The sequence below is a fragment of the Hylobates moloch genome, unplaced genomic scaffold (assembly GCF_009828535.3).
Source record: "Hylobates moloch isolate HMO894 unplaced genomic scaffold, HMol_V3 SCAFFOLD_9, whole genome shotgun sequence".
Taxonomy (NCBI): domain Eukaryota; kingdom Metazoa; phylum Chordata; class Mammalia; order Primates; family Hylobatidae; genus Hylobates; species Hylobates moloch.
This window is the reverse complement of record NW_026652284.1, coordinates 112,022,178-112,094,266: the sequence shown is the minus strand read 5'-3', so window position 1 is coordinate 112,094,266 and position 72,089 is coordinate 112,022,178.

The window sequence follows — 72,089 nt, the reverse complement described above, 5'->3', positions numbered from 1 at the left end:
AAAGAAAATGGGAATAAGTGGGAGTAAGTACCTTATAGGTGATTGTACCTCCCCTCCCCTCCTTTTCCCTTCTTTTCTCTCTCTCTCTCTACTTTTCGTCCCTTTTTTTCCATTCCCCTTGAGTTTACTTTCTATTCAATTGTTCCAATTTTCCTGGGAGTCTTTTACATCTTAGTGTGAAAAATAGGAACATGGCCAACAGCACTATGCTTTTGCCTCTTGTTTCAGTCTTCCATGATCCCATGGTCAATCCTAAAGTAGCTTTGGGTCCCCATGATCTGGAAAGAGAAACCTAAGATTGCTTCTGAGAGTTTAACTGGGAAATCAATATGTAATTAATGAGAGAAAACAATGCAACGCTCTTTTACATGGACAGAATGTCTATTAGGCCAAAAGATCTTGACTCTAACCTAATTTAAAGCATTAATATAACATTAAAGAGATAATATGTCTCAGAAACATAGTTGTTCAGCTACCCAAAGCATAGCAAAGGAAGAACTAAGGAAGGAGCTATAGGAATTGCCCAGCCAAACCCTGATCAGTGGAGAGGGAGACTTGGTCCCAGAATTATTTCTTCTTGTATAAGGATATGAGAATATTATGAATAGGAATACATAAGGGTTTTATTCAATGCAATTCAACATTCCACTGCATAAAAAGTTTCTTGATGTGATTGCTTGTTCCCCAGAATGTGTTATTTGACTTTGCATGTGGCTAGCTTATGGAAATTAAATGTATTATCTCTGAAGTACATGTAATTTTCATAGTGAGCTAGTAGCTTAATATATCGATTTTAGAGTTTAAGGTGGGGGGGGAAGCATACATTACCCATATTGTTGCAGAGCTGATTTTTAGGGAAAGGGATTTGTAATACAACTGATCAGTGTTTGGAGAAAGTTTCCTGAAGTCCTGCATAATTTATTTTAAAACTTATAAAGTTGGATTCTTGTTCAAAGAGAACCATGTTTATAGATTTATGTCCTAGTGTCTTCTGACTTATGCAACTTAATATTCTTGTTTAGAGGGTTGGGATTCTTTATTTTAGGTTTAGCCAAGATCATTCTAAACTTTCTATCACAGTTTTCTATCACTTGGGAAATTTGTGATGGTTTTAAGCACAAAAATAACAATATTTGCTTTTTTGGTGGTTCTAACAGTATTGTGTAGGAGTTAAATATCATGGAGAATGTTCTTGTACATTCTTCCTCTTCAATATCTCAGTGATCATCAAAGGATCTAGACTGTTCTATAAAAGCCTTGACAGATTTGGCATCACTGGGGCTGAGACACTGGCCATTTCCTCCATTGCCTGAAAGAACCTTTGGCTGTGAGAGACCTTGAAAAAAGCAAGGTCCTTAGACACCTTGCTATATTGCCCCATACCAGGCACCAATCCCGAGTCTTTCTGCAAGGTAGAATCACCTCCTTATGGTGGGATTGCTGAAGTTATTGAGCAGTTGCTCTCGACTTTCCATTCCCAGGTGGAAGCCATCGTCACCTCTGCAATTTGCAGCTTCCTCCGTGAACATCTAAACTGGAGCTGGCACCAGAGTTAGGTCCTCCTCATTTCCATTGCTTCTGCTGCATCCACCCCTGCTGTAGTCATGGACACTTCTATTGTGGGACTCAATTCCTTGGTTCTTCTTTGATTGTACTTGACTCAGTTTTATCATTTACCAAGAGGCAAAAACTTTCAGACAACAGCCAGAAATCATGTTCTTTTCTCAAATTGTCATCAAATGAGTTTTTGACTAAAATGTGGAGGGGTCGTGTTTGTCTAATTACATCACACAGAATTAACCAGCAAGTGTAAACATTCACAGCTAGTGACTTCTATGCTATGCCTATCAGAGACAGTAAGACTGCCAAGTTCATATGAATGAGCAATGGGCCATGAATGTACACTTAGTTTTGATTTCAATGCACATTTCCTTTTCATTATTCTGAACCATCTCCTGCTGTTAAAAGGCCTTTGGGAGACACTAGCAGTAGGCACTGTATATGTCTGGAGTAGGGAAGAGTTGTTATTATGTTTGTTTGTTTGTTTGTTTTGGCTGGGAGAATTGGAAAGACTTTCCTATGATGCTAACTGGGTGTAGAAGGCAAAGGAAAAATTTTAGCCTTTGGCCATTTTCCAGTTAGGTAGAAACCCAGGGATCCCCAGCCTGTCTTGCAAAAATGACACACACCTCTTACTCTGAAACCCCGGCAGCTGACAGCAGACTCATTTCTGCTTATAATTCCACAAATTCCAATTTGGCAAAGGCACATATAAAACTGTGTTCTGATGATGGTGGAATTAATGTGGGAGGTGGGAAATGGCTTCTCCACTGTTTTGATGACAGTCCTGAGGGGGAGCCAGAAAATACATTACTTGATATACTTTGTTCTCTGTGCAATTTTAGATGTCTTAATACATCTCTAATATTTTGATCTAGGTGACATTTTTATTTGGAGTCACTTGACTCTGTCGAGGGAGTAAGGAAGGAGGAAGACAATCTAGTACTTTGCAATATGTTTCCATACATTGGCTCTCAGTAAGGAAACAGAGAGGAGGCAAGTCCTTTGCAATTCAATCCAGTTTCACTTCTCATTAACTGGGAAATACCTCGAGTGAGTCTCTTCACCCCTTTACCCCTTACCCTTGTGCTTCCCACATGAGGAATCGGATTCTTGCTTGTGTTTTTGGTATGCTATTTTTAGGGAAAGAAATATCTGCATGTTTGTTGGTATACTACATGATTTCAGTATTTAAAGAAAAGAAAACCTGCAATTTGAATTATTTATATCTCGAGACACACTCAGAGAGCTACCTATATTCAACATTAAAATTGTAAACAAACAAACGTTTATTTGTTTAGAAAGCATTTTGGCCACCTCCCTCCCCACTTTAAGCACTCTTGAGATATCTTATTGTTTAAATTTCCATTTCCCAGGTTCCTAGGAATACTGAAATTGCTTTTAATGCTTTTCAGTTATTTGTATTTCCCCAGGAGCCAGTTCTGCTCCATCTGGCAGATATTCTTGATGGAGTTGTTTTAAGTGGAAGAAGTGTGGGGCAATGTTTAGGAAAATAGGAGGAGGGCAGTATCAGTATAGGAGGGATTAGAGGAGGAAAGTGGAGGGAGAGAGGGTGCTTTGAACAGGCTTAATTTCCAGCCATTTCTGTTGAGCCTGACCACCTCCTTCTTCCAGGTCTGTGTTCACGGTGTGCTCATCCCTTATTTCCATCAAGGCTGATTCTCCATCCTCCCGTAGGATGATTTATTTTGATCAGTATCAACTTCCACTCACCCAACCTGGAGATCCTCAGTCTGGAGCCTCACCCTCTTTCAGCCTCTAAGGACAAGTTCAGCAGATGATAGCAGCTACATCTCCCGTTTTTCATGGAACACTGGTAAAAGCAATAAGGACCTACTGGGCTTTTTATCTATGATCTCAGGCAATCTTTACAATACCCATCTGTAAGCCTCATCTTATGACCCACCCTTTCACAGATGTGACAACTGACACCAAGAAAAGTGATAAGCAGCTTAGGTAGGGGACCCCCAGCTAGCAAGAATCAGGACTAGGATCTGAACTCAGTCTTGCCCTATCCAAAAGCATATGCTTTTTCCACTATGCTATAGGAAGTACATTTATCTTCACCAGGTAACAAGTGGGGGGGGGGGTTGGGGGGCAGAACTCTTCTCCTTTTCTCCAATGTTCCTACTCCTATTGCATGAGTAGAACCTTCTCTCAACACTCTGCCTTCTCAGGAAAGGGCTGGTAGGGGGTGTTTCTACCTTTCTCAACATTCCTTAAAGAGTATGAAACTCTCAGAGAATAAAATCTTGAGGAGATTGAGTCCACAAAGTTTTTCTCAGGTGGGAGAGAGTTGGACTGGAGGGAAGGAAATTTCCTGAGCAAACTTTTACATATGGGTCTTGGCCAGGTGCTGCCAGACCACAACATGACTCCTCCTGTTAATTCTTACAGGAAAAACAGCAAGTATGTTTCTAAGAACCAGAAGCTCTGGAGTAAATAAATCAAGAGTTTTTTCTTTGTTTGGGACAAAGCCTAATAAGAATTTACAAGTGAGAAAGCAACATTAATCTTGATAGATACCCTTTCCCAAGTAACTGCACATCTCTGTGTCTTAATTCCTTGATCTGCAAAATAGATACAATTATTCTTATCTTCATAAATTACACCAGGCTTTGGGGAAGACAGATGGGGAATATATATGAGAAGTAATCTCATAACCATAGGAAGGAAAGCAGCTTATAACTCCAAGGTATTTATGTTATTAATTTTATTCAAAAACTAAAAATGGATTAGAAAGTCCACAAAGGCATTTTAGTTCTCTAAGCTGTTAGGAGGTTCCAGCTGAATAGACCCATCCAACATTTTCTTCAAATGAGCAGGATTAAGCTTTTATTTTTGTCAAACTGGATGGTTTATTTGCTCTGCACAGTTCTTACAGCCTCGTTGTGATTCATTTCAACTCTCAAAATTTAGGCTGAACATATTTTGCAGTGAGGTAGACTGGATTGACATTTAGTTAAACATTTGATGAGACTGGTTTACAACGCATGCAGGAAACAAGGGCGGCAGCTAATTTTGTCCACATTCGATGCCTATTGCAGGAAGGTCAAGGGTTTGCATCTTTTGGTAAACAACCTCTTCCTACCAAATAAGAAAATTGTAAGCTGAAATCTTGCTTGTTTTAAACATACATAAACAAACATTTAGATGTATGTTTCTTTTCCTTGTTTTTATTGATACATAATAGTTGTACATATTCTGGGGGTACATGTGATATTTTGATACATGGATATAATATATAATGATTAGAGCAGGGTAGTTGAGATATCATTACCTCAAACATTTATCTTTTCTTTATATTGGGAAAATTGGAATTCTTCTCTTCTAACTACTTTAACTATAGAATAGACTCTTGTTAACTATAGTCACCCTACTCTACCATCAAAACTAGTTTTTATTCTTTCTATGTAACTATTTTTGTACCCATTAATTAACTTCTCTTCATCCCTCTCCCTGCCCTACTCCCCTTCCCAGCCTCTGATATCCACCAATCAACTCTCTGTATCCATGACATCCACTTTTTTAGCCCCCGCATGTAAGTGAGAACATACATTATTTACCTTTCCATGCCTGGCTTATTTCACTTAACATAATGACCTCCAATTCCATCCATGTTGCTGCAAATGACAACATTTTATTATTTTTAATGGCTGAATAATATTCCATTGTGCATTTATACCACATTTCCTTTTTAATTTATTTTGAGACGGAGTCTCGCTCTGCCACCCAGGCTGGAGTGCAGTGGCGCAATCTCGGCTCACTGCAAGCTCCGCCTCCCGGGTTCACGCCATTCTTAGCTGGGACTACAGGCGCCCGCCATCACGCCCGGCTAATTTTTTGTATTTTTAGTAGAGACGGGGTTTCACCGTGGTCTCGATCTCTTGACCTCATGATCCGCCCGCCTCGGCCTCCCAAAGTGCTGGGATTACAAGCGTGAGCCACCGCGCCTGGCCTTTAATTTATCTATTAATGGGCACTTAGGTTGATTCCATAGCTTGGCTATTGCAAATAGTGCTGTAATAAACATGGGAATGCAGGTATATCACTTTAATATATTGATTTCCTTTCTTTTGGACATATATTGAGCAGTGGGATTGCTGGATTATGCCGTAGTACTGTTTTTATAAAGGAATCTCTCTACTGTTTTCCTTAGTGGATGTACTAATTTACCTTCCCAACAACAATGTATGAGGGTTCCCCTTTCTTGGCATCCTTACCAGCATCCATTATTTTTTGTCTTTTTGATAAAAGCCATTTTAGGTGGAGTGAGATTTTAATTTGTATTTCCCTTCTAGTTAAGCATCTTTTTTTTCATGTACATGTTGCCCTGTATGTCTTCTCTTGAGAAATGTCCATTTTGAATGTGACTTACAACAAAGAGCATGAATTCTGGGTCGATGGACCTAGTCCTGAATGGCAGCTTTCCATGAACTGGGTACTCAAAGTGCATACGTTGATTTACTCCTCCACTTTGGTTTCTGCATTTGGGAAATTGAGGCAATAATGCCAATTCCATTAGGTTTTCATGAAGTGTGGCAGACACTCTTAAGACTCTTCCTAATATCCATTCTGCTTTTTTTCCAGTTCAGAAACTTGCCTATTTGTTGAGAGCAGCAATGCATCCAACTAAATACTCATGCTTCCTCAGCCTCCTATGCAGTAGGGGTGGCAGATGGGAAATAGATAGTGTTCTATTGTGAGACCCTAGGGGTAGTTTTTTATTTCCTAGGGGAAAATAGGGGTGCTGAAAGGAATGGTGCATTTTCTTCTTGCTTTGAATGTGGAAGTGTTGTCTGGAGCTAGTAGCCATCTTACAAGCTTGGGGACAAAGCTAAGGCTAGCAGACCAGAAAGATAGCACACTACTTCTTGTAGAAGTAAAGCCAGAAATTTCTCATCTGTAAAATGGAAGAACAATAAATTCTATTTGTGTAAGCCATTCTCAGTTGGCATATGCATGTACCAAATGCATTCATTCCTTACTGAAAAAGAGAATAAACAACATAACAGTCATAACTTGCAGACCACAATGCCTGGCACACTATGGAAATTCATTAGGTGTTGCTTTTGCTTCCTTGTGTTACTTAGTTACTGTATTAAACAAGAGATGTATTAATTAATGTTCATTCTTTTTAATTAGCTTTCCAAATATTAAATACCAATGACATACTAGACATTCTGTGAAACATGATAATACAAAGATGAATGAGACTGAGCCCTTGCCCTTGAGTTGTTCAGAATCTTAATGGGAAGATAATTAACTGCAATTCAAGGTAATGAGTACTAGTGTGGAAATAGGTATATAATGCTTTGGGAGTATGGGATATAAAATTGAACATCAATAGCTGTGAGACAAACATAAAAGAGAAAGAAAAATCTTCCAACCCAGAGAAAGAGTGGCCAAGCCTAGCATGTGGCTATTGAAAATTTTGCAGAGAAAAGTAGATTTATCTGTCTGTGTAATAGCATTGAGTCACACAAAAATTTGAACCTAGAACCCTGAAATATAACAATAATAATAACTAGCTTACATTTACAAGAAATTTCCTTAGAATCTGATGCTCAAAAAGCATCATTTTATTTAATATTCACAACTCTCTGGGCTAAGAGCTGATGTTATTCACATTTTACAGATGAGTGGCTGCTTTCTGATCTGCCATCCGTAACTCCCACCTGTGCAAGGTATAGTAAGTGAAGGCCAATAATATTTTTATTTCAATTTGTTCTATTTTTGCCTGTTTATATGTTTTCAAGATAGTAGCCACCTCAGTGAGTGCTGGAATCCTAGGTCCCCTAGATCAGGCCATACCTGAAGACATCCTAACCCTGAACTTTCATTACATGAGTGTAAAACATCCTCTTTTGTTTCCCCTAATCCAGTTGGAGTTGTGTTTTTCTTTTGACCCAAGGAATCCTAACTAAAACACTATGCATCCTCCCAAAAGTAGAAACCCTTAGCATATAGTTAAGGAGCTTGGAATTTGTGGAAACTCAGTGTTTAATGATGCATTGTTTATCATTGTATCTCCAGTACCAGATCCTTTGCCTAACACTTTGTAAACCTTCTTTAAGTATTCAGTGTCAGAAAGCCTATCTCTCTCTTTTTTATTTTAAATGTAGATCTACTTTGTTTCTCATGATTAATGAGCATTTTAGTTCCTGAATCCGATCAGTCTCATATTCTTTTTTGCCTAGGACCTTATGTTGGCAGATTAAACTTTCTAAAAACGCCCCTTGCAATTCCCGAGACAATCTCAGGTCAAACATGCCCTGTGCCTTGGTCATGGGTAGCACACAGGATGGAGCTCCTTTCAATCTATACTGAATTCATTGGTTCCAGTAGTTCCAATCTGCTCCTACCTGAAGCTCTCATTTTTCCAGGAGCCTTCTGGAGCCAACAGAGATTATTTTTGGCTCAGACCCTTCTTGTCAAACTCACTGCCATCTCTAATTCACAGGCTGGCAGTCATGGGGCAGCCACTGAAGTCTCATGCCCGGTGGGCAGCTATTCTGGGATGTTTGTGCTTGACATTCACGATGGCTTCCTGACTGACTCACTCCTCAATCCAGCCCCCATCGTGCTGGGCTAGGGTAGCTCAGCAGCCTGTTTTGATTCTCCTAATCAAAGAGCAGCATCTTAAAATCTCGCAGTCAGCCTTGCACACTAGACTGGGAAGCAATTGTCAGCTGCTAAATTTAACCACAGCCACTTTAGAAATGAGCTGCTGGGAGATTCTGAGAATGTAAACTGGGGAGATTCTTTCTTCTTCTCTTTCTTTAATTTTTCTTCTGATGTTTGAATCAACCGGCTGAGTTAAATCCTGGATGAACTATTTCTTACTACTTTTGGAGAAGTTACTTCACTACTCTGAGCCCTAGTCATCGCCCCATTGTTGAAAGTAATTTCTCTCAACAAATGGTAACAATAAAGCCCACACAGTAGGATTGTTTATGGAATTAGGAATAATTAGCTTGTCTAACAGGCCTGATACAGTGCCAGGCATCTTGTTGATTACCATGTTGTTCTTGTTTCTCATTAACTTTCCAACCATCTAGGGCCAACCACCTAGTAGGTGCTCATTAAATGTCAAGAGAATAAGTGAATAAAATAATAAATGAATGAATAAATGTTGGCATCATAGCCCTTGTTCTTCCTCTTTTATCCTACTTTAATCTTTTAAATAGACCAGATGATCCACATAATGCATACTGCAGGCATTGGACAATTGCCCATCTCAGAAAACATGCAGAGTGCATCCTGACACCTCTCATGTCAACTCGCAACTTCCCCATCTGCCTTCTCTACTGACATTCAGCCCTGCCTAAAGCTTTCCTGGGCTCTGACACTTTTCCCATGGGCCCACTGCTCTGGGGCCTGTTTTGCACATGCCACTCTGGCTCTCTCTGACACTCTCCTAAGATGATTCTGATGTACTTTCTACCTCACTTCCTCCTGTTTAAAGACATTCCCGTTACCTTGCTGGGATAGCCCCGGGGGCTAAGCTGTCTCTCCCCTTCAGGTGAGGAGGGGGCACTGCCTCTGAACCACACACTTTGCAACTTTCAGTTCAGAGTTCCTTGCTGGGAATCAGTGTTTTCTATAATGAGTTTCCACCTTCTTGCTTAGATCTCTTTCACAATAAACTTTTTATTCCAGACACCCAACTCTAGTCACTGTCTCCTAAATATACATTGCTGGACACATAGTGAATGCATAGAAGTGTTTGCTGTTATCGTAACATTAACATAATTAATCATATCAACCTTTTTAAAAATGCACTGTCTTTATGTTCTTCCAAGTTGCATTTTGCTATTTCCTAATGGTACAGCTCAAAGCCCACTCCAGTCATTGACAAAAACAAGCTACAATAGTGATGACAACAACATAGCAACGACAAGAATGCTAATAGCTGACTTCAAAGGAGCACCAACAGTGGGCCAGGCTTGCTATTAAGCACTTCTCACTCACTAACTCAGGTTATTCTAACAGCAAATTAATGGCTCCTGTCTCCCCACTGAACAGATCAGTAAATAGAAACTTAGAGAGGCTAAGAAATGCTCACAGTGTAAAAAAAAAATGCAAACAAATTTTGACTCCAGAGCCTTAAAACCTAACCTTTAGAACCTCAACTTCTTATCTTTGAGATGAGTTAACCATAACCTTTTTTTTACATTTAGGGAGAAGATTAAATAAAAGAATACCTGTAAAGCACTTAGAGTATCTGGCATTTAGTAGCATGCAGTAGCTGTTAGTGAAGTTAGTGCTGCTGATGCTGATGAACAGTCATCTGAAGTCCACGTTTGCTCTTTGAATTATTCACTAGCCTATAGAGACCCAGAACCTTTATTATGTTGCTGCCTAATTATCTCTGTATATATGCTTTGTCTCCCCAGAAGGACTATAAGCTCCTTCACTGCAGAAACCAGCCTAGGTACAAAATTCTGCTCCTCGGGGGTCTCAGTTTTCTTCTCTGGAATAGGAGTTTTGATGCTTCCCAAAGCCCCTTCCAAATATGACATTCTCTGCTTCCATAAACGTTATTTATTCTGGCCTCTCCCACAGTCTGTAACCCTCCACTTTGCATGCAATACTCAATAAATATGTACTGAATTATTAACATCTAGAGGTGAAATCTCAGGTACTAGGAAGGGTTCTTTAATTTTGACTTTGGTGAAAGAGGGAGAAAAAGATGTAATTGAGTTATAAGGTGCGTTACAATTGACATCTGAAGATTTCAACTGAGGGAACTGGAAACTGGGGCATTTATAGGTGATGGAAATGATGTGAGCTTTGAAAAGTGAGGAAATTCCTTTCCCAAAGGGATATTGGGCTTTCACTGTCCTCCGTTTCAGTCAGTTCTGAAAACGTACATGCCATTGGGTTTTGCGAGTCCTGTTGGCTGGCTTCTGCTGGGAGGGAAGGAAAAGAATGAGACAGTGAAGGAAAGTGAGCTAAATTTAGTGGGCTGGCCCAAGGCTCCAGGCAGTGGCTGAAGGCAGCTCCTAATTACTTAGCCTCTATGGGAGATAGGAATAGTTTTCCGGAAAACAGGATAAGAGAACTGGGAGGAGCGAAGTATTGCAACATGTGCAAGCTTCCTCTATTTACTCCTTCTCCTAATTGAGATCTGCAGAAAGCTTAATTGGTGGCGTTTAATAGCATTTATTGAGCACCAACTGTGAGCCATGCTCCACATTAGACCCTGGGATACAGAAAGATATAGGACACAGCCCCTGCTCTCAGGAATCACCATTTATTGGGGGGAAAACCAACACATAAGCAGTTATCAAAATATGTTGTCATAAGTCATGTGATGGAATTATGTGGACTAGTGCTGGCATCTTTGAACACCACAGGCTCCATCAGAAGCAGAGATTAAGGTGAGGGTCTCACAAGGAACTCCTGAACCACAGGCTGTCACATAAAAAATATGTGCTGTTTTAATCACCAAGTTTGTAGCAATTTCTTATGAATCGTTGAAAACTAATACAGGACTATTATAGATGTTAGAGATTTAATATATTTTTCTAAATTATTAATCATGCATGTGGTTAAGATCTAAACTTCTCCCACCCTGTACCTCTTATGTTGGTCATTGTCACTCCTGTGATGTTCTGGGGTAACATACACATGAAGAAGCAGATGTAGGAGAATGTCAACTCCATTTTGCGAGTATTTTCTTAACATTTAAAAAAATTTTCAAATAATTGTAGGTTCACACATCATGTTTCTTACAACTCCTTGTAAGAAATAATATAGAGAGATCCTGTGTACCCTTCATTTAGCTTCCCCCATATGGTAACATCTGCTTAACCATAGTATGATATCACAACCAGGAAATTGACATTCTTACAACTCACTGACCTTATTCAGATTTCACTAGTTTTATGTACTTTTGCATATATGTGTGTTTATTTGGTTCTATGCAATTTTATCACAAGTGCATGTTTATGCAACCACTGCAATAGTTAAGATCCATACCGGTTTTATGCCAGAATCCTTCTTTGTGGGAGCTGTTTTTTTTTTTTTTTTTTACCCTAAATTTGTGCATGGCTTTCATCCCTTGTGGTCTGGGCCAGATGAGTCAATATTCATTTCCCTGATCTGGATTACAGACCATCTTTAGTAGAAGGGACACTGATAGTTTTATCAATTGAGGTTCCTGGCTCCAAATGACAGAATGCTTAAATATTTTATGTTCTTTAAAATGAGTATTTTCGGAAATACATAAATTACAGAGGTAGTTCTTTCCAGCTTCAGGCATGGCTGGATCCAGGGTACCAAATCATGACTTTAGTTTTAGTATCCAAAGATCTCTGTTCTGTTTTCCTTCATGGATACTTTTTATCAAGCATCTCTTTCCTTGCAGTAGCTTCAGGCAGGCCGTCACTCATAACCCACAGTTTAACAATCCCAGAGAAGTCTTGGGATTCAGCTTCATTGCCATGGAGTTCATTTCTGAGCACATCCTTTTGGCCAGTGGGATGGAAATATTCTGATTTAGCAGGACTGGGCAGAGGAATATGATTAACCTCACTCTAACCATGTTGGATTCAGAGAGGAGAAGGTGGAGTGGGTTCTGGGGTGCAAACTCATGGTAGTCCTTGACTTCACCTACTCTCATTCCCTTCTCTCAAACATGAGGAGACCCCAGACCCTATGCTTCATACCTACTTCTTGGTAGTTGAACACCAAGAGGAAAAAAAAAAAATGAAGACTGAAGTGAAGAACAGAGTAAGACAAAGAATGAGATTTCCCAAAAGGAGGTCAAAAAGAGAAGAAGTACAATAGAAAAATAACCTCTCCTGGACAAAAAAAACTCAAAAATGACTTTCTTCAAGAAGAAACAAGGGCTTCTATTAAGTTGGTGCAAAAGTCATTGTGGTTTTGCCATTATAGCAGAAACCGCAATGACTTTTGCTCCAACATTATGTGTTACTAAGATCTCCCTTCAGACCTCTCTCCACCTAACCCCTCCACCCAGTCTGTCTTCTAAAGCTCTTCGGTGTTTTTGTTCTTGATCCAAAATGGATCAAGATGAGGTCACAGAAAATAAGCTGAGACCTCTATCGAGGTTAGCGATGTAGCTCTTACTCGGATTACCATGCGTCTCATTTTCTCAATACTCAGGTTTCTGAAAAATGAACTCCACAAAAGTGTTAATTTGAATTTAGGACAGTTACTGAGTCCTAATAAACAAGAACATCTTTGAATTCACCCAAAGAAGTGACAAGTAGAATTTCAGAAACCGCAGAAGGTCAAGGCGGGAACTATCTTTCGCCAAGCAGGATCATGGGGAAACTCCAAATATAGTCATCTGGGCAGCCATTTTTTGAGCTTGTCTTTTAAAGAAACAAGCCCACTGAAAGTTAAATGAATCTCAGGCCCGAACTGCTTCCTTTAATTTTCCTTTGCGTCAGATAAGCTATATAATTATCGATAACTATGAGTGTCCAAATATTTGTTTAAAGAGCAATTTAATGTCTCTGATTTACATTCATGAGTTATTAAGTAGCTGCATATTTCCTGTGTATTTTTTTCTGAATACACGATTAATTGAAGTTTAATGAAATTTTAAAAGACATTTTTCCAATTTTGTGTGGAATGCTGTCTTCTCTCCAGAAGTTACTATTATCCACTGTGGAACAACTGTGTAAAAAGGATAGAAAGGGGAGGTTTTGGGCTTCTGACCTTCCTCTTTTAAATACATCTATATGATCCAAGGCACATTTCTAACAGATGTGCTGCTGTTGGGTTGCAGGAGACTGAGTTATTGACTTCTCATTCTTTGAGGCAGCTGGGTAGGGTCTGGTGCAGCAGGAGTCCCCATACTAGTTGACTCTGGATACATCACCTCATTCTTTAGAGTGCCCTACATATATTATCGTTATCATTATCATTATCCAGACCAGTTTCATACAAGGATCCCTCATGAGAGCTGGATATGGTTTGTCCCCACCAAAACTCAAGTTGAAATTTGTTTTCCAGTGTGGCAGAGTTGGGACCTGGGGCCTAGTAGGAGGTGTTTTTGTCATGGGGGTGGATCCGTCATGAATAGATTAATGCCCTCCTGTGGGAGTGAGTGAGTCGTCCTGGGTTAGTTACCAGAGATTGGAATAGCTGGTTGCCGTACAAGTGAATTTGGCTTCCTAGACTCTCTTACTTTCCCTTTGTCGTGTGATCATGGGGAAGATGGGGAAAGCACATGCAATCATATGTATACAGGTATATGCTACTTTCAGGTCTGTCCCATAAAACTCATGCAATTCTTTACATTCTTTCAGCATTTTGCAGGGGACTCAAGTCCCCGGTGGATGATGTAGTCGGGGTTCCTAAACTACTGTGTAAAGGAGAACTTTCACTGAATTCCCTACCCCTAACTCATTGGACTGTACCATGAGCAAGAAACACATTTTCCTTGTGGTAAGATACAGGTTTTGTGTGTTGATAATTCAAGAGCGTTTTGGATAATCTTGGCTCCTGACATCCCTCAGCTACTAACAACATCAATGTTTCAAAATGGCAGTACCTGATCCAAGCCTTCTCCTGATGTTTGAAGTTTGGCCAACATAGTGGATCTCACTGCCTCCTCCTTGCTTAGTAGTGATTTCATCTGAGATTTTATCACATAATTAGACTGAGCAGTGAATAAATGAGCAGAGGCTATTTGGAGGGACAGTCTTCTAGTGCCATAGGAACTATAAATCTGATCCTAACAAACTCTTGGAGACAGTGAGCTCATTGATTATTAGATTACTAGTTTACTTTACCAGAGGCACCAACCTATGGGTTTCCTTTGTGAGCTACAATTGGGGGCATATATGCTGGCTTATGGTCAACTACAGCAGCAGCTGAAAGAAGCTGTAGTCAGTGAATCAGTAACAGTTTTGTGAGAGCTTTCAAGTAGGCACTCATCACTGATGATATAATAATATTCTTCTTGTACTGAGGTTTTGATTGTTGTTGGTTTTTCTTTTTCTTCCTTTGCCTTCTTAGTTAAAATTAGTACATTTTTTCTTGCTTAGGTGACAGGTTGCTGGGATGGTAACTTTCACTCTTTGTGTAGACATAAGAAGGGCAATGAATACTCACAGTCTGGAGGGGAGGGAAGAGGTAAAGTATCATTAGAACCCTAAGGAGACTTACCTTCAGTAGAATCACAAGAAGATCTGCATCCTTACTTACCTAGAGGACATATGTGTGCTACTGAAAAATCACAGCTATACACCCTTATTCTGGAAAGAGGCTTTCCAGAAAGAAGAGATGGTTGGTTAGTCTTTCTTGCCCCCATTCACAGAGTCTCAGCTTCCCTTTTGGGGTGGACTTCCTTATTTTATTACACTGGTCTCCATGGCAGAGACAGTGGTCTCCTTTAATGCTCAAATATAGACAAGCTATCTTTTTCTTAGCTGAATTGGGTGGCAATCTTCAAAAGAGGTTCTCAAATTCTAAGTAGAAAAAGGGAATTCACGAAGCATATGAAATTAAAAGTAGTCCAAATGACAGGTTGCAGTGCTTTGTCATTTCCACTTGCTTGACTGAAGGATTACCATGTAGGATATTTGGCTGGATTCTCTACTACCAAGACAGAGAGATGTCTCTTGTTACAAGAGTTCCTCCCCATGGAAACTTTGTCAGAGGACTATCTCACAGACAAGGAATAGGGTAATCTCTTTTTTGATGAAGAAAAACCAATATAGAACTTTATTCTTTAATTAGGATAATCTCTTTCACTTTTTGGGGGGTATAAGAGATAAACTCCTTTCTCCAGCTATAGGACTGACTTCCCACATCAAGTTCTATGCATATAGGAATTGAAATAGCTTTTCTTATTGGTCTAATCATATCTTTAAATTGTTTTTGGGAAACAGGTGTAAACACGTATAGAGTTGAAAATAAGTCTCTGTACCATGCCTGATTCAAGATTTTGAGTTTTCTTTCCCAGAGTTAACAACATTTTACATTTTTTTGTGTATCTTTCCTTTAATAAATGTGTTGTTTTTAAAGTCTACTTTCTGTTAGGTTCTAGGCAGGCCACGTTACATTTACCTTCAAGATATCCAGAATCTGACCTTTTTTTACTACTGGTTTCTAAAAAACAGAGACAGACTCTCGCTCTGTTGCCCAGGTTGAGGTGCAGTAGTGTGATCATAGCTCACTTTTTAAGCCTCAAACGCCCATCTCATTATGTTGTCCAGGCTGATTTTAAATTCCTGGCCTCAAGTTATCCTCCTGCCTCAGCCTTACAAAGTGCTGAGACTTCAGGCATGAGCCGCTGCATCCAGTCTCCTTTTACCACTTCTGTCATTATCACCTTGGCCCTCTCTTGTCAATTGTAACATTCACCTCCTAACTGGTCTACTTACTTCTGTTATTTTCTTATTTACTGTATTCTCAGAATAGCAGCCAGAATGAGCCTGTTAAAATATAAGTAATATTATGTCACAAGTCTGTTTAAACCCCTTCAATGGCTGTTTAATTTCATGATATTTTTACAGTGGACTATAGGGTGTATACAATTTGGCACCCCTTGAACTTTTTGACATAATTTCCTACTACACTTTTCCTCACTTGTTTAGTTCTGGCCACACTATCCTTACTACTCCTCAGACATACCAAATGCATACCCCAAATCGGGCTTTTACTGATAATCTTGTTCTTTCAGAAAGCCACAGTGATCCACCCTTCTAGTCTTGGTGAAAATATTAACTTCTCAGTGGGCATTCACAACTTAAAATTGCGACCCTTACCCGGATTTTCCCCCCTTTCCTTATTTATTTTACTCCATCAAGGACTACAGCTCTGCTGACACTGAGCTTTTGACCTTGTGAGACCCTAAGCAGAGGACAAAGGCTAATTCACTGTGAATTCTAACCCTCAGAAATTGTGGGATAGTACGTTTTGTTGTTTTCTGATACTGTTTGTGGCATTGTTATGGTGCAATAGAAAAGGAGTACAACTCATCAATCAGTGCTTACCAAATTTATCAGAACAATTTAATCTTCAACTAACACTTCTTAACATTCCCAGAAAACATGTTTGGAATTCAGTCTGGAGCAAAAGAAATAGTAAATAAATTTTTTACGTTTTGTTTGATTTCTATGGGGACCAAAATACAGGAATGTTAAGGGAATGTAATGCCTTGTCTTAACCTACTCACTAACACTGAAGGAACCTTCCAAACTTCCAGTCTAGATATGTATTTAATTAATTATTTAAATACTTTTTATTTTAAAGTAAGTATAGGTTCATAAGAAATTTCATAAAATATACAGGGAACTCCTCTGCACCCTTAATGGTAACATTTTGCATAATATAATACAATACCAAAATCAGGAAGTCTACATTAGTACAATCCACAGAACTTATTTAGATTTAATCAGTTTACATGCACTCGTGTGTGTGTGTGTGTGTGTGTGTGTGTTTGTGTGTATGTGTCTATGGAATTTTATTACATGTGTAGATTCATATAAACACCACCATGATGAAGACATAGAGCCGTTCAATCATCACAAGACTTCTGTGTTACCTCTTAATGACTATGGCCATCTCCCCTCATCTCCCTTCAGATCCTCAGCAACCTCTAATCTGTTTTTCAACTCTATAATTTTAGTTTAAGAATGTTATATAAGTGCAATCACACAGTGCATAACCTTTTGAGATTGGCTCTTTCTTCTCGGCAAATTCTCTGGAGATTCACTCAGGTTGTTGCATGCATGAATAGTTTGCTCCTCTTCTTTGCTGAGTGGATGCTCCACAGTATGTTTAAGCAGTCACCCATTGAAAAGCATTAGGATTGTTTCCAGTTTTTTACTGTTACAAATTAAACCATGGATATTCATGCACAGCATTTGGTGTAAATATAAATTTTTCTGTCTTCAGGATAAATGCCTAGGAGTGCAACTTCTAGGTTATATACATGCATGTTTAGTTTTATGATAAACTGCCAAACTATTTTCCAGAGTATCTCTGTCATTCCCACTAGCAATGTATGAATGATGCTAATTAATTTTTTGAATTATAGAAACATACCTTCTCTATAAAGAATTGAACAAAGGGGTTAAGGTAAAAAGTCATGGTTCTCTCCTCTCAGTGCACTTTTTTGTTTCCTAGACATATCTACTTATTTTCTTTTGATAATTCCAGGAATTTTTATACATGCAAAAGCAAATGTGTGTATATATATATATATATGTATGTGTGTGTGTGTGTGTGTATGTATATATATGTGTATGTGTGTGTGTTTGATCTTTAAAAAATGATATGATACTATAATACTGTTCTATTAGTTGGGTTTTTTCTTAATATATACTTCTATTTGATTTTTAAGATAGAATGAAAAATTTATTGATGTATAAATACTTTCAGCAGAAAGAACAGATTTTAAAGTTACTGTTCAATTACAACTTATAACTAGATACATCTATGTAACCAACACACAACAATTGAGATTTAGAAAATTTCCATCACCTTAGTAAATTTTCTTGGACACCGATTCAATCAATTCCCTTTGTCTCCATGGCCTTGTCTTCTCTCTTGAGACAACCACAGCTACATGGTATTTCATTGTACAGAATCACTAAAATTGATTCAACGGTGTATGTTTTAATGAATTCATGTTCAATCCCAAATCTTAGGATGTAACTTTGGTCAAATTACTTAAAGTAGTAGTTCCCAATTTTGGTTCTACTAGTCTTCAAGGAATTCTACCAATAAGTTAATATACACATGATGTTTACAACGTTTGAGAAGGCCAACATAATATAACTAGTAAGATTATCAGTAAAGTAAGGAGGAAGAGAAGAGAAAATATATCAGAAAACAAACCTTGTTCTGTCAATTTGGGTGGAAGCTGTCTACTTAGTGTCATCATCAATTTGATGTGAAATTCATGGGTTAGTAGTCACACTCCAATTATTATCACCTGGAGAATTCTTAAAACTTCTCAGTTTAAGGTCCTCTAATGGAGTGTATGTGTAGTTTTCTGGAAAGATGGTTAGTGATACAGTTTGAATATTGGTTCCCACCCAAATTTCATGTTGAAATGTAATCCCCAATATTTGAGGTGGGGCCTCTTAGGAGGTGTTTGGGTCCCGGGGGCAGATCCCTCATGAAATTCTTGGGCTATCCCCTTGATAATAAGTGAACTGCTGCTCTGAGTTCACATGAGATCTGGCCGCTTGAAAGCATATGGCACTTTCTTCCCCTGCTCTCTCTTTCTTTTGCCATATGGTGTACAAGCTCCTGCTTTGCTTTCTACAATAAGTAAAAGCTCCCTGAGGCCTCTCTAGAAGTTGAGCAATGTTGGTGCTATGTTTCCTATACAGTGTGCAGAATCATGAGCCAATTAAACTTCTTTTCTTTATAAATTATCCAGTCTTAGATTTTTTATAGCCATGCAAAAATAGTAGAATATGGAAAATTGGTACCAGGGGTGAGGTATTGCTATAAAGACACCTGAAAATGTGGAAGCAGCTTTGGAACTAGGTAATGGGCAAAGGTTTGCAAGGTGCAGAAGAAGATAGAAAGATGAAGAAAAATTTGAAACTTCTTAGAGACTGGTTAAGTGATTGTGACCAAAATGCTGATAGTAACATAAATAGTAAAGCCAAGACTGACAAGGTCTCAGATGGAAATGAGGAACTTATTGGGAACTGGAGTAAATGTCACCCATGTTATGCCTTAGCAAGGAATTTGGCTGCATTCTGCTCATGCCCTAGGAATCCGTGTAAATTTGAGCTTAAGACTGATAATTTGGAGTGTCTGACAGAAGAAATTTCTAAGGAAGAGAGTGTTTAAGAAGTTGCCTGGCTGCTCCTAACAGCCTACTGTCAGATGTGGGAGTAAAAGAATGACTTAAAGTTGCTTTTAAGAGCCTACACTCAGATGCAGGGGCAAAAGAATGACAAAGTTAAAACACATTTAAAAGAGAAGCAGAATATGAAAGTTTGGAAAATTTGTAGCCCGGCCATGTGGTAGAGAAAGAAAAAGCTTTTTCAGGAGAGGAATTCAAGTGGGCTGAGGAGGAACCACTTGCTAGAGATACTTGCATAACTAAAAGAGAGCTAAGTGCTAATATCTAAGACAATGGGAAAAGGCTTCAAAGGCCTTTCAGAGACCTTTGTGGCAGCCCCTCCCATCCCAGGCTCAGAGACCTAGGAGGACAGAATGGCTTAATGGGCCAGACCCAGGACCTTGCTGCTTTGCACAGACTCAGGACACTTCTCCCTGCATCCCAGCCACTCTAGCTCTAGCTTCAGCTGTGGCTCAAAGAGGCTGAGGCACAGCTAAGGCTTCCACTTTGGAGAATGCAAGCTGTAAACTTTAGCAACTTCAATGTAGTGTTAAGCCTATAGGTGTGCAGAATGCAAGAATAAATAGTGCTTGGCAGCCTCCACCTAGATTTCAGAGGACATATGGGAAGGCCTAGATATCCAGGCAGAAGCCTGCTTCAGGGGCAGAGCACTCACAAAGAACCTCTACTAGGACAATGTGGAGGGGAAATTTAGGGTTGGAGACCCTACACAGAGTCCTTATCTGGGCACTACCTCATGGAGCTGTGGGAAGAGGGCAACTGTCCTCCAAATCCCAGAATTATAGATCCACTAGCAGCTTACACCCTCAGTGTGTAAAAGCTACAGGCATTCAACTCCAACCTATGAGAATAGCCCTGGGGCTGAACCCTGCAAAGTTAGAGGGGAAGAGCTTCCCAAGGTCTTGGGAGCCCACCCCTTTTAGCAGTGCACCCTGGATGTGGAACATGGAGTAAAAGGAGATTATTTTAGAACTTTGAGAATTAATGGGTCAGGTACTGTGGCTCATGACTGTAGTTTAGCACTTTGGGAGGCCTAAGTGAGAGAATTGCTTGAGCCCAGGATTACAATACCAGCCTGGATAACATAGTGAGACCCTGTCTGTACAAAAATAAATAAATAAATAAATAACTGGGCCTTGCGTTGTGCACCTGTAGTCACAGCTACTCAGGGAGCTGAGGCAGGAGTATTGCTTGGGTCGAGGAGGTTGAGGCTGTAGTGAGTCATGATTGTGCCACTGCATGACAGAGTAAGATTCTATCCCTCCTTCAAAAAAAAAAAAATCAGTGAATGTCCTGCTGTGTTTTGGACTTGCGTAGGGCCTGTAGTCCCTTTGTTTTGGCCAATTTCTCCCTTTTGTAATGGGAATGTTTCCCCAATGCCTATATCCCTCCTTGCATCTTTGAGGTAAATAACTTGTTTTGATTTTTCAAGTTCATAGGTGGAAGGGACATGCCTTGTCTCAGATGAGACTTTGGACTTGAGACTTTTGAGTTAATGCTGGAACAAGCTAAGACTTTGGAAGACTATTGGGAAGACATGATAATATTTTGCAATGTGAGAAGGACCTGAGATTTGCAGGGGTCCTTGGTGGAATGATAGAGTTTGGATATTTGTCCCTGTCCAAATTTCATATTGAAATATAATCCCTAACGTTGGAGGTGGGGCCTGGTTGGAGGTATTTGGTTCATGGGGGCAGATCCCTCATGAATGGTCTGGGCCATCTCTTTGATGACAAGTGACCTCTTGCTCTGAGTTCACCTGAGATCTGGTCATTTAAAAGTGTGTGGCACCTCCTTCCCTGACTCTCTTACTCCTGCTTTTGCCATATGATGTACAGGGCCCCACTTTGCCTTCCACCATGAGTAAAAGCTCTCTGAGACTTCATCAGAAGCTTAGTGATGTTGGTGCTATGCTTCCTGTACACCTTGTTGAATCAAGAGCCAATTAAACCTCATTTCTTTATAAATTGCCAAGTCTCAGATATTTCTGTATAGAAATGCAAGAATGGCCTAATTTCAATTTGTGTATTTTTAGTTGGGAAACATAGATTCAAAGATAAAACACTCTGCAGCACTAATTCTGTGCTAGTTGTTTACAGGACCTAATCAAGAATCAGAGGTGGTTTTCTCTGATGTCTCTTTCTTATTTTTTAACTTGACAAATAATAATTGCATATATTTATAGGGTACAATGTGATGTTATGATGCATGTACACATTGCAGAATAATTAAATAACTCCTGAAGAAGATTAAATCTTTGAATTTCAGATCAATTCATGAGTTTCTTAGGGTGGTGTTGTGATAAAACTGTTTCTACCTGTTGATGATAAGTTTGGGTATATAACAAAACCTTTTTCTTAAATTGTTAAATTATTGTGTACCTATTTCATCCTGAAAAGCATATTAGTATATTTAATATTTTCATCCTGAAAAGTATTAAAGGATATCTACATCAGTTTTTTTTTTCTGAACTTACATTCTGATTTGTTGGTTTCTTTTTTTAATCTTAAATTGGGCAAACAAAAGAGCTCTCATAATACTTTTGATTTAATTGAAAGTTGGAGCATGAATAGTTTGTCTTTCTTTGGCGTATTTCACTTAATATAATGACCTCCAGATTCATCCATGTTGTTGCAAATGGCAGGATCTCAATATTTTTATGGCTGAATAATACTCCATTGTAGATATTTCAAACACACTTAAATATGTATATCCCCCACTCTGCTATTTTAATAAGGTTAGGAAAAACAGTTTGTGTTATCTAGTGTCATCTAAACATCTAATCACAGTTTATGAAACATTATTCTAGATTTGAGCCTGAATTTGGGAAAGGCAAAATCAAGAAGTGCTGTCAGAATAGAGAAAATTTGCTTATAGCAAGAAATAGTTATAAGCAGTATTGTTTAAATTACAGCAATAAGTAAGATGGATAATTAGGAACTTTAAATTTTGTCAAGAATTAAAGCACACCATTTTCTTGATAATAAAAACTTTTCTTATCTGGGCATAGAGCAACTTTGATAGTTCAATAAAAGAAAACTCTAGTTTCAGTATTTTTATACATCATACGTATCACAACATGTTGCGATACATAAATAAATATATAAAACCTTACATTTCAGTATAAGATTCATAACTTTTTTCTTATGGACAAGCCCTACTTTATTAACCATTTTAATACGCTTCATTTCTCTTTTTCAGTTCATTATTTTGATACTAGTAAACCAAAAAATTAAGTTCATTTCTTCCGGTATTCTAGACTTAGAGTATACCCTTAAATTGATCTTATATACTTATTTTTTATTCTAGCATAATCAGGACCCATTAACTTTAAGACAAAATTTTTCTCTTTTTTTCCCTAAAAATATCATTATCTTGCATGCATATTATCAAATATATTATTTTACATTTTTTTCAAAAATAAAGATGCAACAAATGCCAAATATAAAAAGCTTATTGCTAACATCATATTCAAGGAGAGAAAAAACAAAGCTTTTCCTCTATGATCAGGAACAAGACAAGAATACCCACTCTCACCACTTCTATTCCAGTTAGTTCTGGAAGTATTAGCTAGAACAATTTAACAATAACAACAACAAAAACAAATAATAAAAGAAGCAAAATTATCTCTCTTATTCAGATGACATAATCTTATATGTAGAAAATTCTAAAGATGACACAACAAAGCTAATATACTAATTCAGCAAAGCTGCAGAATACAAAATCAACCTGCAAAAATTAGTTGCATTTCTATACACTAACAATAAACAGTCTGAAAAGAGAATTCTAAAAATTTTCATTTACAATACTATCAAAAAAATAAAATAGGCATAAACTTAACCAAGGAGGTGAAGGTCTTGTGCACTAAACATTCTAAGACATTGCTGAAAGAAGTGAAGGTTGACACAAGTAAACAGAAAGATAACCCATATTCATAGTTTCAAAGACTTAACATTGTTAAAATATCCATACTACCGAAACTGATCTACAGATTCAAGGCAATTCCTATCAAAATTCCAATAGCATTTTTTTTTTTACAGAAATAGAAAAAGCAATCTTGAAATTTATATTGAATCACAAAGAAGCCCATATAGTCAAAACAATCTTGAAAAAGAAGAACAAAACTAGAGGCCTTTAGCTTTCTGATTTCAAAATATATTACAAAGCTTTTGATTATATTACAATAATCAAAACAATATGGTACTGGCAAAGACAGACATATAAACTAATATAACAGAATAGAGATCCTTGAAATAAAGCCAAGTATGTATGGTCAAGTAATCGTTGACAAAGGTGCCAAGACTACACAATGGAGAAAGGATAGTTTCTGCAATATATGGCACTGGAGAAACTGAATATAAAAATGAAATTGGAGCCTCATATTACATCATACACAAAAAATAAAATTGGAGCCTTTTATTATGTCATACACAGGAATAAATACAAATTGATTAAAGACCTAAATGTAAGACCTGAAACCATAAAACTTTTTGAAGAGAAACATAGGAGAAATGTTTCATAACATTGGTCTTGACAGTGATTTCTTAGATTTGACATCAAAAGAATAGGCAACACAAGCAAAAATAGACAAGTGGGACTAAATCAAACTAAGAATAATCTGCACAGCAAAGAAAACAATAACAGGTGCCAAAAGACACCTACAGAATGAGAGAAAATATTTGAAAACCACATATCTGATAAGAGTTAATATCTAAAGTATATAAGGAGCTGACATAATCTAATAACAAAAACATCCCAAATAATGTGATTTATAAAATGAACAAAGGACTTGAATCTACATTTCCCCAAGAAGACATGAGAGTGAACAACAGATACATAAAACTATGCTCAATGTCATTAATCATTACTGATCACCACCACTTGACCAACCTTATGACTCTAAAAAGAGATATATAGTTGTAGAATTTAGAATGAACAGAATAGTCCCGGTGTCAATTAGAAAAAGATCATTTTTTTTCCTATCATTAGAAATTAGGCATTTCATCTTCCATAAGACCACTTCAAAATTCCTCAGAGACTATTAGTTCTTATTTCTTTATTGGCTAGGGTGGGACAATTAAATTTCTAGTGACCCTTTTGTTTAAAATATTGACAAATGTCTTTGTCTAAGTGGGGGTAGGATGTCAATGCTTCTTGAGAGTTTATTAACCTGTAATTTATTTTCAAGGTCCTGCCAATCAAACTTTTCCAACCAAGGTAGAAGTCAGTATCTTGGCCTATTTTGTGCTCCCGTGACAGAATACCTGAGACTGGGTAATTTACAAAGAACAGAAATTTATTTCTTACAGTTCTAGAGGCTGGGAAGTCTGAGATCAAGGCATCAGCAGGTTGGTGTCTGGCAAGGGCCTGGTCTCTGTTTCCCAGATGGTGCCTTGAATGAAGCATTCTCCAGGGAGGAGGAACATTATTTCTCACATGACAGAAAAATTGAAGAGCAAAGAGAGAAAACCCACCCCTGAAAGCCCCTTTCTAAATGCATTAAACCTGCCTCTTAAAGGTGAAGCCTAATTACCTGTTAAAGTCCCACCTCTTAATACCTTTCCAATGACAAGTGAATTTTGATATGAGTTTTTGAGGCAACAAACATTCAAACATAGTAGCCAATGAGGCTTCAAATGCAAGTTTAAATTCTTAATCAACTTTTTTTTCTCCATCCTGCGTTTTGGAAAGTCTTTCCGGAAGGCAATCCTAAAATCCAAAATTTCTGGGAACTTCCCCATAACATTTAAAGAATACAAACCCTAGGTTGTTTTCTTTTTATTTAAGACTTTTCACGAATGATCAATGTTAAATGTCAAAGTTCTCCAAAGTGAGTCACTGTGATATCAAATTGCTCTTGGTGAAATTATGGCATTTAGAAAGACATGTACATGGATAATACTTATAATGCAAAAACATGAAAAACACAGGGTTTGGCCTGGAGGGAGCTTAGATTTAGGGCTCATAATAAATGGAAAAATGCTAACTTATGTCTCTGGAATCTGGACATAGACCAGCTTTGACCAACTGCTGGCCCAGGAACCCAAAAGTCCAGGCAGATTGACTTAGACACAGCAGCTCTAATCAAACAGAAAAACAAAGACAATTGTGAGGAAGGTCTTTATAGGGCTTTGATAAGGTGATCCAAAGCAAAGTTTATCCAAAGGTTGTCAGTTTGATGAGAACATTGGAACTCATCACCTTTTGGGGCCATCTTGAGGATAGATTTACAGGGTCTAAGTCTACCTTGTCTCCACAGATTTTCTCTTAAAGATGAAAAGTGCTCAAGATGTTGGACAAACAGAAAGACAATAGATGATGGTGTTAAAAGCTAAATTTTGCAAAGGAACAATATAATTTGATGTGAAATCAAAAGCCTAAGAAACCAGATATAAATAACACTCCAGATTTCAAGCAATAATTAAAACTTAGCTTCATTATGAAACTTACTTTGCTGTAGTAGGCAAAGTAGACTTGAGTAGATGGAGTTTCAAGGGGTCTTAGATAAGCACACTGTTTTCAAGGTCCTGTTTTGCAGTGGTAGGCTTCTTTTTGGAATCTTAGTAGGACCTCTAGGATAGTTGATGTGCTCTGACCAATGAATGGCCAATAGGAATACACCTGAAGCTTAAAAAAAGTTAGTTTTTTTTTTTTTTTTTGGCACTCTAGGGGAACTCTGGGAACATCTCAGCAAAGAAAAATTAGGAGGGCATTCTTATAGGGTGTATGGGTGTATGTTGAGTGATTTTTAATTTTATTTATTTATTTATTTATTTATTTATTTATTTATTTATTTATTTATTTATTTTGAGATGGAGTCTCATTCTGTCACCAGGCTGGAGTGCAGTGGTGCAATATCGGCTCACTGCAACCTCCACTTTCCAGGTTCAAGTGATTCTTCTGCCTCAGCCTCCCAAGTAGCTGGGACTACAGGTGCCCACTACCACGCTCGGCTAATTTTTTGTATTTTTAGTAGAGATGGGGTTTCACCATGGTGGTCAGGATGGTCTCGATCTCTTGACCTCATGATCTGCCCGCCTCGGCCTCCCAAAGTGCTAGGATTACAGGTATGAGCCACCGCACCCTGCTTATGTTGACTGATTTTTTAAGGAGAAAATAGGAAAGCAAGTTATAAGTTTAAAGTTCTCAATTTGGTGAGTGAATATATTAATAATTTTTATCTAGTGTATTAGCTCAAGCTGCCATAACAAAATGTCATATACTGGGCAGCTTAAACAATAGAAATTATTTTATTGCCATTCTGGAGGCTAGAAGTCTGAGATCAGGGTGTCAGCATGGCTGGATTCTGGTGAGGGCTCTCTTCCTGGCTTATGCATGGCTGCCTTCTTCCTGTGTCCTCACATGGCAGAAGATCAGAGGGTGAACAAGCTCTCTGGTGTCTCTGTATAAGGGCACTAATTATATAATAAGAACCCCACCTTCATGATCTTCTTTAAACCAAATTACCTCCCAAAAGTCCCATCTCCAGATAACATCCCATTGGAGATTGGGGCTTACACATAGGAATTTTCAGGGAACACAGTTGAGGTCCATTGCATCTAGGAAGCAGGAAAATTAAAGCACATGGGAATGGTCATGCTAAGATGCAGCAACCACTCAGAGTAATGGAACATTATTCAGAAGACAGGATGCTCAGTCATTTTTGTGTTTGCAGAGTGGCATTGCCTAGGTCTTGTTCCATATATAATCATGGATTGGCCTTGTCTATGTCTTGGTCTGAGGGTTGTTTATGTTCTTTTGTAAAAATTTACTGACTTGTTCTCAGAAAGGCTGTTTTTCTTAGAAACATCTTCATTACTACCTGTTGTTTTTAATTGCCTTAATTCCTTTTTTTGCCTTTAATGAATAAAAGGAATATGTAAATTATTATTTCATTTGATTGCAAGGTGATAACTCTTTGGAAAAGAATATGAGTTAACTTTTTATTAAAGTAATATGCGTATATGCATTACAGAAAAAATAAAAAATATGAAAAAGCTATTATAGTTTTATCTTGCAGAGACAAACTATGTTCCCATGTTTGTTTCTTTTTATATTTGTCATTTTATTCTATGAACATTCACACTTGTTTTCATAGTTTGGGTTATACCGTAGATACATTTTGTGTTCTGAACTCTGACAAAAATTTTTCGAAGCATATAATCTTAGGTTGTAAAGAGCTCTGATGATAGGAAGCTTGAGAGCCACTGACTCTACTTGCAACTCAGTTTGTTCATCTGAAAAGAGATAAAATCACCAATTCTGTATTATCCAAAAGATTGTTGTGGGAGTTGTATAATTGTATATTAACATGTAAATATGCTTTGAGGACAGTAACTTATTGTACTTTTTAAAAGGGATATACTTCCCCTTATAGAAATTGGAGGAGGAAGACTGGAGGATTCTGATTTGCGAGCTTATTAAGGCAGAATAATAAATTATGTTTAAGTCCACCTTTATAAGAAATTACTGCAAATTCTCCAGTCCTCTAGCCCTGGGAGGCAGGCAGTCAAGCTATTTGTCAACTAAATGAAGCAACTCTCTTTTTCAGTCTTGAGGAATAATTTTCTTCAGACTTGGGTGAATCGATGAGACTCTATTTGCTAGATGGGGGTTAGTGTCCAGTCTGTTGAGCAGGAACTTACACCTTTCTCCAGTGACTGTGCTAATGGGTGTCAACGTTGACAGGGCAGGCAGAGTGTGCCAAAGGAGACACGGAGTGAAGCAAAAAAGAATCTTTTTCCAACTGGGTAGATGGTGTAGAATGGGGGAAAAGACTACTTTAAAGTACCAGGGGAAAATCTCAGAAGCATTAATAAATAAATGCAGTGGATACAAAAAAGGGTGAGCTGAAAATCTTATATTGTATTCATCTTGCTATTTTCAGTGCCTAGCACAGAGCCTGGAACATCAGTAATTGTTTGCTGAATAAATGACTGAATGCATGCATGAATGAAAGAATTATATTTAGGATAAAGCTGGCAGAAGGGAAGAGATGAAGCCATTACATATTCAATGCGTACACTTTACCAGACACTGTGATAAGCATTATAGAGACATGGTATACTTTGATGCTCAGAGCAATTTTGTAAAGGTTAGTGTTATTATCCTTTTTATGGATGAGGCAACTGTGGTTGAACCCTTTCTTTTTAGCTCCTTTCGTAGACATGTAGTGATATATATTATGAGACAGGATTTTGTAAAACATGAAGTTCTACCCACCTGTGGGGAATTAAAAGGTGATACTTGAGCCAGAATAAACTTAAAACACAGATATAATCAAGGCAGTAACATTGGAAATAGATTAAACTTAATTGACCCTTATTTAATGCCTATTATGTTCTTTGGGATTGGATATTTTAAGTTTGAATTAGTTTTGCTACTTTGCGACCAACGATAAATCACCCAATCTTATTTGATAAACTACAGTTTATTAAAGGGGCTATGGTATCACAGGCAATTTGCCTACATTACCTTACTTAGTTGATAAAACAAAGTTATCTAACAGGATTAGTTAATATCATTTTACAAACGATGATTGAATGGTCAGACAATAAGCCTGAGAACTCATAATTTAGTATTGAGCAAGGTGAAACTGGAATTTTTATCTATTTGCCTTCAAGATTTTATTTTAAATTATTATATAACTTGGCCTCACTACAAAATATCATAATAGACACCATCTGAACACTCATGAAATTCTATGCTCAATCCTTATAAATTTTCCCAAATTGTGAAAACACTACTGGCTAACCCATTTTACAGAGGAAGAATCAGAGGGCCCCAAAAGTAACATGATGTTTCAAGGTCACTCTGCTGATAGGAATTTAATTTATATTTCTTCCCAAAGCTCTCCCAGTGGTTTCCAACTGATGCTTTTTAAATTCTTATAAGTCCAACAGGAGTAGCTCATGTATGGTGCCCTGCTTGTGGGCTCCACTAGGGGAGGTGATCCCAGGCTCATGTTTGGTTGAGGGGTAGCCACTGATTGGAGCAGGGCTGAGCATTTTTCTCAAGGACAATCAGTGCAGATGACTTATCAGTTGGAATCTAAAGAAGGGCAATGGAAATTTGCTAGGCTAATCAGTTTTTTATTTGGAATTGAACGAGAAAATGTGGGAGAGAACCAAACAGTTAGTTGAGCAGTAACTATTGTTGAAAGATTAGTAGGAAAGCTACAGAAATCAAGGAATATCTGCCTTTTTGTCATAAAATCAAAGTAACAGGGGGTGAGGGGCTAAGTAACCAGCTGAAGAACAGCTTTCCTGAAGAGTCACCTGGATCCACCATAGACTTTGTATAGAGAAATAACATTGCTGTCTTAAGCCAGTGATCTTGAGAGATTGTCCATTACTGTAGCATATTCTATCATATCCCGCTAATATAATTCTTTGGGGTCTCCTTTGTTTGCTTCAAGTAATAAAACCAACTGGCTATTTTAAGGAAAATGCAAATTTGTTGGAAGAATGGAGGGTATCTAACAGAATCACAAGGAAGGCCGAACAGCCAGTCTTCTAAGAAAGGATCCAGGTCCACCCTGATGATTGGAGCAGAAACTGATAGGCGATATGTATCATTTCCAGCCACATTCTGTCCTCTTCTCTGTGCTTAATATTCAGGTTCCCAGGAAAGAATGTCAGATTGGATTATTTTGGGGTCATTTGTCCACTCTTTGGCCAAAGGAAGGCAGGCATCTTGATAATATTATTCCACTAAAATGGTATGCAATAAGAAGATAATTCCTCAAAAGAAAATTAGGACACAGCTACAAAACAAACAAAGCAAAAAAAGTAAAAACAAAAGCATAGCTATAGAGCTATGCAACTTCAAAGGACAGGTGAAAAATGACAGGTGCTCACCACACAATTTCTATTTCACTACAGTGTATTGCTTCTGTCTCTCAATTTTAATTATGCCTCTACCCTCTAGACTGATATACTCCTTGCTTGTCTGACATTGGATCCTTGGTTTTCCTTGACTAACTTTGCTTCTGCTTCAGCTGCCAGATACCTGAAATGTACCGGATGAAACCGTTTTTATAACCATTTGTTCTTCTAGCCTAGCCAGCTCCTTTCACTTTTTCCTTAAAAGTGGTAGGAATATGAATTTATTCGAAATTGGATATCTCAGGAAGGTTCTTTCTGTTTATGTGAAAAGTGCCATTGGAATGTTGATAAAATTGCATTGAATCTGTAGATTGCTTTGGGTAGTATGTACATTTTAATGATATTAATTCTTCCAATCCATGAACACAGGATGTCTTTCCATGTATTTGTGTCTTCTTTGATTTCTTCTATCAATGTCATATTGTTTTCATCCACTTCCTAAAATTTATTTCTAAGTATTTTGTTTTTTGATGCTATTGTAAATGGGATTGTTTTCTTAATTTACTTTTTGGATTGTTCACTGTTAATGTATAGAAACACAAATTATTTTTGTATGTTGATTTCATAATTTTCAATCACTATCAGAATTCCAGTGGCATTTCTTATAATTTTATTTTAAATCTTAATATTTATAGAAAACCACAAGAATACTCACATATCCTAAGCAATCTCAAGAAAAATGAACAAGTCTGGAGTGTCCTAATTTGAAAACATATTACAAAGCTACTGTAATCAAAACAGTATGGTATTTGCATTAAAGGAGACACATAGACCAATGAAACAGAATAGAGAGCCCAGAAATAAATTCACCCATTTGTGGTCAACTGATCCTTAACAAAGTTTCCAAAAATACACAATGAGAAAAACACAATCTCTTCAATAAATGATGTTAGGAAAACTGGATGTCCGCATGCAAAAAATAATATAAAATAAAATAAATAAGACCTTTGTCTTATACTATACACAAAAAATGAACTCTAAACTAATTAAAGACTTAAATCTGAAACTATAACACTCCTAGAAGAAAACCAGAGAGAAAAAGCTCTTTGACGTTGGTCTTGGTAATAAATTTTTTTAATATGATTCTAAAGGTACAGGCAACAAAAGCAAAAATGAACAAGTGGGACTACATCAGACAAAGCACTTCTTCACAGCAAAGAAAAAAATTCAACAAAATGAAAAGGCAACCTATGAAATAAAGGAAAATATTTGCAAGCCATGTATTGATAAAAGGTGAATGTCCAAAATTTACAAAGAATCTGCACAACTCAATACCAATAAACCAAATAATGTACAAAGACTTGAATAGACATTTCTCTAAAGAAGACATACAAATGGCCAATGAGTATATGAAAAAGTGCTCAACATCACAATCATCAGATAAATGCAAATCAAAACCATGGTAACATATTGCCTCACACCTGTTAGGATGGCTATTATCAAAAAGACAAGAGATACAAGTGTTGGCTTGGGTGTGGAGAACAATACTATTGTTGGGGATGTAAATTAATATAGCCCTTATAAAAAACAATATATAATTCCTTTAAAAAAGTAGAACTACTTTATGATCCAGGAATCCTACTTCTGGGTATATATCCAAAGGAAATGAAATCAGTACCTTGAAGAGATAGCTACACCCCCATGTTCATTACAGCATTACCCACAATAGCCACGATATGGAAACAACCCAAGTGTCTCTCAACAGATAAATGGATAAATTAAAAACATGGTGTAAGCATGCACACAAACACCTTCTCACACACACAATGAAATATTAATCAGCCACAGAAATGAAAGAAATTCTATCATTTGTAACAACATCGATGAGCCTGGAAAACATTGTGCTAAGTGAAATAAGCCAGGCACAGGAAGACAAATACTGTATTTGTCATTTACATGTGGAATCTAATAAAGTTGAATTTATAGAAACAGATTAGAATGATGGTTGCTAGGGTCTGAGGATGCAGGAGAAATGGCAAGATATTGATGAGGTTCCAGACTTTCAGTTATAAGATCAGCAAGTTCTGGGGATCTAATGATTGGTGATGGATGTGTTAATTAATTTGATTGTAATAATCATTACACATTGTATGTGTATATCAAATCATGTTTTATACTTTAAATATATATGATTTTTATCAATTATATATACACATACATACACATATATACATACATATATGCACACATTCATATATATATGATGATATATACACATATATATCCATGTATATGATCGTATCTATCCATATATATGAGTGGATATACATATACATATATGTGTATATATCATGATTAGATAAATATATAGCTATATATCCAATTTTATTTATATATATATATAAAATTGGATACCTCAGGGCTAAGTTTGTGAGGCAAAACATGCACTGGAATGTTTCATTAGTAAGGAGTTCAGCCGCTATTGTAGACTGAGGCTTGGAGGATCTTTATCAGCCTAGGTAAGCATCAATTAATTAATACACGGAATTAGGAACTCTAGCCACATAATCATGTTACCCAGGAAAAACATCCCAAAATAATTAGAATGAAAAATTAGTCTGTTTGTATATTTGACAGCTAGCTAAGTGCAATGTTCATTAGGAAATTAAAAAAAAATACAGTTCCTCTGCTTCTAAGTTGGGAGTCTGTTTAGTGGTATACACATTTTTTGAGATAATTTTTCTGTCTGAATGTGTTTCCCTCTTTGTTGCATGGTTAACTCCTCTCCAGAGGTTTTTGGCAAGTTCTCTTTGTACTGCAGGTGCATCCGCAATGCCCATTTATATTAATTGAGAGGCAGGAGCTTCAAAAAAAACAAACACAAAGATTAAATTTAATCATTTTCTCCAGACCTGTGGTTCCCAAACCTGAACACGCACTGGAGTCACCTGGAGGAGTTTCCAAAACTCTCTTAATAATGGGTTTTACACTAGACCAATTAAATTAGAATTTTTCAGTGTAGGACCCAGACATTAATATTTTAAGAAGCTCCATGGGTGATTCTAGTATGTGGCAGGATTAAGAAACACTAATTTAAATCAAACAGGAGCTGATCCTGCCCCTGGGAATTAACGAAAATCTCTGGGTGCATAAAGGAGCCTTTTGGATCCCACCAAGGCTTTTGAATAGTATGGGCCAGAACCAGGATCATCAGTAGTTAGTGAGCACAGTCCTTCCCTTTTCTCAAGAGATACATTCATTATAGGAAAGGAGGAGGAACAGAAATATATTTACACATTTTTGTGGTGTGTGTGGCACCATACTATGTGCTTCTACATATGGTATCTGTAATGGGAATTTTGGCTCTGATTTGTCCAAGAAATCTAAAGGAAGGGAGATAATTCCTCTTCCTGCTCCCAGTGGACAAACTAAGACTGGCCAATAGAATGTTGCCTTCCAGAACCTTTGGTGTGGGGTAAGTGACAGAAGAGATAGGAGAAACTAAAAGTTTATTCCTACAGCAGTGGCAAGGTATGTGGCAGAGTGATAAGGGCTAGGGTACCAGCCTCACCTGGATGGGGTGGTGGCTGCAGCTCTCCCACCACTGTCTTGCTTCATGATCTTTTGGCCTGGGCTAATTTCTCAGGCTGTCATGGGCTCTGCCTGTCTTCTGAGTCACATTCTATGGGCCTGCAAACATTCTCCCAACAAATTCCTTTCTTTTCCTTAATCAGAGATGGTTTCTTTTTTCTCATTTTTTTTAATTTTTAAGATCAGTAACCTTGCATAGCATGTTATGTATTCACAATTGTAACAACAATAATACAAATATTTTTGTAGCTCTCCTCTGGTTAAAACATGCTTTCATATACTCAGTAATAATCCTGTGAGAAAACACATAGATATCAGAGAGCATATATATACTACTTTCCATTTTGCATCCACTTGGAGGGCTAGAATAAAAAAGTCAGACAATAACGTGTATTGGCAAGGATGTGGGGAAATTGTAACTCTAATATATGGTTGGTGAAAATGTAAAACAGTGAAGCTACTTTGGAAAAGAGTTCGGTAGTTCCTCTAAAAGCTTGAAAATGTATGTCCACATAGACACTTTTGCATAAATAGTCATAGAAGTATTATTCATAATAGCCAAAAAGTGAATATAATCCAAATGTCCATCAATTGATGAATGGCTAAGTAAACTGTGGTCTATCCGTGCAATGGAATAGCATTCAGCCTTAAAAATAAATTTGGAAAGTTCTAAAATTATTTAGTGATGATTGTTGCACAATTTAGTGAAGATACTAAAAATCACTGAATTGTACAATTTAAAAGGGTGAATTTTATCATATGTTACTTATATCTCAATGAAGCTGTTATATTAAAAAAGAAATCACATATAGAGAAGTTACACCTTACACCTTATTGTAATTCATTTACATATACTCAGCAGAAGAAATAAGCAAAAAAGCATTTTTAATAATAAATAGATCCAAATTATGAACTATTTTTGGCACTCAATCAAAGAAATAGCAACCTGTTTAGTACTGAAGGAAAAACTGGCTTTGTATGGAGAAATTATGTAGTATTGCAAAGCTATGTATATAATATTCTGTTAGTGATCTGAGAGGTTTTCAAGGATAGTTTTGGTATTGTCTTATGCACATACTTCAGAAACTACTTCGTGAGATATAACTACAGTGTGTTAGTATTTTTCATTTTAGAGATTAAGAGACTGTAGTTCATGGACAACATGTAAATTGTTGAGAGTAATAGTACTAGTAAGAAGAAGAACCTGAATTTTTACCCCAATCTTCTGAGCTCCAAATTCTATACCTTTTGTCTTCTATCATATGGCCTTCTATAAAAGGATTACACTTTATGTTACAAGTTAACTAATTACCTATTTTTAGTAAAATTCTGTGGTTATCCATCCATCCATCCATCCATCCATCCATCCATCCATCCATCCTCCCACTGAGTCTTGAACAAATGCTTGTTGTGCTATACTATAAATTTAGTGGTATAGGAGTCCATGCATATTCTCCAGGAACTCACAGGCTAGTGGAGGAATTTAAATCATATTTTTACTACTAAACTTCATTTGGCGGATACATTGGGTCTCAATCAGTATTGATTTGGAGAAGCAATGGAATATTTTTCAGTGTTGGACTTAGGTGTGTGGCAATATATTTTCCTTTGCAATTCATGAGAGCTGCCAAGACTTAGGGTTTACCCTCTACATAGGGAATCATTATGTTTGAATTGGAAAGAAGGGCTATTATCATATAAGAGGAACTACTCTCTATCTTGGTGGTTGTCAAGTTTTTGCATTGCTTCCAAATATCCTGGTCACTATGGGATGAGTTACTCATGGTCTCTATCCTGGAGCCCTTGACTGACCAAGTATGGCCCTGTATGAGAATTCTGTATAGTTCATTTGTTTTTAAGCTTTCTTATATATGGGATCAATACTTTATGTGTAAGACAGAAAACATTATCCCCATTTTACACATGTCCAAGGCTTTTAGAGAACAGCTAATATTTGACAACAGCAAGTAAGAGCAGGGGTTTTGACTTTAAGGTTAGTAAACATTCTATCTCAGGTTTCTGCCTTTGAGACAGGTATTCTGCAAAACTTTGTTCCCTTGAACAGGATCAACTTGCTATGATAACATCTTGTTCTCTGCACAGGGAGAGGATGGCTACTCCTTATGTTTCCAGCAAGGTAAGGTACCCCTAGCTCATTCACTGGAGGCAGGCAGTCTTCTTTATAATCCAGATTCTGTTCTTCGTATTTCTCTTATGTAAAATGAGAACAATGTCAGTATTCATTTCCTTGGTTTCTGATGAAGACTAAATGAGACCATGCATATAAAGTGCTTAGCAGAGGCTCTGACAAATAGCATAACACTTGCTATTAAGCTTTCATTATTACTGTTGTCATTGTTATTATTTGTCTAGAGGCCACAGTGAACCTGACTTGCATTTTGTTTTATCACTCTGCTTATTTTTTAAGGATTTTAATAAAAATATTAACACATGCATATGAGAAAATTAAAAAGGGTCCACAGTGAAAGTTAAATCTTCTGCCAACACAGACTTTTAGTTTCCCAGATTCCCCCTGGGGACAACTCCTGTTACCAGAGTCTGGCATCTTTCTGAAATGTGACAGATGCATACATGTATTTGATACATCTTATACGTGCATGCTATGCATAGTTTTGCATCTTATTTTTTTTCTTAGCAATGTCACTTTGAGAACATTTCCTATCAATACAAACAGAATATGGTTTCTCTGATTCAGTAAATTCAATCAGTAAATTGTTTCATTGATGAACATTTAGGTTGCTTATAGACTTAGCTAATACCAGCAACACTGAAATAAACACTTTTCTATGTATTTCCTAGTGCACGTGTCTGTACGGTAAATCTCTTGAAATGGAATTGCTGGATTGGTTGGCTTAGGAACTATTAATTTTAGTAGACATTTCCATATTATCTTTCAAAGAGATTATACTGATTTACTCTCTTATTAATAACTCCCCCCATACCAACTTTATAATCTTTGTCAGTAAGATAAATATAAATGGAAAGCCCATTGAAGTTTTAAATTGCATTTTAAAAATTATGACAAATAGGCCAGGTGCAGTGGCTCACGCCTGTAATCCCCAGCACTTTGGGAGGCCGAGGTGGGCGGATCACGAGGTTAGGAGTTTGAGACCAACCTGACCAACATGGTGAAACCCCGTCTCTACTAAAAATACAAGAAAATTACCTGGGTGTGGTAGTGCACGCCCAAATCCCAGCTAATCAGGAGACTGAGGCAGGAGAATTGCTTGAACTTGGGAGGCAGGGGTTGCGGTGAGCCGAGATCATGCCCTAGCACTCCAGCCTGGGCAACAAAGCGAGACTGTCTCAAAAGAAAAAAAAAAGTTATGACAAATAGTAAACGTGTTTTCATGTGTTTAAAAGCAAAACGTATTTATTTTTCTGTGAAATTTCTGTCCTTGTCCTCTACCTATTTTTCTAATGAATTCTTATTTATTTAGATAAACTCTTTACATTTACAGGTAACAGATTATGTTATCTTGGAAGTATTTTCTTTCCTCTTTGTCTTATGTTTTTGACTTTATGAACATTTTTATATGCAGAGTTTTTAACTCTTACGTGGTCAAATGTATTCATTTATTAATGGCCTCTAGGTTTTATGTCTTTCTTAGAAAGACCTGCTGAAATCTATGATTACAGGAATACCTCATTTTATTGTGCCTTGTTTTATTGCACACCGCAGATATTATGCTTTTTACAAATTGAAAGTTCATGGCAACTTTGAATGGAGTAAGTCTATTGGCACCACTTTTCCAACAGCAAGTGACAACTTCATGTCTCTCTGTGTCACATTTTTGCAATTCTTACAATATTTTAATATGACAATATTATTATGTCATTATGGTAATCTGTAAACAGTGATCTTTGAAGTTGTAATTGTTTTGGCTGCTGTGAGCTGCACCTATATAAAATGGGTGAACTTAATTATAAATGTTTTGTGGGTTCTGACTGCTCTCTTCTGTCCTCCTGTATCCCTCCCTCTCCTTGGGCCTCCCTATTTCCTGAGACACAACAGTCAGGAAATTAGGCCAATTAATAACCCTACAATTGTCTCTGAGTGTTCAAATGAAATGATGAATCACATATCTCTTCACTTTAAATCAAAAGCTAGAAATGCTAAACTTATTGAGAAAGACATGTTGAAAGCCAAGACAAGCCTAAAGCTAGGTCTCTTGTGCCAAACACTTAGCCAAGCTGTGAATGCAAAGGAAAAGTTCTTGACAAAAATTAAAAATGCTACTCCAGTGAACACACAAATGATAAGAAAGTGGAACAACCTTGTTGCTCATGTTGAGAAAGATTTAGTGGTCCGGATTGGAAAAATGAAACTAGTCACAGTATTCCTTTAAGTCAAAGCCTATTCCAGAGCAAGGCTGAGAGAGATGAGGAAGCTGCAGAAGAAAAATTTGAAGATAGGAGAGGTTGGTTCATTAGGTTTAAAAAAAGAAGCTGTCTCCATAATGTAAAAGTGCAAAGTGAGACAGTGAGGGCTGATGAAGAAGCTACAGCAAGTTTTCCAAAAGATCTAGCTAAGATCATTGATGAAGGCAACCACACTAAACGACAGGTTTTCTGTGCAGAGAAAACAGCCTTATATTGGAACAAAATATCATCTGGGACTTTCACAGCTAGAGAGAAGAAGTCAATGCCAGGCTTCAAAGCTTCAAAAATCAGGCTGCCTGTCTTTTAGGGGCTAATGCAGCAGGTGACTTTAAGTTGAAGCCAATGTTCATTTGCCATTCTGAGAATCTTAGGGCCCTTAAGAATTATGCAAAAACTATTTTGCCTGTGCTATATAAATAACCCAATAAAACCTAAATAACACACATCTGTTTACAACATGGACTAAAGAATACTTTGAGACAACTTTTGAGACCTACTGCTCAGAACAAAAGATTCCTTTTGGAATATTACTTCTCATTGACAATGCACCTAGTCACCCAAGAGCTCTGATGGAGATGCACAAGGAGATTAATGTTGTTTTTATGCCCATGCTACTAACACAGCATCCATTCTGCAGCCCATGGATCAAGGAGTCATTTTGACTTTAGGTCTTATTATTAAAATAATAACATTTCATGTGACTCTAGCCATAGAAGGGATTCCTCTGATGATCTGGGCAAAGTAAATTGAAAACCTAAAACGATTCACCATTCTAGTTGCCATTAAGGACATTTGTGATTCATGGGAGAAGGTCAAAATATCAACATTAACAGGAGTTTGGCAGAAGTCAAATCCAAACCTCATGGATAACTTTGAAAGGCTCAAGACTTCAGTGGAAGAATGAACTGTGGATGTGGTAGAAATAGCAAGAGAGTTACAATTAGAAGTGGTGTCTGAAGATGTGACTGATTGCTGTAATCTCTTGATAAAACTTCAACCAATGAGAAGCTGCTTCTTATGAAGAAAGAAAGTGGTTCCTTGAAATGGAATTTTCTCTTGGTGAAGGTGCTGTGAACATTGTTATAATGACAACAAAGGACTTAGGACATTCCCAAAACTTAGTTGATAAAGTAGCAATAGGGTATGAGAAGATCTATTCCAATTTTGAAAGAAGTTCTAGTGTGGGTAAATGCTATCAAATAGCATATCATACTAAAGAGAAATCTTCTATGGAAAAAAGAGTCAATCCACGCAGCAAACTTCATTGTTGTCTTATTTTAAGAAATTGCCACAGCTACTGCAGTTGTTAGCAATCAACATCTTGATCAGTCAGCAGCCATCAGCATTGAGACAACACCTTCCAGTAGGTTAATAACTACAACTTTCATTTTTTTTGAGACAGGGTCTTGCTCTACCTCAGGCTAGAGTGCAGAGGTGCAATCTTGGCTTACTGCAGCCTTGAACTCCTGGGTTCAATTCTCCCACCTCAGCCTCCCTATAGCTAGGACTACAGGCATGTACCACCATGCCTCACTATTTTTTTTTTTTTTTTTTTTTTTGTATTTTTGGTAGATGTGAGGTTTCATCATGTTGCCCAGGCTGGTCTCGAACTCCTGGGTTCAAGTGATCTGCCCACCTCAGCCTCCCAAAGTGCTGGGATTCCAGGTGTAAGCCACAACTTCTGGCCTAAAGTATGTATGTTTTAAAGATGTAATGCTATTGCACAAATAATAGACTATAGTATAGTGTAAACATAACTTTTTATATGCAGTGGGAAACCAAAAAATTCCGGTCACTTGCTTTATTGTAATAATTTGCTTTCTTGCCGTGGTCTGGAACTGAACATGCAATATTTTCAAGGTATGCGTCTATTTTATTTTATTTATTTTTTTATTTTTAATTTTTGTGGGTATGCAGTAGATGTATATATTTACGGGGTACATGAGATGTTTTGATACAGGTATGCAATGTGAAATAAGCATGTCATGGAGAATGGGGTGTCCATCTCCTCAGGCATTTATTCTTTGAGTTACTGACAATCCAATTACACTCTTTAAGTTATTTAAAAATGTACAATTAAGTTATTATTGACTAGAGTCACCCTGTTGTGCTATCAAATAGTAAGTCTTATTCATTCTTTCTAATGATTGTTTTTTGTACCCATTAACCATCCTCCCCTCCCCACCATCCCTCCAGTACCCTTCCCAGCCTCTGGTAACCATCCTTCTACTCACGTATTTAATTTTTTTTCTCTCTCTCTTGTTAAGGAAGTACCCCCATACATTTATCACCTTTCTTAGATTTGTTTTCTTTATAAAAATGTTTTATAATCTGTACTTCTCTTTTTATCTTCTGAAACAATTTAAATATGTTTTAGTTATCTGTTCTTCCATGGTTGAAACCATCTGGGAACAATTTGGTCTTAATGTCCTCTTGGGAGAATGATTGTTTCAACAAATTTCTGTTTCTTCAATGGTGACTAGACTGTGCATATGTTCTATAACTTCTGAAGTAAAGTTTGGTGGTATGAATTGTTCTAGAAAATCATTTATTATTCCATTTGGCTAAATCTTCATTGATAGAGTTGAGCAAAACAATATTTTATAAGTCTTTGTTACTCACAGTGAATATTAAAAAGTCATTGTTTTTATTTTCTTAATTGGATTTGGTTATGTTTTATCTGGTTTACTGCTATTTACCCCCATAAAGAAACAGGTTTTGGCCGGGCGCGGTGGCTCAAGCCTGTAATCCCAGCACTTTGGGAGGCCGAGGCAGGCGGATCACGAGGTCAGGAGATCGAGACCATCCTGACTAACATGGTGAAACCCCATCTCCACTAAAAAATACAAAAAAAAATTAGCTGGGCGTGGTGGTGGGCTCCTGTAGTCCCACCTACTCAGGAGGCTGAGGCAGGAGAATGACTTGAACCCAGGAGGCAGAGCTTGCAGTGAGCCGAGATTGTGCCATTGCACTCCAGCCTGGGCGACAGAGCGAGACTCCATCTCAAAAACAAAAACAAAAAAACCCAAAAAAGTAACAAAAAAAAAAAAAACCCAGGTTTTTAAATTTGGTAGTCCCACTATTTTATAATTTTCTGTTTTATTAATTTGTGCATTTGGATTTTTTTCTTTTTACATATTGCCTTGGGTTAATTTGTTGTTCTTTATCTAACTTTCAGATAGATGCTTTTATTTATTTATATTCTTTCTTTCTGAGTAATGCAATTATGTATTAATTTTCCTTTGGCCATTGCTGCAGCTAAATCCCAGTTCTGTTATATGTTTTTATTATTATAATTTTCTAGTCATTTATTAATTTTTATTTTCTTTTTGATTTACACATGATTTCAATCTACTATTTAAAACTTTTTTTGATAGAATGGAATTTTTTATTAATCAAAGTTTAAAAAAATTAAATACTGGTTTGCCTTGTCAAAGGCTTTTCTGTACTCTTTATTCCTTTTGAAATTTATTAAGGTTTTCTTGCATCCTAATATGTATTAATTTTTGCAAATCTTTCACAGACCCTTAGAAGAAAACTTTCTATTTTCTTTTGAGGGCATTAAGTTAGTCATGAAGTAATAGCTTTAAATTGTTAATTTTGTAATTTAAATCTTCTATATCCTTACATGTCTATTTTACCTAATATGTGCTGAAAAAGGTGAATTAAATATTTCTTTTTTGTTTCTTATATTAACATTAGGTTTTGCTTTATGAATTTGAATTCTATACAATTTGGTTCATTAAATATTTCTACATATTCAGTAAATAGTGTAAGAATTTTTTATTTTGTAATAAATTTGTTTTAATAAGGTACTTGTTTTATCAAGTTTAATGCATTTTGTTCTGAATTAAACTTCCTTATTATTTATAACAGGTCTACTTTTTTTGGTCTGCATTTTTCTAGTTTGTTGCCCATTCTTTTCTCTTAAACTTTTCTGCTTCTCTTCCTTCTAGACATACCTTTTAAATATAGCACATAATTAGCATTTGTTTTGTTAACTAACCTAAGTTCTTTCCTTTTCATAGCAAATTTATTCTAACCTCATATTTCCACTTGCCAATGTTTTTCTCTGTTCTGTATTGTTATATAACTTATCTAGTAATAGCTGTTATTTTTAGCGCATTTTAAAAATAAATCAGTATGTCCTTTATTTTGTTTTCTGCGTGTTTACATGTCCACTGTCAGCTTAGACACAGGAACAGGGTGAAAGGACTTCCCAACAGGGGAATGAACGTCTGCCCAGTAGTCTAGGACAGAGGGGCTGGAGTGCATGTCCTTACAATTACAGTTTACTTCTTTCCTAAACAAAATTTATGACCCCATTTGAGCTCTCAGGGAACGAATGATCATATAAATCTGTAATACAATTTTTACTATTTGAGATACTGACAGATATGATGGTCAAGAAAAACCCAATTCCTGCGACTCATCCTAAGTCGCCATTTTCTGCTTGATAAATGAAGGTATTAAACTAGAGAACATTTAAGGTTCCTTTCCAGTTCTTTTCTGTAATTTTTCTGATGTAGCAGGTATTCTTATTGTGTCTTTACATTCCTCTATCCTCAAACAATACGAAATACTTAAAATCTTGCTTTCAAAATGTAGCATATAAGAAAAATACACAAATCATATTTCAGCTTAGTGAATCATCACAAAATAATTGCAACTGATATAAGTATCACAAAAGTAGGGAAACAAAATATTCTGTCACCATAGAAGTCTTTTCATATCCTATCAAAATGTAAAAACTATCCTGACTCTATGCGTCACAGATTCGTTTTCTCCGATTTTTAATTTTATACAAAAGGAATTATACAGATTCAATTATTTTAGTGTCTGACATCTTTTGCTTAATGTTATATTAAATGAGATTCACTTACATTGTTGTACATAGCTGTAACTTTTAAAATGTTTTTATAGTATAAAATTCCAATGTATATATATCACAATTTATTTAACCTGTCATTGATAGAAGCTTCTTTTCCCCGGTTTCTTTTTTTACTATTGCATATCACTTAAATGCTTCTACACGTCTTATTGTGTAGATATGCACTCATTTCGTTTAGCTATACATCCAGCAATGACATTTCTGCATTATTGAGATTATATTGTTTAACCATAAAAAATAATGCTAATTTACCCAACAGAAGACTAGTGTTTCCAGTGGATTTTATATCTTCACCATAATTATGTTGTCGGGAGTTTTAAATTTTAGTCATTCTTTTGAATGTGAAATTTATCTCATTGTGATCTCAGTTTGCTTTTTTTCTGATTACTAATGAGAGTTTTCATGTATATTGACTTTTTGAATATTTTTTTGAAGTGCCTATCAATTTTTTTGGTCATTTTCTATGAAGTTGTTGGTCTTTTTCTTATTAATTTGCAGAAGTTCTTTATATATTCTGAATATGAGCCCTTTGTTAACATAGATATAACAAAAATGAAATTACTATATGATTTAGCAATCTCTCTACTAAGTATTTAGCCAACAGATAATAAATCAGTATATCAAAGAGATACGTGCACTTCCATGTTTATTGAAGTACTATTCACAATAGTAAAGCTATGGAATCAACCCAAGTGTCCATCAATAAATGAACGAATAAAGAAAACATGGTATATGTACACACAATGGAATATTATTTGGCCATAAAAATAAAATAATGTCATTTGCATCAACATGAGTGGAACTGGAGGAAATTATGTTAAGTGAGATAAGCCAGGCACAAAAAGACAAATACCACATGTTCTCACTCATATGCGAGAACTAAAAAGCGATGCCATGGACACAGAGAATAGAGTGATAGATACCAGAGACTGGGAAGGTTGAGTGGGTTGGAGGGGGTATGAAGGGAAGTTCATTAATGGACATGACATACAGTTAGAAGAAATAAGTTCTAATGTTTGATAGCAGAAAAGAATGACTATTCTTAGCAACAACATCTTGTGTATTTCAAAGTAACCAGAAGAGAGGACTTGAAGTGCTACCAACACATAGAAATGATAAATACTCAAAGTGATGGATACCCCAAATATCCCGATTTTATCATGATACATTCCGTGCATGTAACACTCTCGTGTACCTCATATATACATAAAGCATTATTTAATCAATTTTTAAAACTCAAAAAATAAAGCCTATATTTGTCATTTTTTTATGGTTGGTGCTTTTTACATCCAATCAAAAACATTCATTAAATACAAAAAAAAGCCTACAGAGGGGAACTTAAAGCAGCTCAGTGGTTGGGCTCAGTTTCCCAAGGAACTAGATACCAAAGCTGCAGTGAAGAAAGGAATAGACGTTAGACAGGACAGGCTCAGAAAGGGGGAAGGCCTGCCAGTCATCGGGTATGTATGAGCAATGTTGTGCATTGGGTGCTGTGAATCTCAGGCTGACTAATGATGCTCAGAATTAAACTCTTTCGATTGGGGCTCTGCCTGTGTTAGTCTCTTAAGAAAAGTTTCACCCTCAATTTCTTTATGCCCAGCTCACAAGACTGTTGTGAACAGATGGGTTGAGTTAGTATATGCCAAAATAATGTGTAAAGTGCAGAGCAAAATAAAAATTAAGTTTTGGATTTTTTGAGGCAGCTAGTGACAGGGGAGGAACACAGATGCTGAAATTAGTGGATGGAATTAAATTCACTGGTGATTTAACAGCTGAATTATCTTGGGGAAAATTAGCATTTCAAAGTATTATCTGTGAAGTAATGAACACCTTAAAACATCTCCTTCAAAAAGAAAAGTACATATATACATTCTTTCTAAACTGTTAAACCTTTTAAAATATGATGACTTTGTCTTCCCTCTTTATTCATGTTTTTTTCCTAAAGCTATAAAATAAAAAAAAATCAGAACCACCATCATTTTTTATAGAATCTGATTAATGAGTATTTGGTTTCAATGTTTCAGTCCTATGTATATTCATGAAAATAAGAGAGGAGAAAATTGCTTCCTGCCCAACATATTCCAGTGAGGATTTTGATAAGCAGAACAATCATTTAATTGGTACATTTCTATTTCTACCAGTGTCAGGCTGGGACAAGAGGCTCCTTATGCAAATAAAGAGGATTGGGAAAATGGATGCTGATTTATGGATTGCCCAATGATAAATCAACATATTTTTCTTACCTTGGGATCTCAGCTTGAAGAGCAAGGTCAAAGACACCGGTTCCAAAATGAGACAACATAGAAAGGAATGGGCCTGGCTGAACTGATAATATTCTAGTATATTGATTACTGCTAGACATGAATATAACAGAAATACTGTTGTATATTTCTATGGACTAAATTGTCTCTCCCCAAAATTCCTATGTTGAAGCCCTAATCCCCAGTATGACTGTATTTGGAGATAGAACTTTTTGGAAGTAATTAAGATTAAATGAGGTCATATAGGTGGGGTCTGATTCTGATAGGATTGGGGTCCTTATTAGAAGACAAAGATTCATTCTCTCTCTCTCTCCACTCCTTCAACACAAGCACTGAGGAAAATTCACGTGAATGCACAGCCAAAAGTGTCTGTCTGGAACCAGACAGAGAGCCCGCACCAGGACCTGACCATGCTGGCACCCTGATCTTAGACTTCCAGCCTCCAAAAGCATATGAAAATAAATTTATATTGTTTATACCACCTAGTATGGTATTGTTATGGAAACCTGCACAGACTAAGACATACATGTCTAGCACTCTGTTATTCATGTATCCAGCAAATATTTATTTTTGTGAACATAGCCTATGCTAAATACTGTACTAGCCCCTAGGTTAAGAAAAGCTATTAGAACATAGTGTTTGCTTTCCAGTGATTTAGAGGTTAATAGGTTGACTTGCAGGTCTGCCTCAACTGTAAGTCTTACAAATCAGACTTACAATAAAACTAAAATCAAAGAAATGGGCACATACGGGAGAACATATTTTGGTGTTCCTGGACGTGTCAGAGGATGCTTAAGAGATGACATTGAATTGATTTATGACATTCCAGGCAGAATAATGGCATGAGAAAAGGCTAGAAGGGAAATGGAAACTTTGAAGAAGTCTAAAGTAGTGTGTATGCATGGACTATAGGATGGTAAGGGAAGTGGCAGGAAGGAAGACTATCAATGGAAACACAGAAGGGCCTGCCATGAACTCTATGTTATTCTAGGCTCAGAAGTTTGGATTTTAAGGATTTATTCTGAAAGTAAAAATGGACCTTTGGAGATTTTTTTTCTTCATGTATTTTGGAGCTTCATTGTTAGGTGAATATATGTGTGTGTGTATATATATATATATATATAAAATTACATATATACATTATTAGATATACATCATATATCTATTACATATTTTATATATACACATTATGTATATAATGTAATGTTACATCTTTGTGATAGATTGGTATTTTATTATTATAAAATGTCCTTTTGTGTCTCTAGTAACAATTTCTGCCTTAAAATATATTTTGACTGATATTATTTTAATCCCTTCAGATGTCTTTTGGTTACTGTTTCATTCTTTCTCCATCCTTTTGTCTTCAATTTTTTTGTGATTTTGAATCTAAAGTGTGTCTTTTGTAAACAGCATGTGGAGTCGTGTGTTTGTTTTCATTCTATCAATCTCTGTTTTTTTGATTATGAGTGTTTAATTCATTCAAATATCATGTAATTACTGATTAGGTAACATTTATTTCTGCTATTTTGCTATTTGTTTTCTATTGGTCTTATTTCCGTTTTGCTTTTCTATTTCTTCATTACTTTCTTAATTTGTGTTAAATAGACTTGTTTTAGTACACCATTTTAATTCACTTGTTATTTCTGTTACCGTATTTATTGAGCTGTTTGCTTAGTAGTTGCCCTGGGAATTAAAATTAATGCCTTAACTGAAAACAACCTAGTTCAGATGAATGACAACTTAATTTCAGCATATATAAGGCTTTGTTCCAAAATAGCTCCATTTCTTTTCCTCTCCTTTATGATGTTGTCATCATACAAATTATATCACTATACATTTTAAGCTAATCTATACATTTGTGTAGTTATTGCATTGTGCAATTAACTTTTAAATCACATAGAAGCATCAAAAATAAAAATAAGTTTATTTTTAAAATTTTATTTTAGGTTCAAGGGGTACATGTGCAAGTTTTTCACATGAGTATCTTGTGTGATGCTGAAGTTTGGGGTACAGATGTTCCTATCACCTAGTAGTGAGCATAATATCCAGTAGGTGGTTTTTTAGCTCATGTTCCCTCTCTTCCTCCCCCCTTTTGTAATCCCAAGTATCTACTTTTTTCACCTTTACATCCATGTGTACTCAGTGTTTAGCTCCTGCTTATAAGTGAGAAGATGTAGTGTTTGGTTTTCTGTTCTTGCACTAATTTGCTTAGGATAATGACTTGCAGGTGCATACTTCTTGCTGCAAAGGACATGATTCCATTCTTTTTTATGGCTGCATAGTAGTATTGGATGATGTACATGTACTACATTTTCTTTATCCAAAACACCACTGATGGGCACCCAGGTTGATTCCATGTCTTTGCTACTATGAACAGCACTGTGATAAACATATGAGTGTGTGTGTCTTTTCAATAGAACTATTTATTTTTCTTTGGCTATATACCCAGTAATGGTATTGCTGGCTTGGATGGTAGCTCTGTTTTAAGTTCTTTGAGAAACCGCCAAACTGCTTTCCACAATGGCTGTACTAGTTTTTATATTCCTGCCAACACTGTATAAAGCATTTCCCTTTACTACAACCTCACCAGCATCCGTTATTTTTTAACTTTTTAATAATTACCATTCTGACTAGTGTAAGATGATATCTCATTTTGGTTCTTATTTTCATTTTTCTAATGATTAGAGATGATGAACTTTTTTTCATATTTTTTTGGCCACTTGTATGTCTTCTTTTGAAAAGTGTCTGTTCATGCCCTTTGCTCATTTTTTAAAGTGGGTTGTTTTTTGCTTGCTGATTTAAATTCCTTGTATTTTCTGGATATTAGATTTTGTCAGCTGCATAGTTGGTGAATATTTTCTCCCATTCTGAGGTTGTCTTTTTATTCTGTTGGTAAGTTATTTCACTGTGCAGAAGCGCTTTAGTTAGGTCTCACTTAGCAGTTTTTGTTTTTAATTGCAATTGCTTTTGGGGACTTAGCCATAAATTCTTTGCCAAGCCAATGTTAAGAAGGGCTTTCCTAGGTTTTCTTCTAGGATTTTATAGTTTGCAGTCTTATGTTTAAATCTTTATTCCATCTTGAGTTAATTTTTGCACATGGCTGATATGGTTTGGATCTGTGTCCCTGCCCAACTCTCATGTTGAATTGTAATCCCCACTTTTGAAGGTGGGGCTTGGAGGAGGTGATTGGATCATGGTAATGTATTTCTCATGAGTGCTTTAGTACCATCCCCTTAGTGCCGCTCTTCTGATAGTGAGTTCTTGTGAGATCTGGTTGTTTAAATGTATGTAGGACCTCCACTCCCTCTCTTGCTCCCACTCCAGTCATATGATGTGTGTGCTCCCCCTTAACATCCCATCATGATTTTAAGTTTCCCAAGGCCTCCCCAGAAGCTGAGCAGAATGCCAGCCTCGTGATTGCTATACAGGGATGGGGGAACTGTGAGCCAATTAAACTTTTTTTTAAAGTTTACCCAGTCTCAGTTATTTCTTTATAGCAGTGCGAGAATGGACTAATACACTTTGGCACTGAGGAATGGGACATTGCCATAAAGGCATCTGAAAATGTGGAAGCAGCTTTGGAACTGGGTAACAGGCAGAGATTGGAAGAATGTGGAGGGCTCAGAAGAAGACAGAAAGATGAAGGAAAATTTAGAACTTTCTGGAAACTTGTTGAATAGTTGTGACCAAAATGCTGATAGTGATATGGATGGAGATAGCAAGGCTGATGATGTCTCAGATGAAGATGAGGAACTTATTGGGAACTGGAGTAAAGGTCACTTTTGTTACGCTTTAGCAAAGAACTTGGCTGCATTTTGCCCCTTAGAGATCGTGGAATTTGAAACTTGACAGTGATGATTTATGGTATTTAGTGGAAGAAATTTCTAAGAAGCAAAGCATTCAAGATGTGGCCTGGGTATGGTATTTCTTATAAAGCAGGGCTTCCAGGGTAGTGTTCTCTACAGTTTTGTTTATTTTGGAATGTCTTAATTTTACTTTATTTTTTGAAACACAATTTTGGGAAAATAGAATTCTTAGTGGACATTCTTTTTCTTCCAGCACAGTGATTATATTATCCTACTGCCTTTTTGCCACCATGTTTTCAGATAAGAAATCCACTTTTAATCTTATTTAAGATCTGCATGTGATGAGATGTTTTTCTTTTGATACTTGCAAGAATTTCTATTTGTCTTTATCTTTTAACAGTTTGACTATGATGTGTCAAAATGTGTATGCCTTTGAATTTATCCTATTTGTGATTTGTTGAGATCTTTGGATGCGTAATATCTTTCTTTCAACTTGAAAAGTTTTCAGTCATTTTTTCTTCAAATTTTTCTTCTCCATTCTCTGTTCTCCTTTTGGGACTCCCATTATAAAGATGATAATATGCTTGATGATGTCCTACAGATCCACTAATCTCTGTTCACATTTCTTCATTATATTTTTTCTTTTCCTCACACAGGACAATTTCAAGTGACTTATCTTCAAGTTAACTGGTTATTTCTTCTGAGAGCTCAAATATTGTCTTGAGTCTTCCTAGTACATTTTTTATTTCAGTCAATCTACTTTTCAACTTCAGAATTTCTACTTGGTCATTTTTTATATATTTTTTTCCATTGGTTGTCTGTATTTGGTGAGCCATTATTCTTCTCATGCTTTCCTTTATTTCTTTAGATATTGTTTTCTTTAGTTCTTTAAACATATTTAAAATAAATGATTTAAAGTCTTTGTCTAGTAAGGTCAACATCAGGGCTTCCTCAGGAACAGTTGCTATTGCCTGTCTTTTTATCCTGGGTATGAGCCATATTTTGTTCCTTCTTTTCATGAACTAAATGTTGGTTGAAAACTAGATTAACATAATAAAGCATGGTAACTTTGGTAATAAAATTCCCTCCTTTCCTCACAGTTTATTATTATTGTTGCTGTTTATAGTAGTTATTTTTGATGTTGCTACTTGTTTAGTAAATTTCCTGTACTAATTCCACAAATTCCATATTCTTTGTTATGTGCAGTCACTGAAATCTGTTTGATTAGCTTTGTGGTCAGTTAATGATTTGAAAGAGATTAAATGCCTTAAATCAATAAATAGCCTCTTAACTAAAAGGTTCTGTGTTTTTGTTGGCAGGTAGCTTATAAGCTCTGGCAGTTGACAACACTACCTGCTTGCAAATAGCCTTAAAGGTCAACTAGAGGTGACAGATTGTTACCAGTGGCAGGTATCTGAGTTACTGGTGGCAAATCCATATAGGTCTGCAGTAACCTCAATTATTGCCTCCTCAGAAGAAAGAATTTGACTGAGGGACATAAGACAGAAGAGACCAAAGTGAGTTTCAGAGCAGGAGTGGAAGTCATTTAAAAAGGCTTTACAAAAGTAAAGAGAGGAAAATTTACTTGGAAGAGATCCAAGTGGGCACCTGAAGGTTAAGTGTCATGTTTAACCATGATGTTAGGACTTTATAGGCTGACCTCTTTCTCATGATTCTTCCCTTAGGATGGGCTGCCTGTAGGTACAGTGCCCTCCTTACCCTTGGGAGGTGAGCACATAGTGTGTTTAGAAAGTAGTATGCATGCAGTTGGGGGCGGTGGCTCACGCCTGTAATCCCAGCACTTTGGGAGGCCGAGGCGGGTAGATCATGAGGTCAGGAGATCGAGACCATCCTGGCTAACACCGTGAAACCCTGTCTCTACTAAAAAACAAAATACAAAAAATTAGCCAGGCGTGGTGGCGGGCGCCTGTAGTCCCAGCTAGCGGGTGGCTGAGGCAGGAGAATGGCGTGAACCTGGGGAGGCGGAGCTTGCAGTGAGTGGAGATGCGCCACTGCACTCCAGCCTGGGAGACACAGCCAGACTCTTTCTCAAAAAAACAAAAAACAAAACAAAACAAAACAACAACAACAAAAACCAAAGAAAAAAGTATGCATGCCCATCTGAGACTTTCTTCCCATTTCTGGGAGAGTGCGTTTGGAAGGTCATACTTTGCCATTTTGTCTCTTGATGTGCATGTTCAGGAAGTTGCTTCTCCCTGGCATCTGCATTTATTAACACTTTAATGTTAACAGCTGTGGATCATCAGGAGATTGTCTCTCCATGGTGCCCTGGCTCCTGCTGCTGAATTATCATTTTTGGAGAGGCAGTGTGATAATTGTTAAACCATCACCTCACAATCCTAGTTCATGGGGCAGAAGAGCCTGCTCCTGCCCTGCTCATGCCTGTCTAACTACCCTTAACAAGATTAGGAATTGCATATGGAAGTGGCCAGAAATATATTGGAGCTTTTCAAAGGCCTATGAAGTTTTCAGTTTCCAGATTTTTATTTTAAGGATTTCATCCATTCTCATGTTTGCTCCAACTGGTTATGCTGCTTCAGGAAGCTGTAATGTTAAACGATTGCCTCTGATTATTTTCAACAAATACCATCAGAGTAGGTTCTTTTCTACCGGGTGAGCTCTGAGTCAGATCAAATAAAGATAAGCCCTGCTAATGAGGCTTTTCCAGATCTTTCCCAGATACTTCAAATAGTGACAATTTTATGGGAATAGGGCTTTATCTTGAGCTTCAAGCCAATTTTGCCTCCTCCAGTGGCTCCTAATCTGTTGGTTTTCACAGCTCCCATGGTGTGAGTCTCTTAGTTTTCAAGGTTACTGTGGAGCTTGGAAGAAAGTGATGAAAATAGGGCAAGTTAAAATTTATAAAGCTCTCTATTCTTAACAGGATTCAGCAGTTTTTCATGAATAAACATTCATCAAATTGTTGCAAGGCTTTGGTCAATTTCTAGGCTTCCGCAAAAGTTGATGTTGACCTTTTTTTGATAGTGCTGTTATTGCCTGTGTGAAGGAATGTATTTTCGGATGTCCTTATTCTGCCATTCTGAAAGTGCTTCTGTGTACAAGAAGTTTAGCTACCTTTGAAGAGTTTTAACCAGAGGAATGACATAATTGACTTTGTTTTGGAGTAATCACTCTGCCGGCTTTTGGAGGATGGGGTATGAGTGAAAGAGTAAGATGCATGCCAAGGCTTGACAGTCATTCAAGGATGAAGTGATGTGGACTTGAACAATACATTGCTGCTAATAAACACTGCTGTCCTAAATAACCATGGATAAAGGGTTAACAAAAGACTTTCCCTTACTGCATGAGAATTTGATCTCCACCTAGTTATCTTGTTGAGTTGCCCAGTATTCAGTAAGAATAAGAATGTCAACTATGTTATTAGGCAGTGTTTCTCATCATAACCCTATGAATGGTAATCTGCACACACCTGATTAACATTCCATGGCTTGGATTTTCCCTGAGTGCAGTGCTTCTTGTAACTGGACACATCTCTGTGATGACCTAGGAAGCTGTGCCTATGGAATTGTTGTCTGATACTGGCTCGCATGAGGCATAAAATGTTTAAACCAAAGCCCCTGTACCTACTTAATGTGCATCTTGTCCCCTGGCATTTGTATCATCATCTGGATAAGGTGGAGGTGTCAAAGAGATAGCTCCCTGTGCAGAAAAAAAAAAAAAAAATTCCTGGTGCTGTACTGATAGCAAGCTCTGATTCCTTTCCTATGTCATTACAAGTGAATATGATGTCATGTGTGGCCTAGGATGGTTTTGAGACTCTTAATGTTTAGTGATATTAACAAGAAACCATGGTTGGCTTTGCAGAGACCCTTGTGACATGCTTTGGCATTTAAATAACTGGGAATGGTCTGCATTTTTACCTGCAGCTGGTAAGGAATTTGTGCTGCCTCAACACTTGCAAACTGTTTATTGTGGGTCACATTTTACTTTCCATACCAATCTAACTCAGTTTTTTTAATGTGTAATAAATAACATTGTTTTCATTCAAGTATATTCTGGAGGTAAGTAATAATACAGTCTCATATTTGTATATTAGTAAAAATCCATTAGATTTGATAATCCTTCAGAGCTTTCAAAGTGCTGTCATAATTATGGTATCATCTTTTTCTCAAACAACACTGAGTTGACATCATAGTCCCTGTTTCATACTGTGAAATTTTGGCTCCAAAATGCTCAGTGGCTTGCTCAATGAGTCAGATGATTAACGGCCAATCTGTGATCTGAACCCTGGTCTTCAGCCTTCAGTTCGGTGTTCTTTCCACTACCATATGGAGCAGAAGTTGTTAGCCATGTCCCCATGAGCCCTATGCCAACAGAAGCCAGTCTGAACTGATTATGTTTTACGTGGTTGTTAGAAAGTGAGATACTCGCCCACAGAGCCAACAGGAAAGCTTGCCAGATCTTCAACCTTCCTGTTGAAAGAGGAAACTACTTCCTCATCACTTAACACTCAAGTCATAGTTTTGGTGAAGGCCTTGTCACAACTGCCAAAATTCTTTTTCAGCTGAAAGCTGCTCATGCATATACAGAAATGCAAATTAAATGTATGCCCTTAACTGGAAAGAAGTTAATAACCTGTAATAGCTGCCTCTGGCACTCCAATGCTCTTGTGTCTTTACTAAGCAGTAGCAAGGGAGGGTGGTTTCTCATGGAAACCAGTTTTGTCTTTTGATATCTGTGTACTAATAATATGATGGTTTATATTTTTGATAAAGCTAGTCCTGATTCCTTCTTGGGCTCTTATTCTTTTTCTAAAATTTTAAAGATTAAAAAATAAACTTGTGATCTTTAATGATAGGATCTTAAGATTGAGATTCATGTTAGAAAAATCTCATTTTATTAGATGAGAATCTGAGTCCCAGAGAAGCAAAGCAATTTTTGCAAGGTCACATAGCCCTACTTGGGAATTCTTTAGCCATCATTTGGTTTTCCTCTCCCTGCTCATTTGTTTTGAAGTCTTGTTGCATTATGATTAATTTATAATAGTTGAAAACAATATATTGAGAACTGATTATAGAGCACTTACTAGGTCAGCTTTTCAGAATGCTAAGATGCAGAGGTTTATAATTTGATCGAGAAAACAGATAAAAGTTAGCAGGTAAGATGCTTATATATGGGAATAAAGGTATACATATCGTGCCTTAGCAGAGTATATTCACTGTGGTTAGTTGATGGAACACGTACTTGTTTTTTGTTTGTCAAACATATGTTACATACAAGGCAGTGTGACAAATGTGATGGGAAATATGATGTGAATGAGACGTAATCTTTGCCTGCCCTAAACCTGCAATTCAGTAAGGCAACTAGCACTTAAGCAAATATGTTAATGACCTGATGTCATTACGCATAGAAGCATACATACAAGTACATATAATTAAGACTATGAATGACCTGGTCCTACACTGTTTACATATCTCCTATTACATCTTTTCTTTATTTCAGCCATTCTTCTCTATCATCTATTCTGGTTGGTTATTCCTCTCTGATCATACTACAGCCTGTATGGTGTGTAAACATGTGGATGCTGGAGCTATTGTGCAGGGTTTGTATCCCAGATCTACTGCTTACTAATTATGCGACATGAGTTAGCCTTTCTGTTCCTCCATTACTTCATCTGTGAGTTGGATATAATGGTATTATCTACCTCATAGGGTTCATGAGGAATAAATGAGTTAGGCCATGCAGAGATTTTAGAACTATTTTTGGCCCACAATCAGCACTAGAAATGAGTGTTAATATTAATATTGCTAGTATGACCTCAAAATATCTTTCAAGATTTTATTCAAGTGTTATCTTTACCACACATCCTCTCTTTTTAAAAAATATATTTATTTGAGACAGAGTCTTACTCTGTCACCCAGGCTGGAGTACAGTGGTCCCATTATAGCTCACTGTAGCCTTGAACTCTTGGGCTCATGTGGTCCTCCTGTCTAAGCCTCTCAAGTAGCTAGGACCACTTGCCCAAGTCAGCATGGTTGAATATTCTTTTTTAGTAGATGAGGTCTATCAGCCTACCCCACATTGGTACTGTGAATGGAGAATAAAAGGACTGAAAAGACATGTTGGAAGGAGAAACAACAGAACATAATGATGGGTGGATCAACAGCCACACAACACTATTTCATGCCCCTCTATGCCGAGACCCTCTGCCCCCATGTTTGTTAGTCTCAGCTCTGGGCTCCCTTCAGACTATGCTCCAGCCCTCACCTTCTGAAAGCTGACTCTTATCTCTATCTGCTATTGTTAGTCCCTAACCCTGGGTATAATCTTAATCACAGGACTACCACATTGCATTTCTAGGTGTTTCTTCTCTCTCCAAATACTTTTAAGTTTATCCAGGATAAGAACCATGGAGGGATGGATACAAAGGACACATAGGTAGAGGAACATTTTAAGAGCATGGAGAAATGTGATGGATTTTGTTGCTAGTTTTGATTTTTAATGCCCTATTTTATTATTAATCAATTAGAAATAAAGACGAGATAGAATTTTTAAGAGCCCCAAATGAACAAACAAATTAAAAAAAAAACCCAATCAATCAACCAAACAAAACACCAAAAACTGCTGCTGGTTCAAGATGGCAGATCTCAAAAATGTATTTATTTCCTGTTCCTCCTAATATATTTTAAGATAAAAAATCTGGAAACATAGAAAAAATAAAGTATATCAAAGTATAAAAAAAATGTATAAAATGTATAAAATAAACCAGTTAAGAGAATGGATGAAGGTGGAAATTTTACCATGTGAGAAATAACACTGTTTTGGATGACAATAAAGAGTGTATTGATGGAAGAACCCACAGAGAAAACTGCAGCCATGTAGACCAAATGGAACAAAAAGAAAGTCTAGAAATACATTTATACATTTGTAGTCAATTGGTCTTTGACAAAGATGCCAAGAACACACAATGGGGAAAGCTATAGGATAGATTTTTCAATAAATGTTGACGGGAAAACTGGATATCCACATGCAAAAGAAAATAAAAAGCCCCAAAACGTATTAAAGATTTTAATGTAAGACCTAAAACTATAGAACTACTAGAAGAAAACATAGGGAAACTCTTCAGGCCATTGGTATGGGCAATTATTATTATTTGGATATGATCCCTAAAGCACAGACAAAACAGCAATGATAGACAAATAGGTTATCATTAAACTAAAAGGTTTCTACATAGTAAAGAAACAATCAATAGAGTGAAGAGGCAACTTACAGAATGGGAGAAAATATCTGTAAACCATACTTTTGATAAATAGTTTATATCCAAAATATGTAAGGAATTCAAACAATTGAACAACTGAACAACAAGAAAACAAATAACCTTATTTAAAAACTGGGTGAAAGACCTGAATAGACATTTCTTCAAAGAAGATGTACAATGACCAAGAGGTATATTAAAATGTGCTCAACATCACTAATTTTCATAGAAATGCAAATTCAAGCCACAATTAGATATCACCTCACACGTTTTGGGTTGGCTATTATCAAAATTACAAGAGATAACGTGTTGATGAGGATATGGAAAAAAGAGAACCACTGTACATTGTTGGTGGGAATGTAAAATGGTACAGCCATTATGAAAAAGTATAAAATCTCCTCAAAAAGTTAAAGATAGAACTATCATCTTAGAATAATTAATAATGATTTCCCCAATATTTTGAAAACTACAGAAAATATCGTGTTTAGGCATTCCATATGAAGAGAGCAAATGGACCCACTCAGACAGCCCCATAATTTAAGAGCATGTTTTAGAGTTTTTGAAGCCATCTGAATCAGATCACTCACTCTGTAGTGGAAGATCTAGAGAGATGCATGTAACTCAGCACATCCATCTCTACTGTTCTTGCTGTAGTCGTTCAAGAACTTCTTACCTGCACTGCATGCTTCACTGCTGTAGCTGTATTTTTAAAATATTTCATGTAGTCACCAAAATTATCTTCTTAAAGTCCAGATCCTAGTGTAATGGGATATTGAAACTTATCCTGTTACCCTGGGATTTATGACTGAGATTCTAAGTTAGGAGGAATCAAGTATCTCCTGCAGGTTTGCTAAGATATGATAGGAGCAGCACTGCTAATGCAAGCCACAGTCTCAACATCATCCCCTGCTCCTTCCCAGCTCACTTATAGGGTCTGGAATGACGCAGTGTCATGAGATATTGGCTTTGAGGTAGGGAGGCGTAGTGTTGTTTCTTTTCTTCTCATCAGCAGGGGTGCTTTACTCCCACTCTAAAGTAGAGAGAAAGGGTCCTCCAAAAGGATTCCTCAGAGCTTTCTGCATGAAGGAAAGATGGTCACCTTGCTTTCTGTATGGCTGTTTGTTAATCTGCAAAGAGCTGCATCTCCATCCCGATGCTCTCAACTGCAGTTAGCACTGTTCTGCGGGGAGCCTGGAGTATAGGCACATATGTTAACTCAGAGACTGGAGATTTCTGAATGTGGGAGTGATGGTTGCAGGGCCTGTGGGCACCAGGAGAGTGAGAAGGGACCATGAAATAGGGTGCTTTTGAAGAAGTGGGCTTACATATCCCCTGATCTGGTTTACATATCACCTGATCTCATTTACATGGCTATAGATGTCATTAGAGGAGGAACTTGGTGATTCCTTTGGGTCCACACAACGGAACAGGGAGGATGAGGAAGTGGCAGGACCCTTGTAATAGCCCAGGTGGCTGCCAAGGGAAAGGGCGCCCCCTTCCCTAAAGAGGCCCTTAGGTGTGATTTACTGGCTAGGACAATTCATAAGTACCATCCCAAGCAAGTCAGGCACACAATCTAGATGGAGATCATCAAATTATTGACCACCAGAGGCTGGAATGACACTAGGGTATAATCAACATCACACAGTGTGGTAATTCAACCTCTACTATATTTTCCATTATTCTCTTCTTTCCCCAACACTAGAGACAGATATAGAAGAGGAAAGAAGAGGCGAAAATATTCCCAAACCAACACTCCTTTCATCTCTCCTGCTGTTTCTGTCTGTACCAAATTGGAAGAGGTGACAGAAGGACGGAAAGAATAGAACCTGTATGCCTTGCCCCCTACTTAAGTCCAGTAGGCAAAATATGACTGAGAATAGGAAGGGGCTGGCTGGGCGCGGTGGCTCACGCTTGTAATCTCAGCACTTTGGGAGGCCGAGGTGGGCCGAGACCACGGTGAAACCCTTCTACTAAAAAACAAAAATTAACCGGCTGGTGGCGGGCCTGTATCCCATACTCGGAGAGGCTGAGTAATTAGCCCCGAATATACCACTTGGTATGATTTGAATATGTGTTCCCACCAAATCTCATGTTGAATTGCAAGCACCAGTGTGGGAGATGGGGCCTCGTAGGAGGAGTTTATGTCATGGGGATGATCCTTCATGGCTTGGTGCTATCCTCAGGGTAGTGAATGTGTGCTCTTGAGATCTGGTTGTGGTAGAGTGTGGCACCACCACCACCTCCTTCTCTCTCGCTCCTGCTTTTGCTGTGTGACATGCCTGCTCCTGCTTCACCTTCCACCATGAGTAAAAGCTCAGGAGCTGAGCAAATGCCAGGGCCATGCTTCCTGTACAACCTGCAGAACCATAAGCCAATTAAACCTCTTTTCCTTGTGAATTACACAGTCTCAGGTATTTCTTTACAGCAACGTAAGAATGGACTAACACAACACTTCTCTGAACCAAGCGCTCAGACTATTTTCTAACTTTTTAGCATGGCATTCAGAACATTCTCCAAGCCTACCTTGGGCTTCCTAGCTCTCGTGCCTTTGTTTAAATGTTTCCTCTGCTTAGAGTGACCTTTTCTCTCATGGTCTCATATTCAAGTTCTCTCTAGCCCCTAAGGGGCTATATAGTATTCCATTATATAATTGGAATATGGTTTATTAAACTAATTGCCTCCTTCCCTTTGTGATGAAAACTATCATCTTTTAATCTGAGATATAATTATATATCATAAGATTCACTCTTTTCAAGTGTACAATTCAGTGATCTTAATAGTTGTGCAATCATCACCACTTAAATGGTGATTTTCATTACTCTGGAAAGAAACCACATACTCCTCCATGATGTGCTTATTTTACATTGCATGCCTGTATCAAACAAGCATGGGATACCTGGTAGGTGTATGTATTTATGGGGTTAAAATAAAATAAAATAAAATAAAATAAAATAAAATAAAAATGTACCTGTTAGCAGTCACTCCTTATTTCCTCCTGCACCCACACCAGGGAAACCACTAATATACTTTCTGTTTCTATGGATTTGACTAATCTGGACATATAAATGGTATCATACAATATGTGACACTTTGTGTCTGGCATCTTTCTTATAGCATAATATTTTCAAGGTTAATTCATGGTACAGTGTGAATCAGTATTTCATTTCTTTCTATGGCTAAATAATATTCCATTGTATGGATATATGATATATAAGTGTAATCAGTGGTAAAATTCTACCATTTGGAAAGTAAATCACATTGCTAACATATTCAAATATATATAAAATATATATTAATAAATATTTCAGTGAAGCAAAATGGTTGCTGTAACCATTTATATATGAAATATGTAATGTATATATATATGGTTTGGTTTGTCTTATCCTTTAAAATGATCAGTCAATGGACATTTGGGTTATTTCCACCTTTGACTATTTAGAATAGTATTACTATAAACATTTGTATATATATGTATATATTTTTTAAATCTTATTTTTAATTCTTTCAGTTATTCACACAAGAGTGGAATTCCTGGGTTACATGATAATTCTGTGTTTAACTTATTGAAGCACTGCCAAACATTTTTTCTAAGGTTGTAGAACCATTTTACCTTTCCACTTATAAGATATGAGAGTTCTAATTTCTCTATTGTCTTGTCTTTTCAGCCTGAATAAATCACTTCAGTATTTTTGTAAGAGAGGCCTGTTAGCAATTTCGTCAGTTTTTGCTTATGTGGGGCTGCTTTAAATTGTCTTCTTTTTTTTGAGACAGAGCTTTTTTGAGTACAGTGGTGTGACCATAGCTTACTGAAGGCTTGAACTACTGGACACAAGTGATCCTTCCACCTCAGTTTCCAGAGAAACTGATACTATGGTTACAGCGTAACTGCCATGATGTCAGGCTAATTTTTTATTTTTATTTTTCGTAGAGATGGGGTCTCACTTTGTTGCCCAGGCTCATCTCAAACTCCTGAACTCAGGCAATTTTTCCACCTTGGCATCCCAAAGTGCTGAGATTATAGGCATGAGCCACTGAGGCAACCCTTTCCTTCATTTCTGAAGGATAGTTTGCTGAATATAGAATTCTTGGTTGATGTCTCTTTCCAAATTTGGAGTAATATCTCTTTTCCACTGTCCTCTGTGTTTTCTGCTGTAAAATTGTCTGCTCATCTAATTGAGGATGTCTTGTACATGATGAGTTACTTATCTTTTTCTGCTTTCAAGATGCCTTCTTTGTCCTTGTCTTTTAGTGATTATGATGTGTCTAGGTGTGGTCCTCTTTGATTTCATTCTCCTTGGAGTCCATAAGTTTCTTGGATGTGTAGGTTAATCTTTTTAGAAATAAAATTTTGGAAGTTTCTGACCTTATTTTTTCAAATATTCTCTCTGCCCTTTTCCATCCCTCCTCTCCTGCTAGGACCTCCATTATTCATATGTTGATGTGCTTGATGGTGTCCCCCCAAGTCTCTGAGACTTTGTTCAATTTTCTTTATTTTTTATTTCTTTCCTCACACTACATAATCTCAATTGACCTATTTTCAAGTTTATTTCTTCTGCCTTCTCATATGTGCTTTTGAGAGTCCCTCTAGTGATTTTTTTATTTCAGTTATTGTACTTTTCAACTCTATAATTATTTTTTGAAAGTTTTCTGTCTCTCCATTAATAGTCTCTGGGAATCATTGTTCTCACAAACCTTTTTAGTTTTTTGGACATGACTTTACTATAGTTTTTGGACACAGTTTAAATAACTATTTAAAGTATTTTTCTAGTAAGTTTACTATCTGGGCTTCCTCAGGGACAGTTTCTATTGACAATATAATGAGACAACTCTGGAATTCAGATTCCTCCACCTCCCCATGGTTTGTTATTATTACAGTTTGTTGTTGTTTTCTCTTTAGTAACTTTTCTTACTAATTCTGTAAAATCTGTTCTTTGTCATGTATGGTCATTGATGTCTCTGCCTAGTTAGCTTACTGGTCAGCTAATTATTGAATTGATATTTATTTCAATGCCTGCAATTAATAAGTCTCCCATTCTTTGCAGATAGTCTCTATGTGTTTGTTGGAGTACATCTTCAACATTCAGCCAGGCAGTTTACAACTCCACCTTAGCTATCCCTTCCAGTTTGTGCCAGTTTTCTCCCAAAAAGTTGTACCAATTTCTATTTCCATCAGCAACTATGATAGTGCCTAAATAACAGTGCTTTTTGACTACGTTGAGTTTTTTCAATAGATCTTTTACTAAGTTGTATTAAATTATGTGAGAATCTGAGGGAAGAACCACCTGAAAGATTTATCTTGAAGCCAGTTAACCCATTCCCTGAATAACTAATAACAGACTAATAAGTCAGTTAACAAAGGACTGCTTCACATGTGCTTGGCTTCTCTATGCGCAATCGGATTCTTGCTGCTGCACATGTTGTACTAAGAGAACTGGAGTTAAACTGCAGAGAAAAATAACTTATCTTTTTTTTTCTTTTTTTTGAGACGGAGTCTTGCTCTGTCGCCCAGGCTGGAGTGCAGTGGCGCAATCTCGGCTCACTGCAAGCTCCGCCTCCCGGGTTCACGCCATTCTGCCTCAGCCTCTCCGAGTAGCTGGGACTACAGGCGCCTGCCCCCACGCCCGGCTAATTTTTTGTATTTTTTAGTAGAGACGGGGTTTCACCGTGGTCTCGATCTCCTGACCTCGTGATTGGCCCGCCTCGGCTTCCCAAAGTGCTGGTATTACAAGCGTGAGCCACCGCGTCCGGCGAAAAATAACTTAATAGAGCATCCACCATATTCCAGTGCGTACAAATATACATACAAATATACTGCTTAACGAACAAGACAGAGAAATAAGTGGAAAATTTGAATATTGTGTAATTGATGTTAGTTTAGATCTGTGCACTGAATAAAAACAAACTTTTAAAGCATTTTTCAGGTCATGGATTTTATATGACATGTCCCACTTAGTCCTCACAATAACGCTATGAGATGAGTGTGTGCTCTGGATTGAAAATGGATGGGCTCAATCACTCCTCTTCCCATTATAGAGAGTATGACACTGGGAAACCTGTTTATAATCCCTAAACCTCATTACCCTCAACTGGGAAATGACAGTTTTAAAAAATAGTTACCTCATAGAGTTGTTGAGGAAATTAAATGAAGTAATGCATATAAATCTTGGCATAGAGTAGGAGATGAATAACCATGAGCTAATATTAATATTGTTAACTTTGTTTTTTTAAAAAATTAAAGTTGGGGAACCTAAAGCTCAGAGATGTAAAGTGACTTTTTCGAAATGGTTAGCTCAAACAAATAACTGATAGTATGGTTTTGAACTCAGGTTTATCTTTAGCATATATTCTACTGTCTTCTGAGTTCTGTGGAAAAATCATTTAAGGTTTTAAAATTTGTGTTTAGGAAGATCACATTGGAAGCATATAGGTGTCACTGTGGTGTCGCATCAACTCAGCAAACATTGCTTGGTCACCTATTTAATGGTAGGCCCTGTACACTAATCGATATGGGAGATCAATTGATAAAGAAAATCATTTGACACAGCAGATTCAATGTAGAGATACTAGATAGAAAGAGAGAGCACACATGAGGGCAGACCAGTGCTTCTCAGGAGCTCGTTATTTAGTGGAGAAGTCAGTCATTTCTGCAGTTTATTGTAGAACAATGTAGGGTTATCTTCACAGGAAAGCTTAATGTGAAGCAACAACTAAACTTGCTATGGTAGATAACATTCTAAGAAGAAATAAAAAATTTTGGATTGTGTCTGGGAAAGAAAAAGTAGGGAGGTATAATATATTCTCTTTCAATAAACTAAATCCCAGTCTTCCAAAGTTGGGAACTGTGGACACATATACGTGGGGGTGGGGTGTGTTTCTGGGCCTTGTGCCCTGGGTTCTTGTTCACTGTTATTAGCCTTTTCTTTAGAAAATAACACAGAAAACCCACTTCTGCTATCACCAGAGAAAAAAACATGCAAGATCTCTTAATGAAATCTAAATATCTTCCCACGAGGCTATCTTTGGCAGAGATAATTCTTTACAGGAGGTGGGTTAATGAGAAACCATATAATAGTAATAAGAATTACATTTCTCTAAACCAGGTACTTGATAAAGATTTTAAAATCTATTTTTTTATTTAATTCTTATAAAAACCTTGAGAGGATGTTCTATTTCCATCCTCATTTTTCATATGAATTAAACCAGAGTTAGACACAGTGGTCAAATTAGAACCAGAGTTGAGTTGGGCAATGAAATCTACATAAGACCTCTCAGAAGGGATATTTCAAAGCAATTCTAGAGAAGAAGCAAGAATGATAGTCTATGCAAAGGCTTAAATGCCTCATGAAATCTTTCCCTGACCCTTAGATTTGATAAGTCCTCTCCCATCCACACACAGAGATATTCCTTCATAAAAAAATGTTATTACATTTGTTTGATTTTTTACAATCTTCTCCTCTAGTTCGTAAGAACAAGGACAGTATCTGTTAGTTATACTTTTTCTTAGGTATTAGCATAGTTCCTGATATTAAATAGGTATTCCCTTAATATTCGTGTAAACAAATTTGAGTCAAAAACAAGGCAGAAGTTTATTATAAAGCTGAACATGGGTTTACCATAAGTCTTGGCAATAGCATCCTTGCATTTATCTCACAAAAATGAAAATTTATGCTCACACAAAAGCCTATACATGAATGTTTATAGCAGTTGTAATAACTCTGAACTGCAAATAATTAAAATGTCATCCAATGGGTGAATGGTTAAACAAACTGAATCATTCATGTCATGGAATACTAATCTGCAATGTAAAGGAACACATTGCTCATGCAACAACTTGGATGGGTCTCAAAGGATTTATTCCGAGTACAAAAAGCCAATTCTGAATAGTTACATACAATATGATTCCATTTATGTAGCACTCTTGAAATGACTACATTATAGAAATGAAGAACATCATAGGGATTGGGGAAGGGAGAGAGGTGACTGTGTCTATAAAGGAGTAGCATGAAGAATTCTTGTGGTGAAGCTGTCCTGTGTCTTTACTGTGGGGGTGGTCATAGAAATTTACACCTGTGATAAAATTGCATTTAACTCAATACACTACCCACACACATGTGCATGTGTGCACACACAAACATGAGTGCATATAAAACTAGTAAAATCTGAATAATGTTTGTGGATTGCATAAATGTTAGTTTCCCTATTTTGATAGTGAACTATAACAGTTTTAACATTAGAGAGAACTGAGCAAGAAGGTTATAGGATATTTCTCTGTATTATTTCTTATAATGGATTGGTCTTTATTGACCTAGGTCCTTACCACTGTGCAATATCTTAACAGTATCTTCTGCCTTCTGAGGAGCTGTTTCTTGTAATAAGAGAATTTGAATGTCTTGATGAGACCCCAGTATATTCATAATAACTGAAGGGAAAGCAGAGTATATGTACAGCTGCAGCCAAGTTGTAGGTGAGGTGAGGGGAGCAAGGAGAAATTATCTTTTGTTTATTTTCTCAGGGAAATAGAAAGCAAAGCCATCTGATGAAGGTGATTATGAGAGAGGAGAACTTTCCAATCTGAGGATACAGAAGGCATGAAATAGTCATGAAGATGAATAGGAAAGTGAAGTATCTATAGGGAGAGATAGTAAGATTGCTGTTAGTGTCAGAGGCATTTGAACCAGAGCAACTCCATTTTGAGTGAGGGCTGGAAAATGAGGCTGAGATTTGTTGGGCTGCATTCTCAGAAAATTAGGCATTCCTAGCCTCTGGATGTTTACCCTTAGGGGAACAAATTAATAATGTTTACTACACAGACCCGGACTTGGGAGTGTACAGATATCCTGATATCTGGAGAACAAAGGCATTCCTAATTTTGCTTTAAAGATAATAATGTCAATTCTCACAAAATACATAATTAAGAAAATTAATCCTTTATCACAAACACTTGTAGCAAAGCACATCTCCCCATATATACAAGCATTGTACCTAGAGTAGACGCGTTCCTCCTTGTACTTTCTGGAACGTTCTACTCTGTCTATGGAGTAGCTGTCCTTTCACAACTTTACTTTCTTAATAAACTTGCTTTTACTTTACATCGTGGACTTGCCCTGAATTATTTCTTGTATGAGATCCAAGAACCCTCTTTTGGGGTCTAGATTGGGACCCCTTCCCTGTAACGTTAAGACTGAGAGCCCGCTTGAGGACAATGACTTTAGAATTTCTAAAGTGATTTTTGTACCTGCATATTTATGTACTTTCCTCCAGTTATTCTCAGTTTACCAGGTTAAGGAACTAAATGAATGGAGAGTCACTTAACCAAGGTGGTGTTTTGCAAGTGAATTTGACAAAGGAGTGGAGATGCAAAGCAGTCGAGGTGATACTGATGGTGATTTTAACGATGGACCATGGAGTCTAAGCTGAAAGAAAGGAAGTGAGGATGGGGGGACAGAGGTAAAAGAGAGTGAGAAAATGGTAGCATCAAAGATTATGGAACATAATGGTGTCAAAGAATTACTGGAGTTGTGTGACTAGAAAAATGATCTGGAAATTGGCTTATGGAAAGGGCACAAATTTGGGATATGACTGGTGACATGAGTGGTTGAACTGCGATGAAAGACAAGATCATTCGAGGAGGGACGGTCAAGAAAGTGAGAAGCCAGGGCACGGGGAGCATTATCTTAATGGATATTCAAATTTAAGATAACACTGTGTTGGAGAAAGGATCAGTGATCTAGGAGTTGCCACATCCCAGGAATAAATACCACTGTACTCCATCCTCACGGTAAGACTGTGATCTAGGTCTGCTTAGCCTCAATATACAGAGTACATAACTGGGGCTCACAGAGCTGAGACAATTAGTGCAAGATCTTACTCAAATATATCAGATATCCAGGAGTTCAGGTAAGACAAGTCTCCATTAGGAGGACATTTCAAATTTTTGGAGCATGGTGGTCCCTGTCAGTCTAGCTGAGGCCAAAGTAGACCACTGTGGAGCCCTGAGATAAGGAGGGGCGTTGGATTTAACTCTCAGGCTTCACAATCATGATCAGAGACATGTTCTCTAACCATATATACTATAAGGCTGAAGGCTTGGTTTACTTCTTCAGCAACACTCTAACCAACTGAGCTAACTGACCACCACCTTGGTTTACTTTAGAAAATAGAATAGCTGATCCTGGGGGCTAGTGGATGGGAGTTGAAATATGGGTTTTCCACTCAATAATCAGAAGGTAGGCTCGGCTGCTGGAAGTTACTCTTTTTCTAGGCATTTTCTACATCGGAGTCATCAGAGTCAGGCAGAAATTAATCCTGAGTCCTCAAGAGGAAACAGATGCCTGGAAGTGCCTGACCTAGAGTGAGAGACAGAAAAAAAGAGTGCAAAGAGGTGGGCATGATGAGAAATGCTAGAAGACACTCTTCTGAGAAGCCAAGTTACAGGGTGATAATTTTTGCAAGAGCTTTATATAGTCTCAGACTAAAACTAAAACTGGGGCAAAGTTTTTCAGATACTCTTTCCAATAAAATCAAGCTAAATTACTAAGTTTTAAAAGCAAAGTCCCAAAGCAGCTTAAATAAATTCCACTGTGCCTCCACACCCAAATCTCATGAAGTGTTTAAACCGAGAGAGAAATTTCTTAACATCTAAAATTGTACTAATAAAGAGATTCTCAATTAACCTTAAAAATATGTATGTGACCATATAGAAAAAGGAATAGACTTTGTAGCCAGAGAAAACTGGATCCAAATTTCATCCTTGCCCCTTTTTAAGTGGTAAATTTTGATGAGTTATTTAACATGTATATGCTTCAACATTTATCTTCTGCATGAAGGGATTATTATTTCAAATTTACTATATAGTTGGGAGAACTAATTCGAATAACATACGTAAAGGAACAATCACATACTTGTCTCAGCTATCTCAGTTACTCTAAGTCTTAATTTAAAGGTTCTAAAACCCCAGATCATGAAGAATAAAAGCAATGACGACAGTGACGACAACCACAGAAGCTAGAATGTATTGTTAGGTGCTTTACATATTTACCTTATTTAATCTTCCCATTGACCCTAAGAGTTAGCTATTACTATTATCTCATTTTATGGATGTTGAAACCAAGGCTGAAAAGGCTAAATAGCTTGACTAAAGGTTCATGGCATATGCCATGGAACTGGCCTTTGAGAACTGAGTTTCTTTGGAAGCTTTCTGTATCATTACCAAATTTTTGATAACCAATATGTACCAGATGTCAGATTAAAACATGGTAAAATTATTTCCTTATAGGAAAATAGTCCCTCGATAATGTCCCTCCCTACCTTCCTTTCGCCTTCCTTCCTTTCTGTCTGCCTTCCTTCCTTTCTGTCTTCCTTCCTTCTTTTTTGCCTTCCTTCCTGCCTGCCTTTCTGCCTTCCTGTCTTCCCATATCACATAAATTGCCATCTCACCTTCCTCCATGTCTTCTCAGAAAGGTTAGTAAGCCTTACCAATCTGTCATTACAAAGTGCCCCTTTCTAGCTGTATACCCTTAGAATAGTCATCTGAACTCTCTGTGAGCCACGAGTGTCTCATACGTAAAATACACAATAACGTAAGATGGTTGTGAAGACATAATGATGTAATAATGTACATGCTTAGGTGGAAATCACTATAGAAATATTTAGCATAAGTATAAATGATTTAATTAGAAACAATGACTATATTTATTAAGAATAACTTGCATATTTTTTCTTTTTGCTTTCCATGTTATTATCATCTTTACTAATCAAGAAAAACTGTTTTGAAATAATACATACAGAATATCAGAATTTGAATCTTAGTTCCACCATTTACTGGCTGTGTGGCAATGCTCTGGATCAGAGCCTCAGTATCAACTACAGAGAGAATAAAAGACAGTGGAATAAAAGAGATAGAAAGGAGAAAAGAAAGGGAGGACAGAAAACACAATGTTTGCTGGGAACTTTACATATGTTATTTCACAGAATTTTTCATAAAATAACCAAGACAGCAAAAGAATTTACTTACTTTCCCAATTCTAATTTCACACAATTCATAGATTTCAGTTTTAGTATGGAGCGATATTGATGAAAACATGATGCGGGGCAAGATTGATGTTAGTCCTACCCATATTTTGGAGGTGGAACAGAGTGGGTGCCAGTCTTTTGTGTTATTACAAAAAAAAATAAAAAAGCCAACCACCTATCAGTGTATATTATCAGAAAAGGTGCGCATACAATTGTGCAAAATCTTCAGAACTCCCAGTTAAGGGAACCTTGTTAATTAGTGTCCACACCCCTGCTTCTTGCCCAGCGCAACTGACTGCTCAGAGTCCTGATCACTAACAGTCACTGACCTCACAGAGATTCAGTGACTAGTGAGACGACCAGAGGTACCTGCAACCCAACAGGCCACTGCTTTGCCTTGCCTTTTTTTTCTTTTCTTTTCTTTCTTTTCTTTTTTTTTTTTTTTGAGATGCAGTCTTGCTCTGTTGCCCAGACTGGAGTGCAGTGGCATGATCTCAGCTCACTGCAACCTGCGCCTCCTGGGTTCAAGTGATTCTCCTGCCTCAGCTTCCTGAGTAGCTGGGATTACAGGTACTGGCCACCATGCCCAGCTAATTTTTGCATTTTTAGTAGAGATGGGGTTTCACCATGTTGGCCAGGCTGGTCTCAAACTCCTGACCTCGTGATCTGCCCACCTCGGCCTCCCAAAGTGCTGGGATTACAGGCGAGACACCGCACCTGTCCTGGCCACTGCTTTTCTCTGTAACTCAAAGTCATACACTAGTTAGGGCCCTCATGGTAAGATGAATTAATGTATGATTTATTTAATTGCTGAAAAATAAGAAGGAAGAGGAGGAGAAAGAGAGGTGTAAGTAAGCATATAGCTGTGTCCCTGTAGCATTGCCGTGCATGAGGGGAAAGGGCTATAGAGATGGAGAGTTTCTAATGGAGCATTGATTCCAAGGGGAAGACAGTGTCAGAGGGATTCAGTATCAAGTGGAACAAACAAACAGCCTGAGCAATTTAAGAGAAACGGTCTAAGGATAAAAGCAGCCTAGTAAATGACTTTCAAGAATTAAAAATGTTAAAGACAGACTTTTATTTTAGTCACTTTTTTTTCCTTTTCAACTTTTAGTTTCAGGGAGTACACGGGATGGTTTGTTACACAGGCAAATTGTGTGTTGCTGGGGTTTAGTGTACAAATGATTTGGTCACTCCAGTAGTGAGGACAGTACCTAATAGATATTTTTCTGACCTTTATCCTCCTCCCACCTTTCACCCTAATGTAGGTCTGGTGTCCATTGTTCACCTCTTTGAAACTATACGTGTACTCAACATTTAGCTTCCACTTATGGGAGAGAACATGCAGCATTTGGTTTTCTGTTTTTTGCATTTATTTTCTTAGGATAATGGCCTCCAGCTGCATCCATATTGTTGCAAAGGACATGATTTTCTTTTTTATGGCTGCATAGTATTCCAAGGTATATATACACTATGTTTTCTTTATCCAGTACACTGTTGGTGGGCACTAAGGTTGATTCCAGATCTTTTCTACTGTGAAAAGCACTGTGATGAACATATGAGCACGTATGTCTTTTGGTAAAATGATTTATATTCCTTTCTGTATATACTCAGTAATGGGATTGCTGGGTCGAATAGAAGTTCTGTTTTAAGTTCTTTGTGAAATCTCCAAGCTGCTTTCACAGTGGCTGAAATAATTTATATTCTGACCAGCAATCTATAAATGTTCCCTTTTCTCCACAACCTTGCCAACATATTTTCTAACATTAATAATTGCCATTTGACTGATGTGAGATGTATCTCATTGTGATTTTGGTTTGCATTGAAGACAGACTTTCAGAAGTGTTAACACAGCAGTTCCTAGTAATCATATTTTAAAAATCATGACTTCTTAAATAGGACTGAAATTTCCCAACAGAAGCTGATCTTTCTTGATTCAAGGCAAAACTAACTCCCCTGTTCTTCTCTTCCTCCTATTTATTCTTCATTTTAAGCCACAATTGCGTAAGTGCATAAGTAATTGTGGTTTCAGACCATGAATTTCTAATTATAGCTAGGCCCACATATATCTTAATTAAAATAGGAACCATTACAATCAACACATTTTTTGCCAATGAGAAATAAGATTGTTTATTCCTGTAGTGTAAAAATCCATGCTTGAGATTCAGCGAACTCTTGGAAAGCATTTTCTGAATCCAAGAGTTTGTTACATCTCATAGCATAGATTTTTATTTTATTTATTAACTTATTTATAAATTTATATTTATTTATCATTTATTAATTAAAACAGGAACCATTATAGTCAACACATTATTTGTAATATGATTTGATAAAAATGGTACAATCTGGTAAAATTGGTGTTTTTAATGATAATGTTTAACTGTCAAAAAAAGTCAAGTGAAATGGGGTTCTCTTCTATTTAAGAAGATAGATAAGTGTGCAGTATGTTTGAGACAGATTTCTTCCAAGTTAATTTATTTAACAAATATTTATATTGCTGGTTCTGTGCTAGACATTGAGAATACAAATGTGATTTAAAGATATAAGGTGCCTGCTCTCCTAAAGTTTATAATTTGAAGTTATATTAAGAGAAGTAAATAAGCAGTGAGAATATGGCATGCTAAGGTCTCTAACTGAAGAGATACAAGAGGGTCTGAAAATCACTGGCGGGGCACTTAGTTTAGGGGAGGGAAGCCTTTAGGAAAGTCTCCAATAATCTCCTCATGGTATTCACCTCCTTGGGTAATCTCCTCTCATTAAGTGTGAACTGGACTTACTGACGCTAATGAAAAGAATCCAACAGAAGTAATGATTTTTCACTTAGATTAGGTTACAAAAAAACTGTGTGTTTTGTTTTGGGTGTGTGTTCTGTTTTGGGTGTGTGTTCTCTCTCACTGTCTCTTTGATTGTCTGCCCTGAGGGAAACTTGTTTCCAGCTTGTGAAATAGCCCAGTAGAAGGATTCAGGTGGCAAAAGATGAAGACCTGCCAGCAACCACGGGAGGGAACTTGGAAGCATTCCTTCCTTCCCCAGCCCAACCGGCAGATGACACTGTAGTAAAACTGGGTGACAGCTGGACTGGCCTCAGGGCATATATCTGGGTCCTTGGATTTTTGCTCTGCTCTATTCTGAGAATAAAAAATGAAAAGTACAAGATTTTTTTTTTAAATTAGATGTCCACTGCAGTCTGAGGCTACTTCTACCCAATCCTTCTTCCTTCCCTCTCTCCTTTCGTAAGTATCAGACCCCCATCACAATCTAAAAGGTCTCACCTGCTCTTACATCTTTCCCTTGTATTCTTCAGAAGTGTTTCCCTAATAAATCTCCTGCACATCTAATTTGCTCTTTCCATTGGCTTCTCAGAGGATGCAAACTGACACAGCCTCTGAAACCCAAACCAGATGAGCCTCAGACAGCAGTGCAGTTCTGAAAAAGCTGTGGCCAGGTCAATGGGCAGTATTTGAGCAAAAGTTGTCTGTTAGAAGAGTCCGTTATCAGGTAGAAATCACCTAGAGTTAGTACCCCTACTGTGCTCAGTCCTTGCCTGGGAACAAACTGGGGAAGGTGTGCATTGGTGTGAACACCAAAGGATGGAAATGGAGAAGAGGGTAGCAGTTACCTCACCATTTACACGATTCACTACTTTCTGGCAGATT